The following is a 72089-nucleotide window of genomic DNA, read 5'->3' as shown; positions in this document are numbered from 1 at the left end:
CAGCATACAGGCCTGACAGAGCTTCTGCTCCCACTGCTGACTCAAACAGGGGATCTCTACAGCATCCTCCTGGAGCCACCACCCACCACCATCAAGTAGATTCCAACTCCTAGCGACACTATATGACATAGTAGAACTGCTCCATAGGGTTTCCAAGGCTGTAAATCTTTACAGAAGCAGACTGCCACACGCTTCTCCCAGGGAGCAGCTGTTGGGCTCAAACTGCCAAACTTCCAGTTAGCAGCCAATCACTTTGACCACCTGGGGCCACTGGCTCCCACCCATCCCACCTCCACTCAGTGAAGCCCGGGTGATGTCCCTGTACAGTACGTGTACTGTGGGCAGGGAGAGGTCTGATATTTCCTCACTTTTACAGAGAGAGATGGGCTCAGCCTTCCACTGACACTCAGAGTAGGGGACTTCCCAGAAGTGTTCATCAAAACAAAACAAAATAAAAATGTTCATCTACTGGACCACCAAAAAAAATTACATTATGTCTGCTTTAACACTAAAATAATTTAAATAGGATGTATAACTTCCCAATGAAGGAAGTGAGAAATAAAGGTAACTTAATTGGGTCCACAGAAGACAGGAAAATGGAGATAGTAACCACCTGGGGAAAACATAATAAAAGTACAGATTCTTAGTTCCAACCGTCAGAGGCCCTGATTCAGTGGACTGGAGTAAGGAGGGACCAAGAATCTGCATTTAGCAAGCACCTCAGGTGACTCTGGGGGTTGAGAACACTGGCTTAGGGGAAAGACAGACAGACAGACAAACCAACCAACTAGCTAACAAACCACCGTTACCTTCTCAATTAGCTATATCCTGCTACATAAAAAAAAAAAAAATGCTCCTATAAATTAGAGCTTTGTCTTGTATTTATACTTGAACGTGTATTTATTTTGCTTCCCGCTAAATGACATAAGGTGATTTACATGGCTCAAGTTTAAAAAAAAAAATCATATTTCCCTTTTCTAAGTAAAAGGCAGAAGCCCAGGGTTTGGCGTTTACTATGCACTTGGCCAAGTTACTTTACATCTTTGAACCTCAGTTTCTTTACCTGTAAGGCGAGGATAATGCTTACCCTGGGTTCCTCATACTTCACAAAGCTATAGGATTCAAATAAGGCAATATATGAAAAAGGATTCTGCAAATCTAAGGCACTATTGCACACAAAGGTTTATTTCCATGCCATCTCACCAAAAAGTAAAGCTTCCTTGACTCCCATAGTGGATATGTGAGCCTTTTGATCAATCATCTTTTCAGCACTCATTTTCTGAAATAGTCTTGTTCTGGAGTCAAGAATTCGGAGGTGAATTTATCTGCTGTTTGTGAGCACTTCCTTTTTTTTCTGCCTGGAAGCTCTCATTAGTGGGAGCCAAAGGGATCATAAATATTGTTATCTGGCTCTCTTCAGCTTTAGATGGGGTGCAGAGACATTCTTGTGTGTCCAAAACAGTGCTGGTTATATCAGTCACCTACACCAATGATGAGTAACACCCCCCCGCCAAAAAAAAGTATTCCAGTTCAATGATTTATATGGTCACCGTAGCTACTTTAGGTAGGTAGAATACCCATGACGCAAAATAGGGTGCCATATAATTAGCAAACAAACTTCCACCCAACAACACCCTTTTAAAGGAACAGACTACTTGCTGAAATAGAAATTGTATTCACCTGCTAACTCCTGAAACCTGATGCCACCTGGTGGTCAAAGGCCGCTGTTTCGACAGCATCTGACGGATTCCTCTGACCTTTAGAACCAACAGATGAATAATGAACAAAGAACATGCAGAAAGAACCAGGGGCTTGCAAAATGAGTATTGTATTAACATACTCGGTGTTCCTTGATGAAAGAAATTGGTAGGCACTTTCAGGGGACACTGATAAGGCAAGAATGAGGTCTCTGTGACCAGCCTCTCAGATTCCAAAAGATTGGATGTCTTCACCTTGCAGTTAAAATGTTATTTCGATTTAAGTTCCACCTTTTATTGGAGTGCTGGTTAATAAATTCAACACGGTGGGAATGATGGCCTTTAATCAAATAAACCCATCGTTTTAGTGTTTGGTTTATTGTAATAGGGAAGGACAGGAAGACTACTCCGTGAGGGCGGAGTGTGCAACAAACTGCCTGGACTCGGGGGGTCAGAAGGTAGGAGGTGGTGTTCACAGAAATCTGCCTGAAAAAGGTGATTTTTGAGTTGAAATCTGAAGAGTGACTAGGAGATAAGCGGAGGGGAGGCAAGTGTCCCAGTCCAGACAGGGATGGCTCTCAGAGCTGTGAGAGTGGAGAGTGCACCTAAAGAGGCTGCAAAATGCGATTGCACGGGGCATGTGGTGGATTTTGACCTATTTTTCCAGGAGCAACAGGGAACTGTTATAAGCAAGGAAATAACAGGATCATGTAAGATTTTCAAAAAGATCATGCTGAGAAGAATAAATTGGAAAGGGGTGTAACGGACACAAGACAGCCATTGTTGCAGTACTCCAGTTAGGAAATACTTGATATATGCTGGGCACTATTCTAAATGTGTATTAATTCATTTAATCCTCACAAAAACCATATGAGATAGATACCAGTATTACACATGCTTTACGGATGAAAAACGAGGCACACAGAAGTCTAATTCAAAAGCCACACCTGTGACCACTACACTACACTGCCTACAGACGTAATAAAAAAAAGAGAGAGAAATGCATATGGATTCAAGAGCTATTTCAGAAGTAAAATCAACAAGACTTGATGATGTGTTAAATATGGGACTGAGAAAAATGCCTAGGAAGCTAATGTAAAGAGCACTGCAGAAACATCAGGTTTGGAGCCATGTTCTAAATTTTACCTTGCATATATGTTGAGTTTGACCAGTGTTTAAGACAGCTAAGAGGACATATTGAGAAGGCAGTTGGCTCAAAAGACATAAATGTGGGCCCCACTGGTGAAGAGATGACGGTAGAACCATGAATTGGATTGCCTAGGAAATAGCACGAAACCCCTGGGAGGTGCAAACAGTTAACATGCTCTGCTAAGCGAAAGGTTGGAGGTTTGAGTCTACCCAGAGGCATCTCAGAAGAAAGGCCTGGCAAACTAATCCCTAAATATCAGCCATTGAAAACCTTATGGAGCAGTTCTACTTTGACACACATGGTTCACCATGAGTTGGAATTGACTCAACAGTAATTCCAATTGGTTGTGGTAGAAGACAGCACAGAATAAGGAGCGGGCACTAGGACCTAGCCTTGGGAATTGCATCATTTAACTGAAATATAAGCCTGCAAATGAGAGGAAGGTGTGGCCAGAGATACAGGAATAAAACCAGTACAACCAGGAGAATTTAGTGTCTTTTAGCCAAAGGAAAAGACTGTTTCAAGGAAGGGATGAGCAGCCACAACAAATGCTGATGGGAGGCCAGACGGAGTTGATGATCGGAAAAATGCCCTTCAGATTTTGTGTCAGGGGAGTCACATAGAACGATTTAGAGAAATCTGGCTGTGAGGTAGAGAGGGAAGAGTGGCTGAGGGGATCAGGTAGAAGGAGGTCTTTCCTTCTGTCTTTCAACATAGAAAAGGTTTAATGAATACGTTTAAATGTTGAAGGGAATGACCTAGTTGACGAGAAGTGATGGAATATATAGAAGAAATAATTTATACTGTAAATTTTCTGAAAAAGTGAAAGGAAATGGGGTCTGAAGCATGGGAGGAGGAATTCATTTGTGATAGGAAGAAGGGTCTGTCTTCTAATGTACCAGAAGGAAAGGAAGGGATGAGAAGAGATGTATACAAGTTTGAAAGCTCTGTAGAACAAACATGAGCAGATTCCAGTCTTGTGTTTCAATTTGCTCTGTGAAATAAGATGCCAGCGTGGGGTGAACAGTCAAGGTTTGAAGATTACTTTCTTCTTTGCTCACATATTTCTGGTCTCACCAGTTGCGTTCCTATTCAACCAAGCATTGTTCCCAAACCTGCTTATTCCAGTTGTCTCTGATATTGTAGTAACATAATTCATTAAATATAACAATAAAATATGACTGTGAAAAGAGGGTTGCTTTTTCTATGAAAACTTAGTACAAAGAAGAAGGGAAGGAGGGAGGGAGAAAAGAAGCAAGGGAAGAAGGGAGGAAGAAAGCAAAGAAGGAAGAAAGAAAAAGTTACTGGATGCCTACTATATATTAAGGAGTATGCTTAATGGTATTCCTTCCATCTTCTTTTGATATTCCCTGTGTCATTCAATATTTTGCCAATAGAATCCTTCAATATTGCAACTCGACATTTGATTTTTCTTCATTTCTTTCACCTTGAGAAATGCCAAGTGTGTTACTCCTTTTTGTTTTTCTAACTCCTGCTCTCTGCATATTTCATTACACTTTACTTTGTCTTCTTGGGCCGCCTATTGAAACCTTCTGTTCAGCTCTTTTACTTCATCATTTCTTTCATTCTCTTTAGCTACACTCCATTCAAGTGCAAGTTTCAGAGTCTCTTCTGACATCCATTTTGATCTTTTCTTTCATTCCCGCCTTTTTAATGACCTTTTGCTTTCTTCATATATGATGTCCTTGATGTCATCCCACTACTTGTCTGGTCTTTGATCATTAGTGTTCAATGCATCAAATCTATTCTTGAGATGGTCTCTAAATTCAGGTGGGCTATACACAAGGGCATACTTTGGCTCTCGTAGAGTTGTTTTAATTTTCTTCAGCTTCAACTGGAACTTGCATATGAGCGATTGATAGTCTGTCCTGCAGTCAGTCACTAGCCTTCTTCTGACTGATGATATTGAGCTTCTCCATCATCTTTTTCCACAGATGTAGTCAATTTGATTCTTGTGGATTCCATTCGGCGAGGTCCATGTGTAGGGGCACCATTTATGTTGTTGAAAAAGGGTACTTACAATGACAAAGTCATTTGTCTTGCAAAATTCTATCATTCAATCCCTGGCATCATTTCTATCACCAAGGCCATTTTTTCCAACAACAGATCATTCTTTAGTTTCCAACTTTCACATTTCAATCACCAGTAATTATCAATGCATCTTAACTGCATGTTTGATCAATTTCAGACTGCAGAAGCTGGTAAAAAATCTTCCATTTCTTCATCTTCGGCATTAGCGGCTGGTGCATAAATTTAAATAATAGTCGTATTAACTGAAATACACAGAGTCACTGTACTGAAAGAACTGGTTGACATTCAACCATTTAAGCAGATAGCATATGGTCAAGAAGCAATGGTATTGGAGGAAGAGGTCCAAGCTGACTGAAGTCACTGGAGAAAAACAAGGCTTCAGGAATTGACAGAATGCCAATTGAGATGTTTCAACAAACAGGTGCAACACTGGAAGTGCTCACTCATCTGTGCTAAGAAATTTGGAAGATAGCTACCTGGCCAATTCCCTGGAAAAAATCCACGTTTGTGCCCATTCTAAAGAAAGGTGATCCAACAGAATGCAGAAATTATTGAACAATATCATTTATATCACACGCAAGTAAAATTAATTTTAATTTTCTTTTTTTAAATTGTACTTTAGATGAAGGTTTACAGAACAAAGTGGTTTCTCACTAAACAGTATACACACTGTTTTACAACATTGGTTAACAACCCCACAACATATCAACAGTCCTCATTCTCAACTTTGGGTTCCCTATTGCCAGATTTCCTCTCCTCTCCTGCCTTCTAATCCTTGCTCCAGGGCTGGTGTGCTTCTTTAGTCAGGCTTTGCTTTACAGGGCTGTTCAATCTTTGGCTGAAGGGTGACCTCAGGATTTACTTCATAACCGAGCTAAAAGGTTGTCCAGGGGCCATACTCTCATGGTTTCTCCAGCCTCTGTCAGGCCAGCAAGCCTGGTCTTTCTTTTTGAGTCAGAATTTTGTTCTACGTTTTTCTCCAGGTCTGTCCAGGACCCTCCATTGTGACCCCTGTCAGAGCAGTGAGTGGTGGTAGCTGGGCACCATCTCGTTGTACTGGACTCAGCCTGGTGGAGGCTGTAGTAGATGTGGTCCATTAGTCCTTTGGACTAATCTTTCCCTCGTACCTTTAGTTTTCTTCATTCTTCCTTGCTCCCAAAGGAGTGAGACCAGTGGAATATCCTAGGTGGCCACTCATAGGCTTTTAAGACCCCAGACACTACTCACCAAAGTAGAATGTAGAACATTTTCTTTATAAACTATGTTATGCCAATTGAGCTAGATGTTCCCCGAGACCATGGTCTCCACAGCCCTCAGCCCAGCAATTTGGTCCCTTAGTGAGTTTGGATGTGTCTATGGCGCTTCCATGACCTTACCTTGTACAGGTTGTGCTGGCTTCCCCAGTGGCAAGTAAAATTTTGCTGAAAAAAACTCAGAAATGTTTGCAGCAGTACATCAACAGGGAACTGCCAGAAATTCAAGCCGGATTCAGAAGAGGATGCAGAACAAGACATATACTGCTGATGTCAGATGGATCTTGGCTGAAAGCAGAGAATACCAGAAAGATGTTTATCTGTGTTTTTTTTTTTTTTTGACTATGCAAAGGCATTTAACTGTATGCATCCTAACAAATTATGGATAACATTGTGAAGAATGGGAATTCCAGAACACTGAGTTGTGCTCATGAGGACCCTGTACATAGACCAAGAGGCAGTCATTTGAACAGAAAAAGTAGATACTGCATGGTTTAAAATCAGGAAAGATGTGCATCAGGGTTGTATCCTTCCACCATACCTATTCAATCTGTATGCTCAGCAAATAATCTGAGAAGTTGAACTATATGAAGAACATGGCATCGGTATTGGAGGAAGGCTCATAAACAACCTGCAATATACAGATGATGACTTCGCTTGCTGAAAGCAAAGAGGACTTCAAGCACTTACTGATGAAGATCAAAGACAATAGCCTTCAGTATGAATTAAACCTCAAAAAGAAAAAGCAAAAGTCCTCACAACTGGACCATAAGCAGCATCACAATAAATGGAGAAAATATTGAAGTTGTCAAGGACTTTATTTTACTTGGATCCACAATCAGCACCCCTGGAAGCAGTAGTCAAGAATTCAAATGATGTATTGCATTGGGCAAATTTGCAGCAAAAGACCTCTTTAAAGTGTTAGAAAGCAAAGATGTCACTTTTAGCACTAAGGTGCACCCGATCCAAGCCATGGTATTTTCAATCGCCTCATATGTATACAAAAGCTGGACAGTGAATAAGAAAGACTGAAGAATAATTGACAGGTTTGAATTATGGTGTTGGCAAAGAATATTGAATATACATGCCATGGACTGTCAGAAGAATGAACAAATCTGTCTTGGAAGAAGCACAGCCAAAATGCTCCTTGAAAGTGAGGATGATGAGACCTCATCTCAAGTATTTTGGACATTGTGATGGTTAAGATTGTGTGTCATTTTGGCTGGCCATGATTCTCAGTGTTTATATGTGATCAGTCCCATGATGGGAGTAGCAAATCAGTTGAAAAGAAGTTTCCTTGGGGGTGTAGCCTGTATCCAAATATAAGCCGACGTTGTGGCTTTTTTGCTTACTCTGTATCCTGTGGCTGCCTCCTCTTCATCTAACCTCTGGTACTTGGGACTTGAGCTATCAGCTTATCTGCCAATCTTGGGATTTGTCAATCTTCATAGCCTGTGAGTGGAAGCCCTCCTCTCCAACCTGCCAATATTGGGTTCGCCAGCCCCTGCAGCTACATGAATCAGAAGTCTTGCAGTCTCGCCTGCCAATCTTGGGATTTGTCGATCTTCACAGCCTGTAAGCAAGAGTCCTGCTGTCCAAGACCTGCCAATCTTGGTTTCACCAGCTCCTGCAGCTACATGAATGAGAGAAGCCTCTATCCTGATCCATAGACTTGAGATGTTCCAGCCTCTACAATTGTGTGAGCCATTTCCTTGATACAAATCTCTATATTTATATATTTATACATTTTACTGGTTTTGCTTCTCTAGAGAACCCAGCCTAAGACATTTGGTACCAAGAATGGTTCTAGAGAAACAAAATTGTAAGGTCGAGTTTTCTAAATTTGTTCTCAAGTCTGGTTAGTCTTAAAGATGTTGATGACTCAGCTTCCAGCAGTAAAGAGGGCACTGCTAAATTGATGTCGTGAGGTGGCGATACAAATACACAAAATATCACCACCAGTAGATCAGGTATTGGTGAAAGGTGAGGCTCTGGGTAAACACATGTATGATATCTTTCCTACAGTTTTGTCAGAATGAGATGTATAAGGAAGCTGGTTGGTTGGTCCTACTTTCGATAGACAAACTGGTGAAAGAAAGATGCGCTCAGAGTTTCAGACTCAAAGATCAAGTGCCACGTAAATGACTTCAAGACTTCCACTTGTGCTTTGAAAAAAAGTCTTATTTCTTGTAGTAACAGAGCTGAAATTGCCAAAAATCAAACCCAGAGTCTTGTTGTAAGAGTGGCTGAATTACAATGCCAGCTCAATTGCCAACCTTGAGAGGTGCCTGAAGTTGAAGTAAGGGCATTGATTGGGAAGAAATGGAATCCTGAAACTTGGGATGGGGACATATGGGCAGACGATCAGGAAACTGGGGACACTGAGCCCCTAAATTCCATTGAGTCACTCCTGCCAGCAGAACCACTCCCATCTGAAGAGATTACTTCATGTTTGTCTGCTAAACCACCCTGCCCAGAAAAACCATTAGTCCCTCCATTCCCATCTAATGAGATTAGCCCTAGCCCAGCTGCCTCTAAAGAGCCCTTGCCTGAGTCATTGCCTGGGGTATGGCCTGAGGCAGATGCTTTACAGGACAATGCTGAACGTTCTCAAAATAATTCCACATTACCGATTCTGGTTCAGGTCCCAGTAAGCCCCAAAAGGTGAAGTACAAAGTGTGACCCAGGAGGGGGTATGTTACACTCCAAAAGAACTGCTTGACTTTTCTATTATGTACAAACAAAAACCTTGGGAATATGCATGGGAATTGCTATTAAGGGTGTGGGATAATGGTGCCAGGAACATAAAGAAGTATTGGTCTGAGTTTATTGATATGGGTTCACTGAGCACAGATTCTTCATTCAATGTTTCAGCTCAAGAAGTTAGGAAAGGATCTAATAGTTTATTTGGTTGGGCTGCTGAAGCATGGATTACGAGGTGCCCTATACTAAATCGAGTTGAAGTACCACACCTGCCTTGGTATACTGTAGAAGAAGGTATCCAAAGGCTTAGCGAAACTTGCATGTTAGAGTGGGTTTGTCAGGTTAGATCCACAGATCCACACATGAAGTGTGCAGAGGACACACCTTGTATCATAACTGTGAGGAACAAATTTGTGATGGGAGCCCCAGCATCCTTGAAGACTGCTGTGATTGCTATTTTATGTAAATCAGATTTGACAGTGGGAACTGCCCTACCTGAATTAAGACACCTAGCTACAATGGTGCTGGTTGGACCCCATGGTAGTAGGGGCCAAGTGGCTGAACTCAATCAACAAAGACAAGGTGGGCGTGGTTACAGTAATGGACTACAGAGTCAGAGCAGTAATCAGAATATTCTGACTTGTATGGACTTATGGCATTGGCTACTTAGTCATGGTGTCTCTAGGAGTGAGATAGGAAATCTACTATTTACTTAATCTGTACAAACAGAAGAATTCCAGGTCCAGTGAACAGCAGTCTAACTTGAATCACCAGAATAAAGAGTCACAGTCCCTCAATCAATTCCCAGACTTGAGCAAGTTTAAAGACCCACAACCCCTTGAATGAAGGGGAAGCTGGGTTCCCTTGAGGAAGGACTCCAATACACTGCCAAAAATTTTTACTGTTAATCTTTCTCACAGCCTTTTACAAGAGTGACTGTTCATTGGGGAAAAGGAAATAATCAGACTTTTCAGGGATTACTGGATACTGGCTCTGAACTGACACTAATTTCAGGAGACCCAAAACATCACTGTGGTCCACCAGAGTGGGGGCATTTGGAGATCAGCTTATGAATGGAGTCTTGGCTCGTGTCCATCTCACAGTAGGTCCAGTGGGTCCCCGAATCCATCCTGTAGTGATTTCCCCAGTTCCAGGATGCATATTTGGAATAGCTATACTCAGCAACTGGCAGAACCCTCAAGTTGGATCCCTAACAAATAGAGTAAGGGCTATTATGGTAGGAAAAGCCAGCAGAAGCCATTAGAACTGCCCTTACCTAGGAAAATAGTAAACGAAAAGCAATACTGCATTCCTGGAGGGATTGCAGAGGTTACTGCCACCATGAAGGACTTGAAGGATGCAGGAGTGGTGATTCCCATCACATTCCCATTCAACTCACCTATTGAGCCTGTGCAAAAAAAAGATGGATCTCGGAGAAGGACAGAAGATTATCAAAAATTTAACTAGGTGGTGACTCCAATTGCAGCTGCTATTCCAGATGTAGTTTCATTGCTTGAGCAAATTAATACATCTTCTGGTACCCAGTATGCAGCTATTGATCTGGCTAATGACTTTTCCTCCATACCTGTTTTGAAGGACCATCAGAAGCAGTTTGCCTTCAGCTGGCAAGGCCAGCAATATACCTTCACTCTCCTACCTCAGAGCTACATCATCTCTTCAGCCCTATGTCATAATTTAGTCTGCAGGGAACTCGATCGCATTTCCCTTCCACAAGACATCACACTGGTCCATTACATTGATGACATTATGCTGATTGGACCTAGTAAGGAAGAAGTGTCAATGACTCTGGACTTATTGGTAAAATATTTGTGTGCTAAAAAAAAAAAAAAAATTGGTAAAACATTTGTGTGCTAGAGGGTGGGAAATTAATCCCACAAAAATTCAGGCATCTTCCACCTCAGTGAAATTTCTAGGGGCCCAGTGGTGTGGGGCATGTCAAGGTATTCCTTCTAAAGTAAAGGATATATTATTGCATCTGACTGCTCCCACAACTAAAAAGGGAGCACATGCCTAGTGGGCTTCTTTGGATTTGGGAGGCAACATATCATTTGGTTGTGCTACTTCAGCCTATTTATCAACTGACTGGAAAAGCTGCTAGATTTGAGTGAGGGTCAGAACAAAAGAAGGCTCTGCAACAGGTTCAGGGTGCTGTGCAAGCTGCTCTGCCACTTGGGCCATATGATCCAGCTGATCCAATGGTGCTTGAAGTGTCAGTGCCAGATACAGATGCTGTTTGGAGTCTTTGGCAAGCCCCTATTGGTGAATCACAGTGCAAACCCTTAGGATTTTGGAGTAAATCCCTGCCATCCTCTGCAGATAACTACTCTCCTTTTGAGAAACAGCTTTCACCTTGTTACTCGGCCTTGGTAGAGACTGAATGCTTAACCATGAGACATCAAGTCACCATGTGGCTTGAACCGCCCATCATGAACTGGGTGTTTTCTGACTCACAGAGTCTTAATGTCAGACGCGCACAGCAGCACTCCATCATTGAATGGAAGTGGTATACACAAGATCAGGCCTGAGCAGGACCTGAAGGCACGAGTTGCATAAGGAAGTGGCCCAAATACCCATGGTCTCCACTTCTGTCACATTACCTTCCATCTCCCAGTCTGCACCTATGGCCTCATGGGGAGTTCCTTATGATCAGTCGACTGAAGAAGAGAAAACTTGTGCCTGGTTTACAGATGGTTCTGCATGATAGGCAGGCACCACTCAAAAGTGGACAGCACCAGCAGCACTACAGCCCCTTTCTGGGAACTCCCTGAAGGACAGTGATGAAGGGAAATCCTCTCAATGGGCAGAACCTCGAGCAGTGCACCTGCTTGTTCACTTTGCTTGGAAGGAGAAATGGCCAGATGTGTGACTGTATACTGATTTGTAGGCCGTGGCCAATGGTTTGGCTGGATGGTCAATGATCTCGAAGGAACATGACTGGAAAATCAGAGACAAGAATTTATGGGGAAGAGGTATGTGGATAGACCTCTCTGAATGGGCCAAAGAAGTGAAGATATTTGTGTCTCATGTCTCACTAAATGGTGACCTAAGCAGAGGATGATTTTAACAATCCTGTGGATAGAATGATCTGTTCTGTGGAAACTGGTCATTCTCTTCCCTCATCTACTCCCATCATTGCTCAATGGGCTCATGAACAAAGTGGCCATCGTTGCAGGGATGGAGGTTATGCATGGGCCCAGCAACATGGACTTCCACTCACCAAGGCTGATTCGGCTATAGCCACTGCTGAATGACCAATCCGCCAGCATCAGAGATCAACACTGAGTCCCCGATATCGTGCCATCCATCGACATGATCAGTGAGCAACCTGGTGGCAGGTTGATTACACTTGGACAACTTCCATCATGAAAGGACATTTTGTCCTTACTGGAATAGACACTTACTTTGGATATGGATTTGCCTTCCCTGCACACCACGCTTCTGCCAAAACTACCATCCGAGGACTTACAGCATGCCTTGTCTACCGTCATGGTATCCCGCACAGCATAGCCTCGGATCAAGGGACTCACCTCACAGCAAATGAAGTGTGACAGTGGGCCCATGCTCACAGAATTCACTGGTCTTACCATGTTCTCTATCATTCTGAAGCAGCTGGCTTGATAGAATGATGGAATGGCCTTCTAAAGACACAATTAGGGTGCCAGATAGGTGGCAAAGCCTTGCAGGGTTGAAGCAATGTTCTCCAGGAGGCTGTATATGCTCAAAGCAGTGTCCAATATATGGTGCTGTTTCTTCCATAGCCAGGATTTATGGGTTCAAGAATCAAGGGGTGGAAATGGGAGTGGCACCACTCACCATTACCACTACTGACCCACTTGCAAGATTTTTGCTTCCTATCCCCAGGACGTTATGCTTTGCTTCCAAAGGGAGGAATGCTCCCACCTGGAGACACATCACTGATTCCATTGAATTAGAAGCTAAGAATGTCACCTGGTCACCTTGGGCTCCTTATGGAGGTAAAGAAGAGTATGTCTGTAATGCAGGAGATCCCTTAGGGCATCTCTTACTATCACCACGCCCTGTCATTAAAATCAATGGAAAACTACAGCAACCCAATTCAGACATGACTATTAATGGCCCAGATCCTTCAGGAATGAAGGTTTGGGTCACCCCACCAGGCAAAGAACCACGACCAGCTGAAGTGCTTGCTGAGGAAAAAAGGGAATATAGAATGAGTGGTGGAAGAAGGTAGTTCTAAATACCAGTTATGGCCACACGACCAGTTGCAGAAATGAAGACTGTAATTGTTATGAGTATTTCTGCTTTGTATGTGTGCATCAAATATTTTTGTTTTCTTCACTTATGAAGTATAAGATGTAAACGGGGCTATTGTGTTTTTGGTTGTATGCATGTTAGTTGTATCATGTTAGGAACAAGTATGACCTTATAATTGTCTTTATTCAAAGATTATTATGGTTTAAGGAGGTGTGTGTACATGTGCCAAATTGACAAGGGGTGGACTGTGATGGACCATGATTCTCAGTGTTTATATGTGATCACTCCCACAATGGAGTCTGCTGTGAGTAGCCAATCAGTTGAAAAGAATTTTCCTTGAGGGTGTGGCCTGTATCCAAATACAAGCTGACATTGTGGCTTTTTTGCTTGTTCTGGATCCTGTGGCTGCCTCTTGCTTGTCTGACCTCCAGTTCTTGGGATTTCAGCTTATCTGCTGATCTTGAGATTTGTCAATCTTCACAGTCTGTGAGTAGGAGCCCTGCTCTCCGACCGGCCGATCTTGGGTTCACCAACCCCTGCAGCTAAGTGAATCAGAAGTCTTGCCTGCCAACCTTGGGATTCGTCAATCTTCACAGCCTTTGAGAAAGAGACCTGCTCTCCACGACCTGCCGATCTTGGGTTCGCCAGCTCCTGTGGCTATGTGAATCGAGAGAAGCCTCTATACTGATCCATGGACTTGGGACATTCCAGCCTCTACAATTGAGTGAGCCATTTCCTTGTTATAAATCTCGACATATATTTATACACTTTACTGGTTTTGCTTCTCTAGAGAACCCAGCCTAAGACAGACATGTTATCAGGAGGGAGCAGTCCCTGGAGAAGGACATCATGCTTGGTAGAGGGTCAGTGAAAAAGAGGAAGACTCTCGATGAGAGGGATTGACACAGCGGCTGCAACGATGGGCTCAAACATAGCAACCATTGTGCAGATGGCACAGGACTGGGCAGTGTTTCGGTCTGTTGTACACAGCATTGCCATGGGTCAGAACCAACTTGACAGCACCTGACAACAACAAGCTTGGTGTTTTTTTTTTTTTTTTTTTTTAACTCCTTACAACAACCCTATGAGGTAGGCATTGTTACCATTAGCAGACTAAGAAACAGAAATTAAATGACTCACCAACTATCAAGCTACAGCATTTGGGTAGAAATTCAGTTCTCCAGATCTACACTAAGGTCCAGATTAGCCATCTTCACTGGTCTCACACGCACCTGGACTTATCCTCAAACTGTCCCCTCAAACATTCTCCACCGTATTCTTCATGAGTGATCCATTATTGACTAGTCCTTCCTTGCCCTTCACCTTCCATATCTAATCAATCACCAAACCCTTTCACATCGACCCCCATTAATCTTTTCAATTTCTCCCCATTACCACCAGCCTTGCACAGACTCACTTCATCCTTTGCATGGACTACTGCAATACTGCCCTGTTGCCACAATTTTTTAATAGTCATATTTCAGTGACATCATTCTATAATAATGGTATCAGTTGAACCTTCACTCTTCAAGTTCTTTCTTCATTTTTCTTCTAGCACATTAGTGTCTTCCAGGTCTGTTTCTGATTCTTTTATCATTCTTAATATCCTTTTCCAGGTTCTTAAATATTGATGCTCCTTGAGCCTGTTCTTAAAGCCTCTCCCCTGACAGATCCTATTTTTGCCTATAGCTTCAACTACATCCACATACCAATGATCACTGAGTCTGTATTTTCAACCCATACCCTCTTCTGTGCCCCTAAACTATTTTTAGAATGGGTCAGCATTTCTGTCCACACAGATGGCCTATAAACATCTCAAATTCAACACGTATGCCCCACAATGGACTTCCTATCTTCCACCTCCCCATGCCCAACCTCCAACCTATTTCTTCTATCTGCATCCCTTAATGTTATCAACCCCAAACTTAAACACTAAAACCATCTTTCACTTACCTTTATCCACTTGCCTTCACAATCGAATCTCAAGTCCTATTGATTCTACCATGTCCTAAAGCATCCCATGAATACCTCTCCTTCCCTATCGGTCACTAACTTTCTATTTCCTTGCTTGGACTACAGTAAGAGACTCCGTTTCCATGTGTCTCCAGTAGATCCTCCTCACAGCAGTTAACGTAAGCTTTCTACACCAGCTGCATTAGTACATGTGCTTGGTCGAGCAGACACTCAATGTGTTAAGTGAATCAATACTGTCATGTTCAATTTAAATAAGTTTTGACATTCTCCATCACTCACAGCATGAATTTCAAAGTCTTTGCCACTGCATACAAGGCTTGATGTGACCTAGATCTTCCCTACTTCTCTAGCCTCAAACTAGTGTCCTCCATCCACATCCTCAGAATAACCAACTATCTACAGTTCTCCCTAAGAGGCATCTTCCCATGACTGCTGTCATACATGCTTTCTTCTGCTTGGAATTCTCTTCTCACTCTATACCTGAAAAACTATTCCCTTTAAGATTCTCGCACTTTCATTGCCCGTCCCTCCTCTTCCTCGACCCTAACAAAACTCTCCCATACACAGCATCATTTTTATAGCTCAGTTAAAGTACTTATGTCAATACTTCTCAATTTCCCTTACTGGTTTGCAGGGCCCCAGAGGTCAGGATGACAATGGCATTTCGCACCTTCCCCAAAACATTCCTCTCCCACTCTCAGGAAAGCTCCTTCCTCCTTATGAGGATTATTCCCCCTGGAATCTCCAGGCCTTGAGATCAGTCTTCCAAGTCCTGGACCTGGTACCCAGCTTACGGTCATCTTCTCCATCCGAACTCCACCTCTAAAATTCCATTCTGCCCTAAATTTCCTACTCTGCCCACCATACAAACATGTCACATTCATAAATATCTTCAATCCCCCACTCCCCACACACCCCATTTATCAGTATTTACTAATCTTAGTTCTTTTACAACCCAGCCCAAATCCCAGGGCTAATCTTCAGCAATCTTTAATGACCTTGCCCTTTAGCCATACCTACCTTATGAAATCTGGCTCTGGTACAAACCACTTTTTCCCACCCTACATTCTTGGTAACTGAGCACTGCTGGCCAAAAATCACACCTTGACCCTTAGCCACTGCAATTGATGGCTTCCTATCTATATGGGTTTTCAAAGGCATTCCTCAATCTCAATACTTGAATTTGGTCAGTTTCTCCTTTTACTCTTCCTGGTGGTTAATACTAACAAAAATGTGAAGCCGACCTGTAGTAAACAGATTCACAAGACAATCCTGGGGTGGTGGGTAAAGTATGAGAAGAAAACGAAAGGCTAAATATGGATAAATGTCATTTAGATCGAATGCTGTATATCCTTTAGGTTCTAAGTCAATTACTTTGATGGAACTAGTAATACCATGACTATTTTAACTCTTATAGATTACTTGGAAAAGGAGCTGAAGTGTGGACCATTAAAAAAAAATGACCACAAATCCCTTCATGTCAAGGTATGCTTCATACTTATTATACGTTATCAATGAGACATACATAACTTTTATTTTCATTATAATTTATTCTCTGCAGTTTAAAGTTAAAACATCACACAAACCACAAAAGCTTTAGATACAGTATCCACCAGTTTTAAAACAGAAACAGTGAAGAGGCAAATGACCATTTACACACATTCCTCATCTCTTAACTTCCATCTTGGTATACAGAGACTATTAACACACACAAGTCTAGTTTCCTATAAGCCTATTTGTCAAGCAGCAAGATGACAACGCATCATAGCATAGCACAGGGTGTTTTCTTTAAGAAACCACAGCAGCGGTATTTGGTGAAGGGTTATGCATAGAACTGACTTGAAGGGTAATGCTAAACATTCTTCATAAAACAGGCAGCATTTGTACATTAACAAATGAAAAATGTTACTATATGCTTTAAGTTAGAAACTATAGGATACTTTAAAAGCAGACAATACAAGATGCTTTAGTTCCAGACTTCATGACAAAATGCCCTTCCATCAGCTGCTTCAAGGTCTACAACCTTTGAGTGCTGCTCATTGGCTTTTCAAAGTGAACTTCAAGTATAAAAGCACTTAAAGTGTACCAGTCGAACGCTAAAGCTACACTGGTTACATGTTACATTAAAACACAGCTTTTAAGAAAATTTGACTTTAAAAAAGATTACATCATGGACGTAAAATAATTCAAAATTTGTTACTCTGAAAAATAAAACGTACGACTTTCAAATCTTTCAACACATTTTGGTTTAAAATGCCACATTTTGTGAAGCCATTACTTAACGTTGCAAATGTTCAGCAAAATAAACATCTTGACATTGTTTTTAAACCTAATAGCATCTAAAGAAATAGGTCAGCAAGTCTGTCACCATGTGACAATGTAGTTAATGTCTCCACTATGAAAACATCATTACAAAATCCATTAGATGAATTCTATTTTTAGCTTGGTGTAAATATTAGAGACCTATTTGACAATGCTACACAAATATATTTAGTGGATTTTTTTTTTTTTTTTTTTTTGGCGTTTAAATCAGAGCAATGCTACCAAGATAATTACTGTATACAGGCAACTTCTACAAGTTTCAGAGGCAAAAGAAGAAAAAGATTTGGGAATGGTTGGTTGGGAAGGAAATGAAACCACTTACCGGAGTCCTCAATTTCAGAATTAATTCTCAAAAAGTGACATACTTTATCACTATTGTTCTCTGTGAGGACTCAGATAAGATTCTAACACTTGTATAAGTTTTTAATGCTCATAACCTTTTAAATTTTAGTATTAACCACAGGCTAGTCCATCTCCTACTGAGAGACTGAAAATGCACTTGTGCCCTAGTTCTGGTAAGTTCACTATACCTCATAAATAATTCTGTGTAAACCAGTTTCTCTTGCTCCTCTTAGTGGCCTTAGAAACAGGTAATATGGTGTCTGTGCTGGGGGGGAGGGAGAAAGGTGGTGAGCAAAAAGAAAAAAATTTTTTTAAGTTTTAAACAAAGGAATGAGTTTGTAGTATATTCATAATGACATCGGTGATATTTTTTATTTTCCTAGTTGAGAATTAAAGCATGGTGAACATGGGTTCTTGGGTATATTTCTCAAGTAAATTAAGCAGAACACTTAAAACCCATAAAATAAGACATTTTTGAACTTATAAATGTCAATAAATAATGTCAATATGTATACCCTTACACAGGTTAATATACTTTAGGGGAGACCCTTGCAGATCTGGGAGGCTGCCAGCCATCGTTAATGCTGACACAACAGAAAGCTCACATGCTGAAATGTTTTTCAGCAACTATTGTTATCCAAACATAAGACACCCACTACGAGGCAGAATCCACAGCTCAAAACACCAGACCATGAAAGACCCAATTTAAATGTCCTCCTAGTACCAAGAACCTTTCTAGGCATTTTTTTCTAACTGATGATCGTTTTAATGTGATATTAAACTAGTATAAAGCATTAAAATTAATGCTTGAAACTCATGTCGCTGTATATATATAAAAAAAAAATCCCTATAGTCACATAAAAATAAAAAATTGCATCCAATAAGGAAATGAAGATTGTCCCCACTCTCAGAGGCTGGGGATCTTCCCCTACAAAATATTTAAAGCTAAAACTATGCTCTTTGAATTCACTTTTAGCATATTCCAAGAGCTACAATGACAGCGAAGAGGTGTTCATTGGGACTACAACTTGGGGCAGATCAAGTGAACTGTTCGTAAGAAATCAAAACCATCAGCATGAAGTATGAGGTATCCAATATAATTATGTACTATCATAAAATAGGAATAATATTTTATGATGACTAGTTCTTGAGAAACAAAGGTGAAAAACATAAAAAGAACTTGGGTTAATAAAATAAGTTGGCTTTGCAATTCGTTCTTCTACAAAGCAGTTAACACTAATAAGTAGAAAGGTCTTTAATTCATTCAGTCCAGAGTTCAGTTACGACAAACACGGAAACCTGGCAAGTGCTGCTTTACAGGTGAGCAGGCATTCTCACCCACCCTATTCTTTCCTCATTACCAAGTGCCGCTGAGGTCTCATCACTGAACTGCTGTTTGTGAAGAAGTACCTTCTCCACAATGCAGGCCTTGAGCGTGAAGTCCTCCCACACAAAGAGAGGAACTAACCCACCTCTCCTCAAGTAGAAGACAGTTCTTAGATCCCTAACTTAACTGCTTCAAATCTTGAATAGGTTACCTCCCACCACCCTCCCCCCGCAAAAAAAGTACTTCACAGAGGATAACTACTTTTAGCAACGAGTCAGAATTAAGCTCCCCAATAAATTGCTATACTAGAATGACAAATTTACAAATATCATTTTTAATCTAACCTCAGATACCATCAATTGTTAAGATGCACCATATATATCATTAAGAAAAACACTGCCAATTGAACTGTGACACAATGCTTTCTATTAGGTAGGATGTTTATTTAATATTTATCGAAAGAACTCTTTCAGAGTTACACAGATCAAATAAAATTTGATCTTGTGCAGACAAAAGTGTGTGAAATAAATTGGTTAAGTTATAACTATAACTTCGTATTCCGAGTCCCTTTCTTCTGAATCACTTTTCAAATCACAGTCATGGATGTCTGGATTTTCCCATATAACACTGCCTTCTGCGCCACGGAGAGCACTGGGGATGCAGCACTTCTTAAGGGAGTGCTCAACCACTGTCTTCTGTTTACAGTCAGCAGGAAGCACCGGACACAATGATGTCTGACGCCTTAATGACAGTCCTGCTCGACGCATGAATCGGTCACACCAGCCTCTCGTTGCTTTGAATTTGGTTTCACCTATTCCGAGGGTTTTGGCAATTTCTCCTGCCTTCCACTGCATCGCTTGGCGTGTGACAGGCAATCCTTTTGCACGTGTCTCACTGACAAAATGTTGTACAGCTTCATCTACTTGTGGGTATCTTCCTTTCTTAGGTCCCGTAAAACACTTTGTTGTTGCTTTGCAAGAAAATATGGAATTTCGGTCATTCCTCCAACGACGGATATTTGCTTCGCTAATATCAAGTGCACGGCCCGCTGGTCTGTTTCCATGTTTTTCTGCATACACAATAACTTTTCGTTTCAATGCTGAATCATAGTGTAACCTTTTTAAAGACATTGTTTAAAGCCAATTAAACCTACACGCTTGATACCAGCAATACACAAGTCAGTTACAGTGATGACACGATGACAAGCTATAACCACGTTCACACATGCACAGGCTAGGATAATTACATCATGACTATTGCCAGGTTGACAGCAATTTTATGATGCATCCCGATTTCAGACAAGTTAAAATGTGAAGAAAAACATACACTCTAGAACTAATAAAATACGGAGTTGTGAAGCCTGTAATGTTTACCAGATTTGCTTTAGTCCAAGGAAATAAAGCCTAAAAAGCCAAGGAACACATATATAAGTACAAAGCTAGTAAAGTTAAAGATTATTTTTAAATGAAATGGTCCATTTCATTTGGTTTTAATTCCCTTTATTTTTATATGGCTTACATGTAAATCTTTTTTTTTTCCCTTAAATTGGACTTAAAATCCAAACACAAATGTTCTTCAGTCTTTTAGCAAATTTTCAAACCATGTGACTACAGACAGAGGCTCCCAGTCGCCTTCCATCATCTGCGAGTAAAGGACAACGTCCAGGGTCAGTGACTTTCCTCAGCAGGTACCCTCCTCTGGCGAGCGGATCTGATTCTGTGTGGAGAGGATGAAGTGTCTTCTTCTGTTTCTGATCCGGAGGGTTCATGGTCTCCCTCCTGGGATCCCGTGTCTCCCACCAGCTCCCGCAGAAACTTGAATTTAGATAAGAAAAGATGCCAAACAAAATACCAACCTAAAGAGAGACAAAAACATTAAGAAAAATTATTACATACATTGTTAGTGATTCAGGACACACAAGTTAACTGGGATATGGGGATATGTTACAAAATGGTATATATAGTACAAATAGATATATATGTGATTAAAATATACATTTAAGAAGTTTTTTTAAGCATATACTATGTGCGAGGCATAAGGATAAACTGTAGGATCACACAGTGGTACCAAAAACTGTTTCTGCTCTTGTGGAACTTAGATTTCAAACTTGGCCCATCTACTAAAATTTTAATGATTATGGTACCCTAAGTAAAAGGTACCCACATGTCTGTCAGTTCATCATACTGTGGGGTCTTGTGTGTTGCTGTGATGCTGGAAGCTATGCCACCGATACTCAGATACCAGCAAGGTCACCCTTGGAGGACAGGTTTCAGCTGAACTTCCAGACTAAGACACACTAGGAAGAAAGACCCAGCAGTCTACTTCTGAAAAGCATGAGCCAGTGAAAACCTTATGAATGGCAGAGGAACACTGTCTGATATAGTGCTCGAAGATGAGCCCCCCACGTTGGAAGGCACTCAGAAGATGACTGGGGAAGAGCTGCCTCCTCAAAGTAGAGTCGACCTTAATGACATGGATGGAGTAAAGCTTTCGGGACCTTCATTTGCTGATGTGGCACGACTCAAAATGAGAAGAAACAGCTGCAAACATCCATTAATAATCAGAACACGGAATGTACAAAAGTATGAAGCTAGGAAAATTGGAAATCGTTAAAAATGAAATGGAACACATAAACATCAGTATCCTAGGCATTAGTGAGCTGAAATGGACTGGTATTGGCCATTCTGAATTCGATAATCATATAGTCTACTATGCCGGGAATGACAACTTGAAGAGAAACGGTGTTGCATTCATCATGAAAAAGAACATTTCAAGATCTATCCTCAAGTACAATGCTGTGTAGTGATAGGATAATACCCACATGCCTATAAGGATGACCAGTTAATATGATTATTATTCAAATTTACACACCACCGACTAAGCCCAAAGGTAAAGGCACTGAAGATTTTTACCTGCTTTGCAGTCTGAAATTGATCAAACATGCAACCAAGATGCATTGATAATTACTGGTGACTGGAAACAAAGAAGAAGGATGGGTAGTTGGAATATATGGCCTTGGTGATAGAAACAATGCCGGAGATCGAATGATAGAATTTTCCAAGACCAATGACTTCTTCATTGCAAATACCTTTTTTTTTTTAACCAACATAAACAGCAACTATACACATGGACCTCGGCAGATGGAATAGACAGGAATCAAATCCACTACATCTGTGGAAAGAGACGATGGAAAAGCTCAATATCATCAGTCAGAACATGGCCAGGGGCCGACTGTGGAACAGACCATCAATTGCTCGTATGCAAGTTCAAGCTGAAACTGAAGAAAATCAGAGCAAGTCCACGAGAGCCAAAATATGGCCTTGAGTATAACCCATCTGAATGTAGAGGCCATCTGAAGGATACATTTGATGCATTGAACACTAATGACCAAAGACCAGACAAGTTGTGGAATGGCGTCAAGGCTATCATACATGAAGAAAGCAAGAGGTCACTGAAAAGACAGGAAAGAAAGAAAAGACCAAGATGGATGTCACAGGAGGCTCTGAAACTTGCTCTTGAACGTCAAGCAGCTAAAGCAAAAGGAAGAAATGATGAAGAACTGAGCAGAAGATTTCAAAGGGCGGCTCAAGAAGACAAAATATTGTAAATGAATGACATGTGCAAAGAGCTGAAGATAGAAAATAAAAGGGAAGAACACAGTTGGCATTTCTTAAGCTGAAGAAACATGAAAAAACTCAAGCCTCGAGTTGCAATAGTGAAGGATTCTATGGAGAAAATATTAAATGACACAGGAAGCACCAAAAGGAGATAGAAGGAATACACAGAGTCATTATAGCAAAAAGAATTCGTGGACGTTCAACCATTTCAAGAGGCAGCATATGATCAGGAACCGATGGTACTGAAGGAAGAAGTCCAAGCTACACTGAAGGCACTGGCGAAAAACAAGGCTTCAGGAACTGACGGAATATCGAGATGTTTCAACAAACAGATGCAGCGCTGTAGATGCTCACTTATCTATGCTGAGAAATTTGGAAGACAGCTACCGGGCCAACTGACTGGAAGAGATCCATATTTATGCCTATTCCCAAGAAAGGTGACCCAAATGAATGCAGAAATTATCGAGCAATATCATTAATATCACATGAAAGCAAAATTTTGCTGAAGATCATACAAAAGCGGCTACAGCAGTAGATCAACAGGGAACTGCCAGAAATTCAGGCCAGATTCAAAAGAGGATGTGGAACCAGGGATATCATTGCTGATGTCAGATGGATCCTGACTGAAAGCAGAGAATACCAGAAGGATGTTTACCTGCGTTTTATTGACTATGAAAAGGCGTTCTACTGTGTGGATCATAACAAACTATGGATAACATTGCGAAGAATGGGAATTCCAGAACACTTCATTGTGCTCATGAGGAAACTGTACATAGATCAAGAGGCAGTTGTTTGGACAGAACAAGGGGACACTAAGTGGTTTAAAGTAAGGAAAGGTGTGCGTCAGGGTTGTATGCCTATTCAGTCTGTATGCTGAGAAAATAACCTGAGAAGCTGGACTATACGAAGAAAAACAGGGCATCAGGATTGGAGGAAGACTCATTAACAACCCGCGTTATGCAGATGACACAACCTTGCTTGCTGAAAGTGAAGAGGACTTGAAACACTTACTGATGAAGATCAAAGACCACAGCCTTCGGTATGGATTACACCTCAACATAAAGAAAACAAAAATCCTCATAACTGGATGAATAAGCAACATCATGATAAATGGAGAAAAGATTGAAGTTGTCAAGGATTTCATTTTACTTGGATCCACAATCAACACCCATGGAAGCAGCAGTCAAGAAATCAAAAGACGCACTGCGTTGGGTAAATCTGCTGCAAAGGACCTCTTTAAAGTGTTAAAAAGAGAAGATGTCACCTTGAAGACTAAGGTGCGCCTGACCCAAGCCATGGTATTTTTAATCGCATCATATGCATGTGAAAGCTGGACAATGAATAGGGAAGACCAGAGAAGAATTGACGCCTTTGAATTGCAGTGTTGGTGAAGAATACTGAATATACCACGGACTGCCAAAAGAACAAATCTGTCTTGGAAGAAGTACAAGGAGAATGCTCCTTAGAAGCAAGGATGGCGAGATTGCGTCTTACATCTTTGGACATGTTGTCAGGAGGGATCAGTACCTGGGGAAGGACATCATGCTTGGTAAAGTACCGGGTCAGTGGAAAAGAGGAAGACCCTCAACGAGATGGACTGACACAGTGGCTGCAACAATGGGCTCAAGCATAACAACGATTGTAAGGATGGTGTAGGACCGGGCAGCATTTCATTCTGTTGTACATGGGGTCGCTATTATGAGTCAGAACTGACTCGATGGCACCTAACAACAACAACGAGTAAAAGTGTCTATTATATAAAAATCATTTTTTTGAGAGCATTTTTCTAGAGAAGAAAGACTATGCTTTGATATTTACTCGGATGTTCATACCTCAATGCTATTTACCAAAAAGAAGTTTGCGTCAATCAGAAAGTCAAAAACATTCAATGGCAGGAGTCAATTGCACTATAGTGAAAACTCTTCAGTCAGGACCATGCTATTCATAAGCTTCTGGAAATAATAAATTTCCAAAGAAAATAAAAATTTCTTTTATTACATGATTAAAGAAAAATGCGAGATCATCAGATCTCATGTTCAAGATTTTAAAATGTATGGTATTTTCATGTCAACGTCTTTAAAAAGTTTGAATAATTCTCTTAAAAAAAATACTCACCAAGTGGTGTTTGATTTTGCAAGGAACTTTACATTTACTAAGTTTTAGGTACCTGCTAGTAAGGTATCTAAAGGAGTGCACAAGATAAAGCCTCAACCTGTAACTGGTTGTTCTGAAATGTTAACAGCATGAAAAAAATTGAACCACTGTCACAAGGATTTCCATGTTAACATGCTAACATGTTTTCTTGATGCCTTACTACTTTAAGCTCTCTGGTTTCACAGAAAAGCAATGGACCAGAGCATATTCGGATGACTAGTATTTTATTAAAAAAAAAGCTTTTCTACCTTGGTGTTATCACAGAAATCCTTGGACTATATTCAGGCCTAGATAAAAGTTAAGAAAGTTTCTAATTTAACATGTTTCTTTCCATCAAAAGGCTAATTAATGTTGAGAGATTTAAACCATTTCTCAAGTTTGTGCTTTCCTTTCCACTTGAGTGCTGTGTGTTAACACAGCAAAAATATATGTTTTGGTCAACTGTGTTTGAGTGAAGCGCCTAACTTTGCAAAATAGTATTTTAATGGGATTTCAACTTACCATGTTCCCCCATCCACCCAAAATTCTTTACAAAATAGCACAACAAACTAGTGGAAAGAAGGGGACCAGAGTCCCAGTTGTGACAGAAGATTCACGGAACTACTGAGGAAGTAAATGGCATGGAGTAAGCGTACTATAAAAAGATCCACTGACTGAGCTGTGTGCTTGTCCCTTGATCGAAATGGCTTCTAACTCTGGTTTTTTTTTTTTTTAATCTTTTTGTATTGAAATATAACACACATACCATAAAATTCACCCTTTTAACAGCATGATTCAGTAGTTTTTAGTATACTCACAAGGTTGCACAACCATTACCCCAGTCTAACTCCAGAACATTTTCATCATCCCGAAAAGTAACTCCATATTCGTTAGCAATCATTCCCCGTTCCCTCCTGCCCTAACCCCTGGCAACCACGAATCTACTTTATATATCCACCGATTTGCCTATTCTGGACAGTTCTTATAAATGGAATCAAATAATATGTAGCTCTTTGTTTCTGGCTTGTTTCACTTAGTATGTTTTCAAGGTTCATCTATGTCGTAGCATGTATCAGAAGTTCTTTCCTTTTCATTGTTGAATAATGTTCCATTGCATGGATGTACCACATTTTGTTTATCCATTTATTAGCCGGATTCCACTTTTTGGCAATTATGGATAACAAAGTTCCCACTTTTTAGCAGCCATGAACATTCACTTACCAGTTTTTGTGTGGACGTACGTTTTCATTTCTCTTAGGTATATGCCTAGGATTGAAATTGCTGGGTCACATGGTAACTCTGTTTACCCACTTGTAGAACGGCCAAACTGGTTTCTAAAGTGGCTGCACCATTTTACATTCCTACCAGCAGCATATGAGGGTTCTAATTTTTCCACAACCTCATCAACACTTGTTATTGTCCATCTTTTTGATCACTGTCATTGAGCGTGTGAAATGGTTTATCACTGTGGTTTTGATTTGCATTTTTCTAATAACTAACGATGCAGAGCATCTTTTTATGTGATTGTTGGCCATTTGTATATCTTCTTCAGAGAAATGCCTATTCAAATGCTTTGCCCTTTTTTAATTGGTCTTTTTCGTTTTTATTATTGAGTTTTAAGAGTTCTTTATATATTCTGGATACTAGACCCTTATCAGATATATGATTTGCAAGTATTTGCTCCCATTCCGTCGGTTTTCACTTTCTTGATGGCGTCTATTGAAGCACAAAAGTTTTTAATTTTGATGAAGTTCAGTTGACCTATTTTACTTTGGTTGCTTGTGCTTTGGTGTCAGATCTAAGAAATGACTGCCTAATCTGAGGTCATGAAGATTCAGACCTATGTAAATCTCTAAGAGTTTTATAGTTCTTACACTTAGGTCTATAATACATTTTAGTTAAGTTTTTACATATGGTATACAAGAGAAATCCAAATTCATTCTTTTGCATGTGGATATCCACTTGTCCTTGTACCATTCGTTTAAAAGACTGCCTTTTCCCCTCACTGCATTTCTTGGCACCCCTGTTGAAAATTAACTGACCATAAGTGTATGGGTTTATTTCTGAACTCTTAATTCTACTCCATTGATCTATATGTTTATCCTTATGTCAGTACCACATAGTGTCTCAATTACTATAGCTTTACAGTAAGTTTTGAAATCAAGAAGTGTGAGTCCACTGACTTAGCGCTTCTTTTTCAAGACTGTTTCAGCTATTCTAAAATTCATTTCTACACAAATTTTAGAAGCAGCTTGTTAATTTCTGCAAAAAAAAAAAAAGGCAGATTAACATGGACTGCATTGAATCTGTAGATTGATTTTGGGATAGGGACTGCACTAAACTTGTAGATCAATTTGAGGATCTATTTTCTTTTTCTTGACACTTCTCTGTACTTGCCAAACTATCCATGATCAATACGTATGGTTTTGATAATTAGGAAAATCAGGGGAAAAGCAAGTAAGAAACTGGTAAGTCTAAACCATAAAACATTCTGTAGACTTAATATTTTTTAAATACTACAAGGCCATTTAGTTCGCCTAAATTAATAATGCTAGTTGATTTCAATAGATACTAAAGCAAACTTCTTTTCTCCTAGGTTAGGTTAAAGAAACTAAAAGTTTAAAAAACTCATTCACCCAAGATACTATGCTAAACAGGGATTGTGAAGGTGGATTTATCATCAGCGAAATTATGATCCAGCCTAAAGAGGGTAGACTTGATTTCATAAAGATCAAAGATTCCAACAGTGACTACAAGGTACAAAATGACCACAAAGCATAGTTAGGGAGGGGACTGGAGGTATTTTGGCTGAAAAGGGGGCTACGGGGAATGGCCATCACTACTGGGGTTTTTATCATAAAATACTATAGTGCACTTGGGACGGTTAAAAGAAAGCAAAGACTCCCAGCACAGAAATTTACAAAATAAGGAACCGAGGATAGCTATAGTAGTCAGTCTTGGGCGATATAAAGACATCGACATTTAGCTAAATCACAGACTCTCTCTTGCCCAATTTTAATAAAATGAACCAAAAACTAATCAAAAAAAAAAAAATTGCCGGTAACCAAACAATGTAAGGGATTCAATCTCAAGACAAGGTCAGAATGTGGCAGCCAAAGACAAAAATTTCAGACTCTGGAGGTCAAGGTAAGGAAGGCTGCTGACTCCACACTTGCCACTTCCCTCCCCACCCACGTCACTGAATTATTCAGACTACACACCTCTTTAGTTTTTATTCCCAAATCTGGAGATAAGCAAACTTGGAAGGAGTGCATTTTTTTCTTTCCCCTCTTCTGCCTGGTGTGGGGGTCATGGCAGGGGAAGGAATAGTGACACTACTTCCCACAAAAAATTGTAAGGTAGAGAATTCCTCTAACAGAGATATGAAGTTCATCTTCTGGGCAGCCAAAAAGAACAAATCTCTACTGTGCTTGGTTTTTACAATGAGTACCGTATGATAGGTGGGAGTCCAAGGGAAAGAGACAAATTGTAGTGTTGGTAACTGCAGTGGGATCCACTAAAGTGAGGAAAGTTCAGCAAGTCGTCCTCTCCTAGAATTGGAATTTTGGGGAGTACCTAGGAATTGTAAAGGAGCCCTGGTTGCACAATGGTTAAGCACTCAGCTGCTAACCAAAAGGTCGATGGTTCGAACTCCCTCAGCAGCTCTGTGGGTGAAAACACCTAGCAATTACATCCTAGGAAACCTATGGGGTAGTTCTCTGTTACATGGGGTCACTGAGAGTCAATCTACAGCACCTAACAACCAAAAACAAAAAACCAAACCCACTGCCATGGAGTCAATTCCAACTCATAGCAACCCTGTAGGACAGAGTAGAACTGCCCCATAGGGTTTCCAAGGCTGTAATCTTTAAGGAAGCAGACTGCCACATCTTCTCCCGTGGAGTAGCTGGTGGGTTCAAACCATCAACATTTCGACTGGCAGCTGAATACTTACACACTGCACCACCAGGGCTCCTTTACATACAACCAAAAAAAAAAAGGAACAAACCGGTTGCCACGGAGTCAATTTTGACTCATAGCTACCTATAGCAACAGGCATGATAAAATCTGATACTTCTACAATGGATTATTTGCCGACGGAGTAGTAACAGCACCAAACAAAGGTTGGTACTTGTCTCAGAGTTCTCCAGAGAAAAAGAAACCAGTAACATCTGTAGGTTAGGTGACAGGCTGGACATTCCAGTCACTCTGTGTTCCAGAATCAGTAGGCCAGGAAGTGGGTGCAGGGGTGGGTGGGAGGAGGGAGTTTCCAACAGGATGTCTATATACAGTCTTGAGGCAAAGTCTTTCTCCTTTGGAAAACATTTTGCTCTTAAGGCTTTCAACTGCTTGGAGGCGGCCCACCTACATTATTGAGGGTGATCTGCTTTACTTAAGGTCAACTGATTTAAATGCTCATCACGTGTAAAAACCTTCAAAGTATCATCTAGACTACGATTGGTCAAACCAATGGGCATCATAGCCTAGTCAATCTGACACACAAAATTAATCATCCCAACACTGAAAATGCCAGGCAGTTTGAAATGAAAAACACCACCAGGAAAAGCATGACTTAGCAAAGAAAAACTAAGCAGGTACTGTGGGGCCAGATAAAACTGCTAATAAGACATTCATTGGCTATGTTAACTGAACATGGAAATAATAACTTTTTGTTTTTTTAACTTTGGGACAGTTCTGTGAAGAAATGCTTTCCACATATCACATTATTTAATGGCCAGCTTGCTGCTCAATTTAACCATCTGGCCCATCACATACTTTTGGTATGTCACACTCCCTGGAGTTAATCAGGCCCACCTATTCATCTTTATTCTTAAATCCTACAGTATTTACACTGATCTTTTGACAAATATAATACAAAATAGAAAGTCACATACATAGTTAACCTCCTTTTATTTTGATAAAGCAACAGTTCAAGTTAACAGAAACCTCAAGACCTAACTTAACCAAAAAAGAGGAATTGTTATAAGCTCACAAGGGTTATGTCATAGAACCCAAGAAGGAAGTGCCCTTACCAGGGACTAGAACCAGTGTGAACTGAGGTCATCCTCAGCATTGGGTTTCTCCTGTATGTGTGCTTCACTCTCCTTTCTTCTTCTCTTCCGCAGTTTTCCCTTTCCCAGTTTACATCACTTCTCCGTTCATAACCTCAAAAAACATAGCCTAGAATCTCTGTCCCAACCTGAGTTATGTGTCAGCCCCAGGACTAGTCTGTTTTACCTGAGGACAGACAGAGGTACTGTGAACATGGCTGTAGGGCGTAGCCCTGGGAGTACTGCTGCTGTTAACTGCTGTCTCTGGCCCCTGACTCATGGCGACCCCAAGCACAAAAAAATGAAACACTACCCAGTCCTGTACTATCCCCATGATTATTTGTGGATCAGACCATTGTGGTCCATAGGGTCTTCATTAGCTGATTTTTGGAAGTAGTCGCCAGATCCTTCTTCCTAGTCCATCTTAGTCTGAAAGCTTTACTGAGATCTGTTCAGCACCATAGCTACATGCAAATCTTCACTAACAGACGGGTGGTGGCTGTGTTTGAGGTCCACTGGCCAGGAATTGAAGCCGGGTCTCCTGCATGGCAAGAATTCTACCACTGAACCACCATAAACCAAAAAAACCAAACCCAGTGCCATCGAGTCAATGCTGACTCATAGCAACCCTATAGGACAGAGGAGAACTGCCCCATAGAGTTTTCAAGGAGTGCCTGGCGGATTCGAACTGCCGACCTTTTGGTTAGCAGCCATAGCACTTAACCACTACGCCACCAGGGTTTCCATAAGTGCCCTCAATTCCGAGAATAAAAGCTGTTTTCAGAGATTAGAGGGGAGTGGATAGGAGAACCTGGAGGAAGATCCTCAGTAAAGACATCTCCTCTACCTTTATTAGGCAGTAGGCTCCAAGTTCAGAGGTCAGAACCCATCAGTGGTTCTGTGATCTGCTCCTATGAAGATTACAGCCTAGGAAACCTTATGGGGCAGCTCTACTCTGTCTTACAGGGTCACTGTGAGTCAAAATCAACTCAACAACACATAACTACAGGCTCCTAAAAGTCTGTCTCCACTATAGGAGCAACCAAAAAAACTATCCTAGAGCTAGGCAGGCAATTCATTTGCTGGATAAAGCCTGACCAAAACCGTCAGTCTTCTTGGGATCTTCCATGATTCCTTTAAAACCTCTATATAATGTAACCTTTGATAAATGTCCACACTGCAAGAGATCTTTGACCTCTTGAGCAGAGAACTTGGTGGTGGGGGTGGAGGGGGTGTGGAGATGAGCGTCTATCAGACAGTACTGGGAGTCACGTTCCCCCTTTTAGGGAACAGAACACCTATAAATGTAAGGCAAGTTCAAAAGTACTTATTATCCGATGGATTGACCCCGGTCAAAGATATATGATTACCATGTTGCAGCCAAACTGGCTACCCATCAGAATCTGCTGGGGAGCTTCTAAAAACTAGAATCCCAAGGACTCATCCCAAGGACTCATCCTAGATTCCCCAAATCAATCTCCAGGGACCACGCTTACTCATTTTTTTTTAAAGCTCCCTGGGTGATTCTGATGCACAGGAAGGTTTGGAAAAGACAGAGATAGAGTGACGAGGAAACATAAGTACTGTTGCCAATTATGGAGATTAGCCAAGAAAAGGAGAGAGGGACAAGCAATGGCATGCCAGTGGGCAAGAGAGAGCCTGTGTGAAAAGACCCCACTGGGAAAAGGCAACCAAAGCGATACAAAGACCAACGGGACAATGTGATCATGTAAGGCGGAGCTATGAAGAAGTGCCCATTCAAAACCTGTAGGACGACAGGCCTCACCGATGACTGGGGCCAGCTGGGGCCATGCTGCAGGGCAATGCATTGAGGAATGACGCAATGGAAGACAAATGGAAGAAGTCGGAACATAAAAAATACGTCTTTGCTCCCAGTAGAGCTGCCTTGTTTCTGGTTAAAAGAATGGCTTAATATAACACAGAGTTCGTTCTCTTGTATGCTATGAATGTAAAAGAAAGAACAAGTAGGAGGTTAACTAATATAAAATGGAGCATCATCCTCTGTCTTAGTTATCCAGTGCTGCTGTAACAGAAATACCACAACTGGATGGCTTTAACAAAAAGAAATTTATTCTCTCACAGTTTAGGGGGCTCCAAGTCCAAATTCAGGGTGCCAGCTCTAGGCAAAGGCTTTCTTTCTCCATCCGCTCTGGGGAAGGTCCTTGTCACCAATCTCCCCTGGCCTAGGAGCTTCTAAGTGCAGGAACCCTGGGTCCAAAGGACATGCTCCAATCCCAGCACTACTTTCTTTTTTTTTAAATATAGTTTTTATTGTGCTTTAAGTGAAAGTTTACAAATGAAGTCAGTCTCTCACACAAAAACTTACATACACCTTGCTACATACTCCCAGTTACTTTCCCCCTAATGAAACAGCCCGCTCCTCCCTCCAGTCTCTTCGTATCCATTTCGCCGGCAGTACTTTCCTGTTGACATGAGGTCCCCCTGTGTCTCTGCCTTCCTCCCTCTTTTGTATCTCGAAAGAGAGTGACTCAAGATATAACCTAATCTTGTAGACTGAGTCCTGCCTCGTTAACATCATAGAGGTAGGATTTACAACACATAGGAAAATCACATCAGGTAACAAAATGGTAGACAATCACACAATACTGGGAATCCTGGACTAGCCAAGTTGACATACATTTTGGGGGGACACAATTCAATCCATAACACCCTCTATCTCATGCTATTGGTCAAGGGCACCAAATAACATGAGGGGCGTATGTGTAGGTATGTGTGTTGAGAGGAGGAGAGGCACCACAGACACTAAGGACAGAGTTACCAGTTCAGATCTGTAACTCTGATGTTGTTGTTAGCTGCCACCAAGTCAGCCCCTACTCATGGCAACCCCATGCACAACAGAACAAAATGCTGCCCGGTCCTGTGCCATTCCCATGATCACTTGCAGACTGAACCATTGTGATTACAGGGTTTTCATGGCTGATTTTTGGAAGTAGATTGCTAGGCCTTTCTTCCTAGTCTGTCTTAGTCTGAAAGCTTTGCTAAAACCTATTCAGTATCATTGTAGATCAGCCTAATTTGGACTCTGGGCCTTAGTGACTAGCTTTACCCACGGGTATATGTGTGTGTTTGGGAGGAAGCAGGCAAGAGGAAGAATAATCATTAAAACCCAGGCTACTTTTTACTGAAAGGGGCTTCTCCTTTGTATCCTGCATGCCAAGCACAGACAGAACCTCTTATGGAAGTATAGCTCATTCGATCCCTCTGTCTAAACTTGATACGCAGACACCAGACACCCTGTACCTACTCTTCAACAGAATGCATGTATTTTACCACGTTCCAGAATTTATTGAAAGAGAAATGTAAGGGAGGAGGGAGAAGAAAGGAGAGGTGGAGGGAAAAGGGCTGTCCACAATTATATGTACCTACAGTCAGAAACTCATGCTGATTGTTCAAACAAGCACTGTGGTTTTTCAGAGTTTAAAAGGCAAGTCTGTGCCTTGCTCCAGTCTCACACTGATTAGCCTTGTATGTACAAAAAAAAGCTGGCCGACAATAAGGAGCATATATATTTGGATAATCAAAGGAGCGCCCACTGTGTGCGCCAGTAACTAAGCATTACTTCAGAGGATGAATTTCATGAAACACACTGTACGTGGTTTTTCTATGCAAGATAAATGTGCAGCAACAGGAGGGCAGTGATGGCAGAAAAACTTCAGTGAAGAACCATCACCAGCAACACATCACAAATCCGGGATAACTGTATTTTCACATTTATTATAAAGTTCTCAGTCCTCAAAGTGCTTTTACATTCATTATCTCATTAACACAACAGCCCAGAAATCATATCCCCGTTTTCTAAAGAAGATAATGGCTCAAAGCCACTCACAGTCATTGCAGAGCATCAATCAGGCAAAACAAAGCGATGAATTTAAAAAGTATACCAAGTCTCTCAGGTTTTGATGGCAAAAGCATGGCTAAAACACAAAATACTATTTAGAGAATAAGGATTCGATTTCATTACCCAAGATCTTTTTAGTCCAAAAACCCAGGTACAATATAACCACAAACTTCTTACCTCTGTGAATTGTGGAATCATTACACTGGACTTATACATCATTCTACCTTCATGATGGCATCTAAGTGGCTAACTAATTGGCTCCATACCAACCTTACATTTGTATAAAGCTTCTTCCCATTTTCAATCCTATTGCCTTATTTCCATCTTACTCTAAAGGCAGCTAAGTCTCACTTGTAAAATAATATGTTCAAGGCCACAGATGTAGGTTAAGCAAAACAGAGCCAATACAGCTTCACCTACCCTGAGACCAGAGAATTAGATGGTGTCTGCTACCACTACTGACCATTCTAACCAGGCCACAATAGATGGGCCCTGACAGAATGGGAGGAAAATGTAGAACAGAACTTCAAATTCCTAAACAAATCACCGGACTTACTGGACTAGTTGAGACCGGAGGACTCCCCAAGACTACTGCCCTGAGATACTCTTCAAATCTTGAACTGAAACTAATCCAAGGTCACCTTGTACCGAAATAACAAATTGGCTCCAAAAATAATGAATATCACCAGTAAGTACTGTGCCCCTTTAAAAAATCACCTATATGAGACCAAACAGTCAACGACTTTAAAACAAAGATGAGAGTGTAAAGGGGCAGGGGAACTTGATTAATGGAAATGGAACAACCAGAAGAGAAATAATGAGAATATTCATGTTTTGTGACGAATGTAACCAATGTCACTGAACAATTTGTGTAGACACTGCTGAATGCAAACCTAAACTGCAGTGTAAACCTTTACCCAAAACAGAGATTGGAGGAACTTCCAAGACTATGGCCCCTGGACACCCTGCTAACTCAGAACTGAAGCCACTTCCGAGGTCCACCTTTTAACCAAAGATTAGACAGGCCTATAAAACAAACACACATGAGCAACGTGCTTCTTAGTTCAAGAAAAGTACACGAGACCAAATGGGGAACACCCGCCCAAAAGCAAAGATGAGAAGGTAGGAAAAGGACAGAAAAATTGGACAAATGGACATGGGGAACCCAAGGTGGAAAGGGAAAGGGGGAGAGTGCTGACACAATGCAGGAATAGCAACAATTGTCACAAAGCAATTTGCGTATAAATTTTTGAATGAGAAACTAATTTGTATTGTAAAATTTCACCTAAAGCATAAAAAAAAAAAACAAAACAAGCTTTTCCGCCTCCTATCCAACGTTCCCACTACTGCACACCCTTTCTCGATGACATGCTTTGTTGTTGTTAGGACTGATAGCGACCTCATATAAAACAAAACAAAACACTGCTCGGTCCTGCACCATCATCACAATTGTTGCTGTTTGGGCCTACTGCTGCAGCCACTGTGTCAACCCATCTCATTGAGGGTCTTCCTCTTTTTCACTCACCCTCTAGGCAAAGCCAAAAGCAAAGCCCCTGGAGATACCATTACTGAATCAAACAACAAAATTCTGAATCATGATACCTCCAGCACTTTAACCACCACACCACCAAGGCTCCTTGGTGCATAAAATACACTCATTGATTGTTAGCCACTGTTACCATTTCCTGGCCTCCAGCCTCTTCCCCTCCAGGAAAAACTACACAGACAATATGAGGCTATTACCACTGTTACTAAGAATTTTAAGCATCATTAATATATAATTCTAAAATCTCTCTACTATACTATCTCTTCAATACGTACTGTCTTGGGCAATCGCTTTAGCACCACAAGTTCACCTCTCTCCTCCACTGTATTTATACTATTTGTCTGTCTTTCCCAATAGATACAGGTTTCTTAAGGAAGGGGAATGTATGGCTTATCATTGTTTTCCAGTGTTTCTTCTATGCCTTAAAACAGTACCTGCCAGAGTCTCAAAACAAATCAACCAACCTCTATCTCCCTCCTCCAAAAAAAAACCTACCCATGAATTTAAGGGTTCAATGACTTTCACCAGTTGACCCAGTTCTGAGCTTAATGTTAGCACTGAAGACTCCTACACCACACAACATGCTGTTGTTGTTGTTGTGTGCCAACGACTCAATTCCAACTCATACTGCTACTACTACCCATTGCCGTCGAGTCGATTCCGACTCATAGCGACCCTGAAGGACAGATTAGAGCTGCCCCATAGGGTTTCCAAGGAGGGCCTGGTGGATTGGAACTGCTGATCTTTTGATTAGCAGCCATAGCTCTTAACCACTATGCTACCAGGGTTTCCGACTCATAGAGGCCCTATATGACAGAGTAGTACCACCCCATAGGGTTTCCTAGTCTGTTATCTTTACAGGAGCAGATTGCCAGGTTTGAACTACCAACCTGTTGGTTAGCAGCAGAGTGCTTAATCACTGTACTATCAGGGCTCCTTATACTATGTAATACAGCAAGTACATAATATATCTGGTAAACCAAAAAAAAACCAAACCCAGTGCGGTAGAGTATGAAGAGAATTGTGTCCCCCCTTTCACGAATATATTGAAAAAACCTAACAACAAATTGACCTAATCAGTATTTATAAAACATTCCATTCAATAACATTCTTTTCACAAACACCTGAAATATTCACCAAGATAGACCATATTCTACATCATAAAATAAGTCTCAATAAATTTAAGGATAAACCCTCTTAGATTTTATCATACAAAATACAATTGTCTGACCATAATGAAATTAAACTAGAAATTGAAAACAAAACATTTTGGAGAAAAAATTCAAAATTTAAACACCATACTTCTAAATAACCCATGATTCAAAGAAGAAATCACAGGTGAAATTAAAAATATTTTAAACTGAATAAAAATGGAAAAAATCAAAAGTAGTATCTGGAAAGAAATTTATATCATTAAATACCTATTTTAAAAAAGAAAAATCTAAAGTCAATAAACTAAGTTTCCACCTTAAGAAACTAGAAAAGCAGTGAAGGGGGACATCTAGCTCAACTGGCATAACAGTTTATAAAGAAAATGTTCTACATCCTACTTTGGTGAGTAGTATCTGGGGTCTTAAAAGCTTGTGAGCAGCCATCTAAGATACTCCACTGGTCCCATCCCATTTGCAGCAAGGGAGACTGAAGAAAACCAAAGACACAAGGAAAAGATTAGTCTAAAGGACTAATGGACCACAACTACCACAGACTAAGTCCAGCACAACTAGATGATGCCCAGCTACCACCACTGACGCTCTGACAGGGATCAAAATGGAGGGTCCCGGACAGAACTGGAGGAAAATGTAGAGCAAAATCCTAACTCACAAAAAATAAAATAAAAAAGACCAGACTTACTGCTCTGACAGAGACTGGAGAAACCCCTAGAGTATGGCCCCTGGACACTCTTTTAACTCAGTACTGAAGTCACTCCTGAGACTCACCCTTCAACCAAAGGTTAGACAGGCCCATAAAACAAAATGAGACTAAAAGGGCACACCAGCCCGGGGCAAGGGCTAGAAGGCAGGAGGGGACAGGAAAGCTGGTAATAGGGAACCCAAAGTTGAGAACGGAGAGTGTTGACATGCCCTGGGGTTGGCAACCAATGTCACAAGACAATGTGTATTAACTGTTTAATTTACGCTGTAAACCTTCATCTAAAGTACAATAAAAAAAAAAAAAAGTCACTTAATTTGAATCATTTGAGTGAAAAAAAAAGAAACTAGAAAAGTATAAGGTAAAATCAAAGAGAAGGAAGGAAATAAAGATATATAAATCAATGAAATATTTGGACAAATAATAGTGAAAAAAATTAATGAAACCAAAGCTGATTCTTGGAAAAGATCAATAAAATTTATAAACATCTAGCCAAACTGATCACACACAAAAAAATTTACCAAATCAGGAATGAGACCACAACAGATCCTACAAATATTAAAAAGATGAGGGAATATTATGAACTTTATATCCATAAATTCTACAATTCAGATTAAACAGGCATAGTGTTGGAAAGACATAAATTACAAAAGCTCAAAGAAATTGTAGTTAAAAACCTTCTCAAAAAGAAAAGTTCTGGCTGAGATGAAATCTACCAAACATTTAAGAAAGAAAATTCTTGCAGTTGTGAGAGACACACCCTAGGGTAACTCCAGTGAGTCAAACCCTCGAGTAACCCTTGTGTGACAGACTGCCCTCAAGTGTGGGCTGAACCTGTGACTTGATTCTAACCAACAGAATATGGCAGTGGTGATGAGCTAGCTACTCTTCAATTAGGCTACATAAGGCAAAAGTGAAGGGATCCTGCAGATGTAATTAAGGTCTCAAATCAGTTGATTTTGAGTTAATAAAAAAGATTATCGTGAGTGGGCCTGACTCAATCAGGTGAAAGCCTTTAAAAGAGGGACTAGGACCCACCGTGATATCAAAGATTCTCCTGCTGGTCCCAAAGAAGCAAGTGTCCATGATTCCTACAGGCCTACAGCCAAAAGGAACTGAATTCTGCCAACAATCACATGAGGCTGGAGCAGGACTCCAAGTTCCAGAAAAGAATGCAACGAGGTCAACACCTTGATTACAGACTTGTGAGACACTGACCAGAGGACCCAGCTAAGCTGTGCCCAAACTCCTGACCCAAGGAAACTGTGAATAAATAAATGTATGTTGTTTTAAGTTGTGAAGTCTGTGGTAATTAGAAAACTGATACATCAATGCCACACAAACTCTTACAAAATATAAGAGAAAAGGAAACGCTTCCCAGGCCATTTGATGAAGTCCGCATTACCCTGACAACAAAACCAGACAAAGGCAGGTAAGAAAACTACAAATTTTCCTCAGGAATGTAAACACAAAAAACCTTAAATATTTAGTAAATCCAGCAATATGTAAAAACGATAATATATCATGATCAAGGGGGATTCATCTGAGGAATGCTGGGTTGACATTAAGTTAAAAAATCAATCATTATAATTCACCATATAAACAGATTTAAAAAAACACACATGACCATTTCAATAGCGACTGAAAGAAAATGTTTGAAAAAATCCAACATCACTTCCTAAAAAAAAAAACTTAGTAACATAGGAGTATGAATTAACTTTCCTTCCTCAACTTGATAAAGGACATCTTAAAAAAAAACTTGCAGCTAACATCATACTTACAGGCAAAAGACTAAATGTTTTCCCCTAAAAAGATTAGTGCTCTGGCCACCTCCTTTCAACACTGGTTGAGGTCTTACCCAGTGCAATGAGCCAAGAAAAAGAAGTAAAAGACATACATACACATTGGAAAGAATAGTAAAACTATCTTCATTTGCAGCTGACATGCATCTCTGTGTTGGCATTTACCAAAAAAAAAAAAAAAAAGAAAAAGCTTGTAAATGAGTTTTTAGCAGTTTTGCTGGGTATACTGTCAATATATAAAAATCATTTGTGTATCTACATACTAGCAGCAAACAGAAATTGAAATTAAAAGAATACCATCTACAATAGCATCAAAAAATATGAAGCTTGTAGGCTTAAATTTAACAAAAATGAGTCCAAGATTTCTATTATACAACAAAATATCCAAAATGTTGCTGAGAGAAATTTTAAAAGTCCTAAAAATTGGAGAGAGATTATGATCAAAGACTGGAAGAAGCAACAATTCTTTCCAACTTAATCTTCAGAATCAGTAGGTCTATTTTGTAGAAACTGGAAAGCTGATTCTGAAACTCATAGAATAATACCAAGGATCTAAAAATGGACAAAATGATTTTGAAAAAGAACACTGTACAACCTATGCAACCAAATTCCAAAATTTATGTAGTATTTTATTGCCGTAAGGACAGACATATAGGTCAATGGAATGGATTCAAACCCACTGCCGTCGAGCTGATTCCAACTCATAGCGACCCTAGAGTCCCCAAAGAAACCCGTATGTTATAGCACCTACTACGCTCCAAATGCAATTCTTACTGTTAAAGATATATCAGCGAACATAACAAAGCTCCTGCCCTCTTGGACATTACAAATGAGCAATAAACATATTTGCCCGACAAGAAAAGTATACCGAAGAAACAACGCAGAGTAAGGGGAAAGAGGGCATGTGGGTGGGAGGGGAGAGCAGCATCTTACAGAGAGGTTAGGGAGGTATCTCAGTTACCTAGTGCTGCTGTAACAGAAATACCACAGGGCTTCAAATCAGTTCAGAACAGTTCAATAACTGCCCATGTAAACAATGGCAATACACGTGTAGCATAGCAACCAAATTTGTTGCCCTTCAGATTTTGACCCAAGTGGGAAACAAACAGCTGCTGTATCCTACTCAAAGATGGCAGACAACCACAATACTCTGAATGTGTCCATTCCTTCTATGGGCCTCTCTTCTAGTTTCTGGTCACTGCCATCAATCCTTGGTGCTCTTTGGCATCTGGTCCCCCACATGCGTGTCTCTGGTTGATTAGGTTTAAGACCAACCCTACTCCAGTCTGACCTTGGTAACAAAGCAGAAGAAACCATCTATTTCCAAACAGGATCATATTCGCAGGTACAGAGTCAGGATTTCAACACATATTTTTGGAGGACAGAATTCAATCCATAACAGGAGTCCACACTGACACCGGAATGATTTGTTGAAGGAATTGGCCACATAGCTATTCAGAGGATAAACACTCCAGGCAGAGAGAACAGTGAGTGCAAAGGCCCTGAGGCAGGTATGTGACTGATATGGTATGTTCAGGTTAACACCGACTAGGCCAGAGTGACTGGTACAGATGAGCGGTAAGATGAGGGCTGAGCAGCAGCAGGATCACACATTACCTCAAGGACCACCGCAATGACTGGCTTTTACACTTTTTAAGCCATGGGCAAGTTTTAAGCAAAATAGTAAAGCGTTTCAACTTCCTTTTAAAAAACGCAGTCTAGAAGCTGAAATGAGAATTGATTGTAAAACACGAGAGCAGAAGCAGGGAGACTAGTAAGTCTGCTTTAAGAACCCAGGCGAAGGATGGCAGCTTGATTAAGGTGGTAGCATAGAACATTCTGGAAAGTAAAAAGCTGGATTTAAATATATGATATTTTGAAAGTAAATCCATTAGAACAGACTGACAGCTCAGATATGGGGTATGAGAGAAAGAGAGGAAAGTCAAGTATTAGTACCAGGTTTTCAGCCTGGGCAACTGGAATGATAAACTTGCCATTTGCTGAGATGGGAAAGCCTGCATATATATGTGGAAGTTGCCAACACAAAGATGCTGTTCAAAACCTCAAACCTGGACAAACTCACTTAGGGAATGGGTGTCACAGGTAAGAAACGAAGCCCTAGGATCTTGAGGAGATACAGAATCAGCAAAGGAGACTGAGACATAACGGTCGGTGAGGTTGGAGCACCAGGAGAGGGGAGTGGCCCAGAAACCAGGCGGAAGAGGACGAGTCAGCTGTGTCAAGTGTTTCGGAAAGGCCAGGTAAGAAGAAGGCTGGGAATACACATTTATCAACGTGGAGGGTGCTGGGGACGCCATTTACAATTCAAAAAAAACAGACTTATTGTAGTACCTGAGCAAAGTACCACTCACTAAATGATATTAGTAATGCTAAAAGGCTAAAAAGAGTTTTCAAATTATGTGGTTCCTTGCCCCCGCTCTGATTTTTAAGGTCCCTGGGTGAGGCAAACAGCTTGCACTTGGTTACCAACCAAAAGGTTGGCAGTTTGAACCCACCTAGCAGTACCACAGAAGAAAGGACTGGCAATCTGCTTCTGCAAAAATTACAGCCAAGAAAACCCTATAGAGTTCGGCTGCACTCTGTAATATATGGGGTCACCATGAGTCAAAATCTACTCAACAGCAATCGGTTTGATTTGGTTTTTAAGATGCTTAAAAGAAAGTGAGTCACTAAAATAAGTCTGATTTATAGGTTTCCATGATTATTTGCAATCAATAGACTGTTCAAATGCTTAAGAAAGTTTTGTTTTTTAGATTATAGTGGAAAGATTAGATGTTTTAAGTGTTCAAGAGAATCAATCTATTAAATGTCCAAGGGAATGATTAAATATGGAAAATGTATTAAATATTTAGGGAAATTTGTTCTGTCAAATTTCTGAGTTGACCAAACATTAACGAATGAATAAAATACTTTTGTATAAAAAAATGCAAAACATATTAAATAGCACAAGATCTGTGCATTGATTTTACGGCTTAAGAAAATTTGGATTTAAATTTGTAAATTAAATGCTGATTAAAATAAAACCATATACAGAGGTAAAGAGATTGACTTAGTGCTTGCTGAGCTCTCTCTCAAAGGCCTGGGCAAAGGGAAAGCTTGTTTCTGTTTGGAAGGAGGGTGATAACAGGGAATACGTACATACACTCAAGATAATGAACCCCATGTGAAAGTACAGCATACCTACATTAGTAGACCTTTTTCAGAGATACTTGCAATTTGCTGTTGAAAGGAATGACTAAGCTTTATCCCCTTAGCAGAATTTCTGGAAGGTAGACCAGATTTCACTTATTTTTGTATCTTAGTACCATGCTTATAATAATGTCCAAATAGTGGGGGGATGAATGGGTGTAAGACACATAGCCCAATCACTGGGAATGAATGAGAAAGATAAAGTAATCCCTAAGGTTGTTTTGTGTGAACTGAGAGGAAGAGAGTTTTAGGGAAAGATTCTGAGCTCTGAGACAACGAGAAAAAGAAAAAAATGCAATTTGTCATACTGGCCCTGCACACCACGATAACCTGTGTAGTCCCTAATGTTTGTACATACTTCCTTGCGAGAGACACAGTATAAAAGGTTCTGCCTCCCTTTGTTCAGTGAGCTTGATTTGAGGTGCACACCTCATTGCTCCTTGCCTGTGCACTTGCAATAAACACTCTTCCACCGTCCTCACCTCGGTGTGTCTTTATTGATGAGAAGCTGCAAGGAGGAGGACCTGCTTTAGGTAACATTACCTGCTGTACAGGAGTCACCAAATGGTACAAATGGTAAATGTGCTTGGCTGCTGAACAAAACTTTGGAGGTTCAAGTCCACCCAGGGGTGTCTCAGAAGAAAGACCTGATTATCTACTTCTAAAAAATCAGCCACTGAAAACCTTATGGAGCACAGTTCTACTCTGACACACAAGAGGTCGCCATAGTCAGGATCAGCTGTTTTCCTGCTGTATGAGTGTCTTCCCTACAAACCAGTCAGGAGCAGGATTATGTCCTATTAATACCTGGATACCCATGTAGTGGCCATGAGCCACTACAGCACCTGAAAGTAGAGCTCGACAGTGTGTTTTATTGAGTAATAGTAAAGTTATTTGTCTTGCAGCAACCCTGGTTCATACCACCCATACTTAAGACTTATTTCTAATGGGAATTTAGTTTAATAATTTATACTGAGGAATTTTTTTCATTCACTCCTCAAATATAAGGGCCTATTACATGCCAGGCACTGTTCTAAGATCTAGGTACAGAGCGAGATAAGGTCCCTGCCCTCATGGAGCTTACACTCTAATTTAGGTAAACCAAAAACCCACTGCCGTTGAGTCAATTCCAACTTGCATGAAACGTCTCATTTCAGGTAGTGTTAAAACATAATGCCAATGTGATAAAGAGTGACTGGACGGGCTACCACAGGTGGTCAGGGAAGGTCTCTCTCTGTGGTGACTTCTGAGATGAAACTTGAATGATGAACCAGTGTGGTGCAGTGACTTAATATGGCCCTCCTAATCATTGTTTTTGTAACTCCCACCAGATGACTGGGTGGGACTATGCAAATAAGACGTATGGAACCCTAAGGAAGAGATTGGTCAGTTCTGCAATCTCGCTAGGCTCAAAATGAGCCATCTCAGAGGTGTAAGGGAGGATCTCAGGATCTCAACACCACCAAGAAAGAAGAGCCAGGAGTGGAGTGCGAACTTTAGACCTGGGATCCCTGCACTGAGAATGCAGTGAGGAAACAGAGAGAGGAGCTGTAACATAGAAGACAGTGAGAGACGGTAGCACAAAACGGCAGGCACCAGAAGACTGGCACAAGACAGCTGCATGCAGTAAGGCTTGCCTATCCATGGAGCTAAGAGGTATAATGCTTGCCCAAGAAGGCCCCCAGCAGGGCCCAGTGGCACCGGGCGAGAAGAAGCTGTGCTAATGGAAGAACTGTATCCTGAGTCATTTCTCATCCTGACCCTGAATTGTATCCTGTTATTTCCCTAATAAACCACGTAATTATAAGTACGGTTCGTGAGTTCTGCGGGACGTTGCAGCAAATTATCAAACCCAAAGATGAGAGGGAGAGTAGAAAGAGATGATGGGGTGCTACAGCAGTTTGGAAAAGCTGCACATTGGGACATCTTTAACCTCTGCCTCACAGGAACCAGCTTAGTACTGATCCTTATAAAATAAATTATTCATTTAACCAGTCACGTGAAGAGATAGAAGAAGTCTGAGGACAATGGCCCTGCAGATGATACAAGGTTGGCCTGTTCCTAGAATGTTGTGAGCAGTGGGAAGAGTGGTTGGAAATGAGGTCAGAGAGGTAGGTGGGGACTAGGCTACACAGTAAGAAATTTGGAATTTATTCCAAAGGAAATGGGAAACCACTGAAGAATAGGTTTTAAGTAAAGGGGGACACTTTTAAAAAATTATGCTAAGGACAAGTGGTAACTGACATAGCTGAGGAAAAAAAAAAAAATTGGGTGGCAGCAGACAGGGAACTAATTGGAGCCAAAATGCGATGAAGAACCACGGAAATGATCAGGACCTGGGGCCGATCAGGGGGAAGACAGGGAAGAAAAAAGAAGGATTGGTTGAAAGTCTATAAAACTGTCACACACCAGGCAGCCAAGTTTGTAACACTCAAGCCAGAAATTAAAAGATTCCTCTCTGGAGAAATGGAATACCTACAGAGAATAGCTCTCCAGGTACTGACAATTGGGAATAAACTAGAGAAGCCGCCAACTCACTGTCCAATCATCTTGTGGTGAGCCCCAAACTAGCATCGTCATATTTTAGTACATCACCCTTAAATGTAAACAGAAAACAGATCGCTAGACATTTGCAGAAAACCTCCATCAAGGAAGAGATCAAACCAACAAGAAGAAAAAACATGGATGAAACAAGGGGAATGCATGGAGAAGAAAAACACTATTAAAAATTAAAAAAGTACAACTAATATGCTTAGGGAGATAAGATATTGCACACGTGATGCAAGAACAAATGCTACAGAAGAGGAATAATTAGATAACGAGAAAGATCTTAGATATTAAAAACTGGAGAGTGTCTTGGTTACCTAGTGCTGCTGCAACACAAATACCACAAGTGGATGGCTTTAAAGAACAAAAATTTCTTTCCTCACAGTTCTGGAGGCTGAAAGTATAAATCTGGGTCTCATCGTGTCAATTCCTTCCTTGTCAGTATCCCCCGGCACTCCTTGGTTCCTTGCTTGTAGAGGCTCCTCACGTGGTATCTGTCTTCCACCATGTGTTGTATCTGTGTCTACTCTGGTCTTTTTATAACTTCGAAGTCATTCCCTACACTGGAATGACCTCACTAACATAACAAAAGAAACCCCTATTTCTGAACAGGATCACATCCACAGGTACAAGGGCCAGGAAATCAACACATATTGGCAAGGGCGGTGGGAGGGGGGCACGATTCAATTCATAACAGAGAGCTAAAATAAAAATTCAATAGAAGAGAGAAGATTAAATCCAAAACACCTCCCAGAAAAGAGAGGGGAGTAGTGAAGTGAGATGGAAAACAGGGGATAAAAAGATAAAATGAAAAAATCAGCCAAGGAGGTCTAACATTTAACTAAGAAAAGCTTCAGAAAGAAAAAACAAAGAAATGGAGGTGAGAGAATTATCAAAGATCTGAAATAAGAGCTTCAAAACAGAGGTGCCTGGCATATCTAGGGTGGCTGGCCTCCATTTTGTTTTGCAATCTTGCTTCTGCTTTAAAGCTATAACGCTCACACTAATTTCAAGTTTGCTGAACAATGTGGCCATGCTTAGACAAGTGCAGGCAAACCCAGGGAGGGTTCGAAAAAACAATCTTTGCCAGAATGTGGCTATGCCTAGGCAAACCCAGGCAAGTCCAAGGAGGATCAACCAACAAGAACCCTGCTGGCAAGTTCCTGATTCTGCCACAACTATCCCCACGAAACAGCCGCCCCTTAGATTTGTTGGTTTTCACTCTGTGTGGGTTAATTACCTCCCCATTCCAGTGTCTCTTATGCTTTCAATAAATCCCTTTGTTTCACTTTAACAGTGTCTGAGAGTTTTGCTCTTCAACAGATCTAATACAAAAATTTTCCAGAAATAAACAAATCTGAATTGAAAGGGCCCAGAAAAATGAAAGACACACACCAAGGCATATCACTATCAAGTTTCCGAATGGAAACCCTGGTAGCATAGTGATTAAGTGCTATGGCTGCTAACCAAAAGGTTGGCAGTTCGAATCTGCCAGGCGCTCCTTGGAAACTCTAAGGGGCAGTTTTACTCTGTCCTATAGGGTCGCTATGAGTCAGAATTGACTTGATGGCAGTAGGTTTGGTTTTTTTTTTTGCTGATAAGGTTATCCAAAAAGCATCCAGAAAGAGAAACCAATTCACTTATAAGGACAAGGAAACAGATGGCATCAAAATCAGGCCTGGAAGCAATGCATTAAAAACTCTGGATGGAAATTATCTGCCACCCAATCTATTCAAATTATCAATTAAGTATGAAGGTAGAAAATACATAAAAAGACATTTTCAGGCATGCATTACTTCAAAATTATTTTCCATGGACCCTTTCTTAGAAAGCCACTAGAAAATGTGCTCCAACAAGAGCATGAAATAGGATGATGATCTTCAATCACAGAATAGGAGTTACAGCAAAGAAAGTAAAGGGCAGGCCCAGAATGACAACAGTTTTGAAGGAAGGTGAGCTCTGGGTCTTAGAGGACGAGGGGAGTGGAAGGAGGAACATTTAGTTTTAACATCCAGGGAATGTTGCTGATGGATGTGTGTGAGAGATTATGGAACACTACAGGGAGGGCAGATGAATAACAATGGATACATACAAAAAAAGCAATACTAGGTAAATTAATATGTGATTTAGGAAATAATATTGGTGTCATTATTCCCTGTCCTCGAGCACAGAGAATGTGGCCCAGATGGGCTCACACAGGCTCACAAGGACACATCAACTGGGCCCTGAGATGAAGACAATAGATAGAATAATTTTGGAAAACATCTTTTAGGGAACCTTCCACATAAGCCAGAACACAAAAGACTTTCCACTCTTATCTTTTTTATTTGTGAATAGAATTTTTTTGGACCAATGAAGACCCTCCTGACTGAAACCTGTACCAATGATTGTTGAGAGGGAAAATTCAAAATGTAAGATCAGTTTCTAGCCAATCTGTGAAAAGGTGAAGCTTTCAATTGTTTTGCTCATTTCATAACATTAATATATACTGATGATTCTGTAATATTCTGAGACATGGCTGTGGCAGCATGCTTGTCCGTTTTCCCATTCATGCCTATTCTGTAATATTTCCTTGGACTCAGGCAGACATGGCTCTAGCAACATGCTTGTCCACTTTCCACTTTTGTCTTTTTGAATATATGCTGAATAAAACTTCCTTTTGCTTTACTAAACTTTGTGATGTTTTCCCCTACAACATATGGCAATTATTAACTTCAAGAAAAAAATGAAACTTTGAGCCCAGTAATGAAGTCACTCTTGAGGTTCACCCTTCTGCCAAAGGTTAGGCCCATAAAACAAAATGAGACTGAAGGGGCACGCCAACCCAGAGGCAAGGAGGAGAAGGCAGGAAGGGACAGGAAAGCTGGTAACGGCAAACCTAAGGTTGAGAAGGGGAGAGTGTTGACATTTCGTGGTGTCGGCAACCAATGTCACAAAACAATGTATATTAATTGCTTAATTTGCTCTGTAAAGCTTCATCTAAGGTGCAATAAAGAGAAAAAAATGGAACCTACTGAAAACCAAAATTGAAAAAACATTTACAATAGCTTAAAAAAATGGAATATTTAGGTAAAAACTAACAAAATATATATAAGCTCTGTATGCTAAAAACCACAAAACGCTAATGAAAGTGATCAAAGAAAACCTACATAAATGGAGACATATGTATATAGACTGGAAGACTTAACATAGTAATGATATCAATTCTCCCCAAAATTGATACATGATTTTAACACAATTTGAATCAAAACCTCAGAAGGATATTTTTATAAATCTAGACAAGCTGATTCTAAAATTTGTATGAAAAAGCAAAGTAACTTAGTCATCTAGTGTTGCTATAACAGAAATACCACAGGTGGATGGCTTTAACAAAGGGAAGTTTATTTTCTCACAGTAAAGTAGGCTAAAGGCCAAATTCAGGGTGACAGCTCCAGGGAAAGGCTTTCTCTCTCCATCAGCCTTCTCATCAGTGTCCCTCTGGATCAGGAGCTTCTCAGTGCAGGGACCCCTGGTCCAAAGGACATGCTCTGCTCCTGGCACTGCTTTCTTGGTGGTATGAGGTCCCCAACTTTCTGCTTGCTTCCCTTTCATCTCTTATATGATAAAAGGTGGTGCAGGCCACATCCCAAGGGAACACCCTTTACATTAGACCAGGGATGTGACCTCGGTAAGGATGTTACAATCCCACTCTAACCCTCTTTAACATAAAATTACAATCACAAAATAGAGAACCACCACACAACACTGGGAATCATGGCCTAACCAAGTTGATGCATATTTTGGGGGAACACAATTCAATCCCTGACACAAAGGAACTAAAGTAACCAAACATGTTGAAAGAGAAGAACAAAGTTGGAGCAATCAGACGATCTGATTTTAAGACTTACTATAGGCCTTTTTTTTTATAGGGCTACAATGGAAACCATGGTAGCATAGTGGTTAAGAGCTACATCTGCTAACCAAAAGGTTGGCAGTTCAAATCCATCAGGTGCTCCCTGGAAACTCTACCAGGCAGTTCTACTGTCCTATAGGGTCACTATGAGTTGGAATCAACTCAACAGCACTGGTTTTTTTTTGTTTTTTTTTAAATTGGGCTACAGTAATTAAGAGTATTATCCTGGTATACGAAACCCTGGTGGCATAGTGGTTAAGCACTACGGCTGGTAACCAAGAGGTCGGCAGTTCAAATCCGCCAGGCGCTCCTTGGAAACCCTACGGGACAGTTTCTACTCTGTCCTACAGAGTTGCTATGAGTTGGAATCAATTCGACGGCAGTGGGTTTATCCCGGCCTAAAAATATATAAATGGAGAGAACTAGAGGATCCAGTACACACCCACACTTATACAATTGATTTTTCAACAAAGATGCCAAAACAATGCAATAGGAAAAAGAGAAGTACATCTACATGAGGAAAAAAAAGCCTCAGTCCCGCCCTCCCTTCACACTATATACTAATTTAAAATATATACCTAAAAACCATAGATTCTAGTAAAAACAAAGGATACCCTCATTACCCTAGTGTAGAGAAAGACTTCTCAGACAGTATACAAAAGGCATTAGACATAAAAAATGTTTAATTTTTTTTTAATTAAGAAAAAAAATGATAAATTGAATTTCATCAAAATAAAAAAGTCTCTTCAAGAGAAACCATTAAGAAAGTGAAAAGGAGGCAGGGCAGGATGGCAGAGTAGTCAGACACTTCCAGTGATTCCTCTTACAAAAAAGACCCGAAAAAACAAGTGAAACAATTATACATATGACAGGCTAGGAGCCCTGAACATCAAAGGCAAAGTTAGAAAACAGACTGAGCAGCAGGGGGAGGGAAAGCGGGTTCAGAAGCAAGGAAGAGTTGCCAGACCTGAATCGCCAGGAACCCTCAGCCACCATTCCCCGAAGCTACCACGGAGGGCTGGCCATAGCATTCCTAGCATTCCTTTCCTGGAGTTCTAGTTTCCTCAGGGAGAGACAGCATACTCATACCTCTGGTTCTGGAAACAGAGAATGGCACTCTCTACAAAAGCTAAGTACTTGCGTTTATTTTACCTCAGCCCCAGACCCCAAGCCAGCTTCAGTGACTGTCGATTTCCCCAGGACTGAGACAGGTCTTGCTGCGTATCCTGAGCCATTCTCCTGGCCATGGAGAAGGAATAAATTCACGACAGGGGGAAAAGATAATACGCCAGCTCCACTAAGCTGGGGAGCTAAAGACCGAAGCAGAAAGAGTCCAAACACTTTGCATAACTTTCACCCCTGCATGGACCTGTGTGGGCCCATTTCAGGAGAATAGGCCCTTGTTGGCAGACTGCAACTGTTTCAGCTGTGCAGTGGAGAGGTGGGTGTTTGATGTTTGACACCATTTTGCCTATTAAATAGAGTCCTCAGCTACCTACATCAGGGGCCTAAGAACTGGTGGCTGCACCCACGTCACACAGCCACCTGCGACAGGGGTCCAAGGATAACTGGTACCTCTCAGTCCTTACAACCAAAAGCATTGGGTGCCCATGGTAAAGCGGCAGAACCCAACCACCTGTGCACTCTAGGGAAGAGGGATGCACTTTCTCACAGACACTTGGGGGATAGTTGTCAGCCCCCTGCCTTGTTCCCTGCTACAGATACTTCTGCCTACACCAATCACCCCTGCCCCTCTAAGACTGTAGAGCAGAGCCTGTACCACACACTTGATGACCAACTACCTGGACACCTGAGCTGAATCCATACCAAAAAAGTGAATGGATTCCTAGGCTCATATACCTGGTAACAGCTCTAGCCATCTGGTGGCAGGACGTTAGAGCTTCGAAGGCAAAAATGATCAAGCTAGCTTGCTCAAGCAGCCTATTTAGGCATATCAACACAAAACAAAGAAAGAGGCTAGGATACAGTAAGCAAAAATAAAATAAATTAATACAATAACTTATAGATGGCTCAGAGACAATAGTCAATATCAAATCACATAAAGAAGCAGACCATGATTGCTTCAACAAGTTCCCAAAACAAAGAACCAAAGGATCTTCCAGATGAAGGTGTATTCCTGGAACTACCAGATGCAGAATGCAAAAGATTAATATACAGAATTCTTCAAGCCATCAGGAACAATATCAGGCAAAACACAAAACAAACTAAGGAACATAGAGATAAAACTGTTGAAGAAATTAAAAAGGCTATTAAAGAACATAATGAAAAATTTAATAAGCTGCAAGAATCCACAGAGAGACAGCAATCAGATATTCAGAAGATTAACAATAAAATTACAGAATTAGACAACTCAACAGAAAGTCACAGGAGCAGAATTAGTGAGACTGAAGATAAAACACTTGGCACCGATACATGTGAAGAGAAATGAGATAAAAAAAAATTTTTTTTAATGAAGAAACCCTAAGAATCATGTGGGATTCTATCAAGAGAAATAATCTACATGCGATTGGAGTACCAGAACAGGGAGGGATAACAGAAAATACATAAAGAATTGTTGAAGATGTGTTGCCAGAAAACTTCCTCGATATAGCAAAAGATGAGAAGGTATCTATCGAACTCCACATAAGATAGATCTCAAAAGAAAGTCACCAAGTCATATTATAATCAAACTTGCCAAACCAAAGATAGAGAATTCTAAGAGCAGCTAGGGATAAATGAAAAGTCACCTACAAAGAAGAGTCAAGGAGAATAAGCTCAGACTACTCAACAGAAACCATGCAGGCAAGAAGGCAATGGGATGACTTACATAAAGCACTGGAAGAAAAAAATTGCCAGCCAAGAATCACATATCCAGCAAAACTCTCTCAAATATGAAGGTGAAATTGGGACATTTCCAGATAAACAGAAGTTTAGGGAATTTGTAAAAACCAAACCAAAACTACAAGAAATACTAAAAGGAGTTCTTTGGTTAGAAAGTCAGTAATATCAGATATCAACCGAAGACTAGGAAACAGGGCAGAGCCACCAGATGTTAACCCAGACAGGGAAATCACAAAAATACATCAAGATTAAAAAAAGAGCTCAAAACAGGGAAACAGCAATGTCATTATACAAAAGAAGACAACATTAAAACAATAAAGAGTGACAAAGAGATGTAGTCATAGATCATTCATAAGGAGAGGAAGTCAAGGCAATATAAAGAAATAAAAGTTAGGCTTAAACTTACAAAGATGGGGTAAATACTAACGTAACCACAAAAGAGAATAATAATCCTACTCATCAAAATAAAATACAATAAAAGGTTCAGCAAAAACAAAATCGACAACAACTAATAAGAAGACAATATATAAAGATAAACCACTCAGCACAAAAAATTAAGTGGGAAAAAGAAAACTGTCAACAACCACAAAAAAAAGACATCAAAATGATGTCTCATACCTATCTATAATTATGTTGCATGTAAATGGGCTAAATGTGCCAATAAAGAGAGAGAGTGGCAGAATGGATAAAAAAAAAAAACACAACCCGTCTATATGTTGCTTATAAGAGACACACCTTAGAGACACAAACTAAAACTCAAAGGATGGAAAAAAATACATCAAGCAAACAACAATCAAAAAAGACCAGGAGTGGCAATACTAGTTTCTGACAAAACAGACTTTAGAGTTAAATCCACCACAGAGGATAAGGAAAGACACAATATAATGATTAAAGGGACAATACACCACTAGGATAAAACCATATTAAATACTTATGCACCCAATGACAGGGCTGCAAGATACATAAAACAAACTCTTAACAGCATTGAACAGTGAGATAGGCAGCTCCATAATAATAGTAGAAGACTTCAACAGGCCACTTTCGGTGAAGGACAGGACATCCAGAAAGAACCTCGATAAAGACACAAAGATATAAATGCCACTATCAACCAACTTCACCTCATGGACATATACAGAACACTCCGCCCAACAGCAGCCAAGTATACTTTCTTTTCCAGTGCACATGAAACATTCTTTAGAAAAGACCATACATTAGGTCATAAAGCAAGCCTTAACAGAATCCAAAACACAGAAATATTACAAAGCATCTTCTCTAACCATAAGGCCATAAAAGTGGAAATCAATAACAGGAAAAGCAGGGAAAAGACATCAAACACTTGGAAACTGAAAAATACCCTGCTCAAAAATGACTGAGTTATAGAAGACATTAAGGATGGAATAAAGGATCCAAGAAGAATGAAAACATGTCCTATCAGAACCTTTGGGATGCAGCTAAAGCAGTGCTGAGGGGTCAGTTTATATCCATAAATGCACATATCCAAAAAGAAGAGAGGGCCAAAATCAAAGAATTATCCCTACAACTTGAACGATAGAGAGCAACAAAAGGAACACTCAGCTACCAGAAGAAAGCAAATAAAAAAAATTAGAGTAGAATTAAATGAAATAAAGAACAGAAAAATAATTGAAAGTGTTAACAAGACCAAAAGCTGGTTCTCAGAAAAAATTAAAAAATTGATAAGCCATTGGCCAAATTGACAAAAGAAAAACAGGAGAGGATGCAAATAACCCGAATAAGAAATTAGATGGGCGATATCACAACAGACCCAACGGAAGTTAAAAGAATCATATCATACTACCACGAAAAATTGTACTCTAACAAATTTGAAAACCTAGAAGAAATGGATGAATTCCTAGAAACACACTACCTACCTAAACTAACACAAACAGAACTACTAAATAAACCCATAACAAAAGAAGAAATTGAAAAAGGCAATTAAAAAAATTCCCAACAACAACAAAAAAAGCCCTGGCCTGCACAGCGTCACCGAAAGAGTTCTACCAAACTTTCAAAGAGTTAACACCACTACTACTAAAGGTATTTCAGAGCATAGAAAAGGATGGAATACTCCCAAACTCATTCTATGAAGCCAGCATATCCCTGATACCAAAACCAGGTAAAGACACCACAAAAAAAATTACAGACCTATATCCCTCATGAACTTACATGCAAAAATCCTCAACAAAATTCTAGCCAATAGAATTCAACAACATATCAAAAAAATAATTCACCATGACCAAGTGCGATTCATACCAGGTATGCAGGGATGGTTCAACATTAGGAAAACAATTAATGTAATCCATCATTTAAATAAAACAAAAGACAAGAACCACATGATACTAACAATTGATGCAGAAAAGGCATTTGATGAAGTTCAACACCCATTCATGATAAAAACCCTCAGCAAAAGAGGAAGAGAAGGAAAATTCCTCAACATAATAAAGGACATTTATACAAAGCCAACAGCTAACATCATCAAATGGAGAGTCTGAAAGCATTCCCCTTAAGAATGGGAACCAGATAAGGACACTGTATCACCACTCTTATTCAACATTTTGCTGGAGGTTCTAGCCAGAGCAATTAGGCTAGATAAAGAAATAAAAGACATCCAAATTAGAAAGGAAGAAGTAAAGTATCTTTATTTGCAGATGACATGGTCTTATACACAGAAAAACCTAAAGAATCCTCAAGAAAACTACTGAAACCAATAGAAGAGTTCAGCAGAGTATCAAGAAAAAAGATACACATACAAAAATCTGTTAGATTCCTCTACACCAACAAAAAGAACATCGAAGAGGAAATCACCAAATCAATACCATTTACAGTACCCCCAAGGAGATAAAATATTTAGGAATAAATCTTAACCAGAGACGTAAAAGACCTACGTAAAGAAAACCACAAGACACTACTGGAAGAAACCAAAGGAGACCTACATAAGTGAAAAAACATGCCTTACTCATGGACAGGAAGACTTAACATTGTAAAAATGTCTATTCTACCAAAAGTGATCTATAGATACAAATTACCAACTTCATATGGAAGGGAAAGAGGCCCCAGATAAATAGGGCATTACTGAGAAAGAAGAACAAAGTGGGAGGCCTCACACTACCTGATTTTAGAACCTATTACCGCCAGAGTAGTCAAAACAGCCTGGTACTAGTACAACAACAGATACATGGACCAATGGAACAGAACTGAGAATCCAGACATAAATCCATCCACATATGAGCAGTTGATATTTGACAAAGGCCCCAAAACAGTGAAATGGGGAACAGTCCTTTTAACAAATGGTGCTGGCATAACTGGATATCCATCTGCAAAAAAAGGAAACAAGACCCAGACCTCACACAATGCATAAAAGCTAACTGAAAATGGTTCAAAAACCTAACTATAAAATCTAAAACAATAAAGATCATGGAAGAAAAAATAGGGACAATGTTAGGAACCCTATACATGGCATAAACAGTATAGAAAACATTACTAACGATGCACAAACACCAGAAAAGAAACTAGATAACTGGGAGCTCCTAAAAGTCAAACACTTATGCTCATCCAAAGACTTCACCAACAGAGTAAAAAGATTACCTATAGACTGGTAAAAAGCTCTTAGCTATGACATTTCCAATCAGCGTCTGATCTCTAAAATCTACAAGATACTGCAAAAACTCAACAACAAAAAGACAAAAACCCAATTTAAAAAATTGGTAAAGGATATGAACAGGCCCTTCACTAAAGAAGGCATTCAGATAGCTAACAGATACATGAGAAAATGCTCACGATCATTAGCCGTTAGAAAAATGCAAATCAAAACTACAATGAGATTCCAATCCAAAAAACACAAAAGAATAGATGGAGTGGTTGTGGAGAGACTGGAACACTTATACACTGCTGGTGGGAATGTAAAACAGTACAACCACTTTGGAAATCGATTTGGCACTTCCTTAAAAAGCTAGAGATAGAACTACCATACGATCCAGCAATCCCTCTCCTTGTAGTATCTCCTAGAGAAGTAAGAGCCTTTACAGGAACAGATATATGCACACCTAATGTACATTACAGCACTGTTTACAATACCAAAAAGATGGAAGCAACCAAGGTGCCCATCAAAGGATGAATGGATAAATTATGGTATATTCACACAATGGAATACTACGCATCGATAAAGAACAGTGATGACTCCATGAAGCATTTCAGAACATGGAGAAATTTGGAAGGCGTTATGCTGAGTGAAATCAGTCAGTTGCAAAAGAATAAATATTGTAGGAGACCACTATTATAAGAACGCAAGAAACAGTTTTAACAGAGAAGAAAATATTCTTTGATGGATACGAGACTGGGGATGGAGGGAGGGAGACGGGTATTCAGTAATTAGTAGACAAGAACTATTTTTGGTGAAGGGAAAGACAACACACAATACAGGAGAGGTCAGCACAACTGGACTAAACCAAACGCAAAAAAGTTTCCTGAATAAACTGAACGCTTCGAAGACCAGCGTAGCAGGGATGGATGGGGGTGGAGAGCATGGTTTCAGGAGACATCCAGGTCAATTTGCATAAGAAAATCTATCAAGAAAGATTCTGCATCCCACTTTGGAGAGTGGCATCTGGGGTCTTAAACGCTAGCAAGTAGCAATCTAAGAAGCATCAATTGGTCTCAATACACCTGGAGCAAAGGAAAATGAAGAACACCAAAGACACAAGGTAATTATAAGCCCAAGAGACAGAAAGGGCCACATAAATCAGAGGCTATGTCAGCCTAAGACCAGAAGAATTAGACGGTGCCCGGCTACAACCAATGACTGCTGTGACAGGGAACACAACAGAGAACCCCTGAAGGAGCAAGAGAGCAGTGGGATGCAGACTTCAAATACTCATAAAAAGACCAGACTTAATGCTCTGACTGAGAGTAGAAGGACCCTGGAGGTCATGGTTCCCAGACCTTCTGTTAGGCCAAGACAGGAACCATTCCCAAAGCCAACTCTTCAGACAGGGATTGGACTAGACTATAAAAGAAAATGATACTGGTGAGGAGTGTGCTTCTTGGCTCAAGCAGACATGAGACTATGTGGCCAGCTCCTGTGTGGAGGGGAGATGAGAAAGCAGAGGAGGACAGAAGCTGGCTGAATGGACACGGGAATACAGGGTGGAGAGAAGGCGTATGCTGTCTCATTGGGGGAGACCAAGTAGGAGTATATAGCAAGGTATGAAAGACTGACTTGATTTGTAAACTTTCACTTCAAGCACAATTAAAAAAAAAAGTGAAAAGGCCAGCTACAGATTGGGAGAAAAGTATTCACAATACATGTTATCTGATAAAGAACTAGAAACCAGTACGTCCACGAACCCAACTTTAATATGTGAGAAAATCCTTGAATAGGTACTCATTTAAAGAAAATGTTTGAATAGTTAATGTGAAAAAATTCTCAACATCGACAGTCATCAGGGAAATGCAATTTAAAAATACACTAAGGTATCACTGTACACCCAGCACATTGGCTAAAACTAAAAAGAAGGATAATATTAAGAGCTGGAGAACTCTTATACATTGCTGGTGGGAATGTAGATGGTACAATCACTTTCAGAAATTATTTGGAAGTTTCTAAAAAAGTTAAACGTACACCTCTCCTTTGATCCAGAAATTCCACCCCTATAATCCAAGATGCGTGAATGCATAATGTCCACAAAAAAGACTTGTACAAGAATACTCATAAGGACTTTATTTTTGATGGCTTAAAAATAAAAAAATGACAACCAACTAAAGAATAAAGAAACAAACTGTGGTATTTTGATATAATGGAATACTACTCACCAATGAAAAATCTCAGACATTACATTAAGCAAATGAAGCCAAACACAGAAGAGCACATATCATAGGATTCCATTCATGTAAAGTACAAAACCAGGAAAAGTACAGTGATATAAAACAGAATAGTGGCTGCCTGGGTGGGAAGAGGGCAGAATCAGGGGGTAAGGAACTTTTGGGAGTGGAAGGAGATGGTCTGTATCTTTAGAAGACAAAGCAGAAGGCCAGTAATCCACTTTCTCTCTTCACAGAAGGTGGGGGTGGGGGTGGGGGGGATGCCTCCAGGGAAAGCATAAAAATCTAATCTCCTTGTCAACGAGACCTCTAAGTAATTTGCTGATATTATTTCCTAAAAAAGAAGAGATCTCTCTGAAATGCCTTTAGTAGGATGCTTCTCTCTAAAGAATGTTACAGTGAATCAAAACCAAAAAAAAAAACCCACTGCCATGGAGTCAATGCCAATTCATGGCGACCCTGTAGGTACAGGACAGAGTAGAACTGCACCATAGGATTTCCAAGGGTGTAATCTTTACAGAAGCAGACTGCCACATCTTTCTCCCACAGAATGACTGGTGGGTTTGAACCGCTGACCTTTTGGTTAGCAGCCAAGTGCTTTAACCACTACACCACCAGGGCTCCCAACAGAACCCATGATTTATGAATTTATGAGGCAGAGTGTTCAGGAGAAAGTCACATACACAACCCTCCGGGATATGAAATGGATATGAGATGTTTCATAATTGGTGTATGAAAGTTACCAGAGGACATGTCTGATGTGGAACACAGGATCTAGGGTCTACCCTTGATATTGAGCACTCTGTTTCATCTGAGCCTCCTGACTGCCTGTATCCTGGAAACTACTGGTAAAAGTTTGACACTGGGTAAGATCTCTGAGTCTGATTCACAATCTGATCTTGTATGTTAGTTCAATCTTGATAAGGGTGTTGGTTACATGAGTATATGATCTATCAAAGCTGACCAAGTGCTACACAGATTTGTACATTTTTATTGTACAAAATTATACCTCTATAAAGTACTATTAGAAAAATAAAACTATATTCCTTTAACTCTATTCACCAGAAATTCTGTAACCGTAGAAACAATGCCTAAATTAGTAGCTATGTACATTCCTAACACTCAGATTCTAGTCTCTAAATACCTCCCTTTCCACTAAAAGGAACCACACCCATCAGAGAAACCCCTGCTTTCCAGGACTGCGTCAGAAAAGGTACAATATGAGCATAAAACATCTTGTTACACCAGAAAGCAAGGTAGTTAGCAGACTACCAGATTATGTCAAAAGGACACAACAGCCAAAGATGGGATAATCTGAGCAGCAAAAAGAATAACGTCTACAGTAGATTAAAACACTTTAAATATGTTTAAAATTCATTAGTTCACAGTGATACTTAAAGAGAAAAAAATTACCATCTGAGATCAATGTCAGATAATGCTAGGGAATAAACTTACTATTCTGAAAACTAGCACCTAGCACATAAAAGGAAAGAATCAAACATTTATCCTGCCTTTCTGGAACAAACTATGTTTCAGCATGACAAAACAGCTGAATTTTCCAGCTAATAAACACAGTTTCTGACGGGAAAAAAAAGACATACGAAGTGGAAAAGACAGCATCAACTCTAAAGTATTCTTGAAAAAAAAAAAATTGAACCTGAATCTGAACAAACCTTGAAATCTAATTACCAAAAAAGGAAATACATAATACATAGGGATAAACCAAGCCCATCAGGAAGCCAAGGATAGAGATTAAGTGTTCCAAGAGATACCCCAACCAAAATGCAACGTATGAACCTCACTGAGATTCTGATTCAAAGAAACCCACTGTCAAAGGACATTTATGGAAAAATATAGGAAATCTGAACACTGACTAAATATTAAATGACATTAAGAAATTACTGTTTGTTAATTTTCAGGTATGAATAGTGGTTATGTTAACTGTTGTTAAGGATAATTGTGGTTATGTTTAAAAAAAGAATCTTTTTCCATTAGAGATATGTGAAACATTTATAGTGAAATATTTTCAATGGTATTTGTTGTTTTAAAACAGGTTAGGAGGTATAGATTAAAAAAAAGACTGGCCACATGTTTGATAATTGTAAACATTGGGTGATGGGTACATAAGGGTTAATTATTCAGTTCCCTCTTTTGTAAACTTTTGAAAATTTCTATAGTTAAGCGTTTTCAAAAGAACAGAAAAGAAACTGTAAATGAAACATTAAATAAAATCCAAAAATGATAATGAAAAAATGAAGAACCACTTAAAAAAGGTGGTGTAGTCATATTCTACTATTTGACCAGCAAAGAACAATACTTGCTCCATCAAAATATAATACTTGACTATAAACTTAACTAAAAATTATGATATTAATGATATGCAGGGATAAGAAATGGGTCTACTCTGGTTCATAAACAACGTCTAAAATAGAAAAATCAAGAAACAGCAATGAGTAAGTTATTTAGAAACATGGACGTAACTAGGAGGAAAAGTGAAACTTAGGTTTGAAAGGAACTACTCTTTTATAATTCTCTTAGTATTACTGAGTTTTGGAACTATATTTTTCCTAAAAACTTATGATAAAATATTTTCTTAATAAAAACAGTCTGGCTAGTATGTGTAAAGTGGATTACAAAGAGAAGGGGAGGGGTGTGGAAAACTGGGAAATGACTAGTTAGGAAACAAAGGTAGATGAAAGATGACGTTGGTGGTGGAAGACATGGAGAGGATAACATATTTCAGATTTTTTTTTACAACATAAAACTGAGAAGACTTGCAGATGGATTTGATGTGTGTATGGGAAGGAGAATAGGGAGTAAAGGAAAGGGAAAAAAAAACAAGGATGACACCAAAGTGGTAGGCTTGAACTACTACTGAGTGGATGCTGGGACCATGTGAGATGGGAAAGACTGGGAAGAGGAGCAGATAGCAGAAATGAAGTGTTCCTCTTTTAGATGATGGTTAGATCTCCAAGCTGGGATACCAAGAAAGAGGTTTGATGTATGAGCCTGGGGCTCGAGACAGAGGTGACAGCTGGAGATACAAAATTTAGGGTCATTAGCCACAGTTGACACTTCAATCTCTGGCACTAGACAAGATTCTACCTGGAGATGATATCAAGAGGACCCCAGGCCAAGTCCTGGGCTCTCCAACACTAAGAAACTAGTTAGAAGTAAAGAAAAAAAACAGAATATCAGCATATGTCTCACTGAATAAGGGTAAGGAAATACTGTTCCATAAATTTTTTATTTCACAGCTAGATGGACAGACATACATATAAAGTAATTAGCAGATGTCATTTATATACTTACGAAGTTCCGGGAATATTATAAAAACCAAACTGGTTTTCGTCAAGTTGATTTCGACTCACAGCAACCCTACAGGACAGAGTAGAGCTGTCCCATAGGGTTTCCAGGTAGCAGCTGGTGGATTCGAACTGTCAACCTTTTGGTTAGCAGCCGATATGTGCCACTGAAAACTGTGGTCAAAAAAAAGTTAACAAATTCTTGATGTAGAGGATGAGAAGCCAGGAAAAGATAGAGAGAACAATTGACCAGTGTGGTAGGAAGGAAACCATGAAAGCGTAGTGTACACAAGTCAAGAGAAATGCTTTACAGAGGGCATGCTCACTGTAGAGAATGAGTATGAGAGGTAAAGTACGATTAGAACCTGCTGGCTTGGCAACATGGAGGCCATTACTGAGAAGGGCAGTTTCAGTCAAAGGTGGGGGTGGAAAACAGACCTAGAGAGGTTTTTAAAGCGAATGAGGGGTCCGGAAGTAGAGACAACCAATATAGACAGGAGGAGAAAAACGTCCCTAGGAACCTGAAATTGCAAATCAGAATTCCTGTTTTGAAAGAGCTTGTCAGTCATAAAACAAACTAGGCTGTGAGTTCCTTGGAGCAGACCCCTATCACAGATTTCTGTGTCCCCAGGGTCTTGTAGGCACTCAACACTCAGAACACAGAACCACCCAAGGGCAGAGACTATTAATCTAAACTCCATGAGTGAGATTAAGAGAGGGTAGTCCGTGAAGCCCCTGAAATAGGAAAAAAAAAGAAAAAATGCATTGGTGGTTTTCTAAGGAAAGGGATCACAACATTCATCAGATTCTCAAAAGGGCTTATGACCACCTTTCAACAAGTGCTGAAAACACGGCACCCTAGTTTCTCTCCCAAATCTGGCCCCATGCTTCCCTCCTCACCTCCAAGTCCCAGCAACATCCTAATCGTAACATGAGCTATCCCTTCAATAGCTCTCACAATAAAACTGTGCTTTTATTATTTCTTCACTAGTTCTTGACCATATCAATTAAAATAAGGTGTTTTCCCCAACCACACACCTCCCTTATTCCATCAGGTTTCCCTAAAGGCAGGGCACTTTTAGAAAAATGAATCAAGTTAAAAAGCTACTGGGAGCTGAGAGAACAAACCAAGTGTATGTAGCATTTAGGGATTCTCATGGGTCTCTGGGTGGCAGTTAAGCGAGCCCTTGACTTAATAGCTGAAGGTTGCCTGTTTGAACATACCCAGAGATGCCTTGGAAGACAGGCCTGGCAATCTGCTTCTGAAAGGTCCCAGCCTTGAAAACCCTATGCAGCAGTTCTATTCTGCACACAGGGGGTCACCATGAGTTGAAAGGGACTCAATGACAACAAGAAGGCAAGTTTGACAATGTTGTATCCAAGGTGGGGTATGGTCTGTATGTGACACCCCATCTCCAGGTAGCCTGAATCTTCAAATGAGGAAGGATAACGTGCTGTTATCCTTCTCACACCTGAACAAATCACAAGAACCTGGTTTTCTTTACTTTATAAGCCTTAAATATCTGCAATTAGCCCAAAATCTTGACATCACAAGGGAAATTCAAAAAAGGCTTTTAATTTGTTTAATCCCACCAGAAATGAAAGGGTATAAATTTAGAAACTTTAACTTAGTGTGCTAGTAAAGAAAAAAATTTATATACATATATATATATTTGGTAAATAAAAACCAAACCCATTGCCATCAAGTCGATGCCTGCTCATAGCGACACTACAGGACAGAGGAGAGCTGCCCCATAGAGCTTCCAAGGAGCGGTTGATGGATTGGAACCGCCACCCTCTCGGTTAGCAACCAAACACTTAACCACTGGCACCAGATCCGAATATGTATACATGCATGTGTGCACACACACACCGTTTTTAAACACTGATGCTGAGGATTAACTGTGTAATGAATAAATTCTGTAGTATTTATTGTGAATTCTGACCAGTTATTCCATCAACCTGAACCCATACTTCAGTCTTGAAAATATGAAAAAATAAACTCACTGACATATGTTCTAAATATTTCCCAAATTATTACAATTTCTCAGCCACTCCTAAAAGACCTGTGGTTATCGGTTGCTGGTGTATAAAGAAATTCAAACCAAAACTCGTTGCCATCGAGTAGATTCTGACTCATAGCGGCCCACTAGGTTAGGACAGAACTGCCCCCATAGGGTTTCCCAGGCTGTAATCTTTAGGGAAGGAGACCACACATCTTTGTCCAGTGGAGCAGCTGGTTGGTTCCAACCGCCAACATTTGATTTAGCTGCCGAATGCTTTACCACTGAGACACCAGGACTCCTTCGAATAATCAAAAAGATCTAAAACTGCCAATATTACTTTGAGATGAAAGTTTAACATCCTCTCATTCCACGAAGGAAAAACCGACAACAAAACTGCACCATTATTACAGAACTAAGTCTTAGGTTACCTGGCCCTGGGAGTTTAATATAGCCGGTGTTTTTAAATTCTGCCTAGTCTCAACATCTGTTTGGAATTTGGTTTAAGCCTGAATTCGAAATAAACAAACAATTTCACGTGTACTTAAAAGCCAACTCGGTCCCTATCCCTGATTGAAAGAAGGTAGTGAAACCTCTCGTTATTATTAGGGTGAGAACCTGGGAAAGCAAAAAGGAGTAACCAACCACTTCACCTTCGAATACAGGCCAAGGTTAAAATCTGGGCAGACTGTGTAAGAATGGCAATCAGGAGCAGACACTGCCGGTGAAGCAATATCTCGTTTAACGCAGAGTCAAGATGCCCAGCCCGGGATCCCGTTCTCTCCCTTCCCTGGATGACCCGCGGGCCCGTCATGGGTCAGCCGTACAACTCTTTCGAGCTCACTCCAGAGAAGTAAATGGACAAAAGATCACATGAAGACACTTGTCCATCATGCCTTTTTGTTTTGTTTTTTAACCAGACAAAACAAGCCAGATGTATGAGTCAAGCCCATGCGTACAGCCCTGTGTAGCTGGCCCGGCGCCGGGTGCCCCCACTCACCGCACACCATCAGCAGCAGGACGATCAGCAGCGTGGCCACGAACACCAGCAGGGTCAGCCCGACGTTGTGCCACCACATCTTGGGGGAAGGAGGGAGGTCGCGGCAGAGAGGCAGGACGGGGACCACGGCGGGGCGGTGGGCCCGGACGGGTTGCGTCGTGCGTCGGCTTCAGCGACGGGCGCCGGGCGAGACTGGGCGCCGGGGCGACATGCGCCCCTCGGCAGCGCCCCCGGGGCGGGGCAGCGCGGGGGGCGGACGCCGCAGCACGCCCGCCCGACCCACCCAGCTACTCGCCAGGGGCGAGGGAGCGCGGGAGGGAGGGGGTCTGCGGGGCGCCCCTAGGCGCTCATCGCTCCGGGGTGCTGGGGACGCGGCGCCTGGAAACGCGGGCGGCGGCCGGATGCGCTTCCATGGCGGACGCCGCGCGCGTGCGGTGGGAGAGAGCGCGAGCAAAGGGACACGCGGCGGCGACCCGGCTCTCGTCGCCGCCCGCCGGAGGGTCCCTTGGCCTCCACGCACGGCGGATGCCAACGTCCCTGCCGCAGCTGTCTCCGACCCCAAGCCCCCTCCCCCTGTGGCAGCTCATCACCCAGCGCCCCCTCCGCTCACCGCCCCGCGGCGCGGGGGAGCCTGGGAGATGAAGTGCGGAGCCTTCAGGGAGGCGCGAGGATGCAAACCCGGAGGGACTACAACGCCCAGAGTGCACCGCCGACTCGGCGGTTTAGTCGCTGCCACCTTCTCGTCCCCTCTGTCTTTGGTCTTTCTGGAGTACAATCTGTGCCTACCCAGTGCGGTTGGTGTACTGGGAACCGACTAGTCGGCTGCCCCTCCTGCGCTGTGCAGAGGCGCCAGTGTGGTTTCAGCCACCACTCCATCCATCTTTGTTGAAAGCCACGATCGACAACAGAGGAGAAGGAGCGGGGATGCTGCTGCCTGAAAAACTGGTTGCACCTGAACCCAGCCCTGTTGCCGTGGGCGAAAGTTGGATATTTAGGATCTTTGAGGAAGTACTCAAGACCCTGTCAAAGAGACGTGCTAAAGACACGGAATCTACCTTTCTTCCCTGCAGCAAGTGTTATGTTCTGTTTACATAGGTAATGTATTTCATAAATGGTCCGCGGGTGGCTTAAGGACATCTAACTGTGCCCTAAGTTCACCTACCCGAGTTGCCAGTTTGATTCAGCTGCTTCCTTGAGACCAAGCGACAGATGACCCACAACTGAACATTTTGCCGCATGAGCTTGAACAAACTACTGTGAAACAAAATAATAATCTGAAGTACTTTACCTTTACCTGAAGTTAAAAGTCCCCAGTTCTGCCAGGTTACATCCACCTGTTTAAAGAGGTACCCCTAGAAAAGAAGATAAACGTGTAGCCCTCTTTTAGAAGGAATTAGGTATAACCTTCACGTTTTCCTGTGATTCTCTTGCTCCCTGTGATACCTCTCCGCTGTACTACAAATTCCTTTTCCTTGTGCTGTCTCCAAAAACAAAACAAAAAATCTAAGCAGCAATTCCTTAATTTAGCAAATATATCCTGACCATACCAAGCTGCCTGTTCTGAGGGCTCTATGCTCTAAGAAGCAGCAATTTGAATATGTACTGTGGATGACAATGCATTAAGGGATAGTTACTTCGCAGAGGATTTTATGTGTACATTAAATTCAGAGACTGAACTCATCGCAATTAGAATCTATTAACAAAAATTCAACGGGCTTTTTTCATGGATGGGTCAATGCTATTGCATAAGTGTGTGCCATTGAGTCAGTTCCAACTCACAGCACCCCTATATGATTAGAGCTGCCCCAGAGGGTTTCCTAGGCTATAATCTTTACAGGAGCAGATTGTCACGTCTTTTTCCTGCAAAGCCCCTGGTGGGTTCAAACCACTAGCCTTCTAGCAGCCAAGAGCTTAACCATTGTGCCATCAGGGCTCCTTATTGCATAAATAAGACAGATTTTATTAAAATCCACTTGAATGATTGAAAAATACAGTAAAAACACCTGAAGGTTTTTGTTTTCTCTTTCATTCACATATATTGAATAACTAATACATGCCAGACACTGTTATAGGTGCCGGGAAAACAGCGGTGAATAACAAACAGAATGCCAGTGCTCACAATGCTTAGAGTTGGAAGATACAGACAATAAGCTTAAGTAGGGAAATCTCACACGCTAATTCCTCTCATGAAAACAAGCAGCATGGCTGGATAAAGATTATTGTTGTTGGTTGCCGTCAGGTGTATGCCAATTTATGGTGACCCCACAGAGAGTAAAACCGCTCCCTAGGGTTTTTGTTGTTGCTGTTGAGAATATACACAGCAAAACGTACACCAATTCAACCATTTCTACGTGCACAATTCGGTGACATTGATTACATTCTTTGAATTGGGCAACCATTCTCACCCTCCTTTTCTGAGTTGTTCTTCCTCCGTTAACATAAACTCACTGTCCTTTGGTTGGGTGGGTCACTGCCCTTTGATGTTCCTATTTAATCTTTTGAGTTGCTGCTATCACTTTAATCCCATAAAGATAGTTCTTAGAAGAGCATAATGCTCAAGGCTAAACCATTGTTCGGTTTTAAGAAGACTTCGGGGGATACTTTTGGTTTCTGCTCCACAGGGTTTTCAAGGCTGTGACCTTTCAGAAGCCCATCGCCAAGCCTGTTTTCTGAGGTGCCTCTGGGTGTGTTCAACTGAGAACCTTTAGGCTAGTGCTTAACTGTGCCACCCAGGGACTCCGTGATAAAGAGGGGAGTGTTAATTTAGACTGGGGAGTCAGGTAAGGCCTACGTGAGGAAGTGACATTTAATCTGAGACCTGATTGACAAGAATAATATGCACACCTAGCAAAGGAGCATACCAGGTAAAGGGAGCAACTAGCACAAAAGCCACAAGGAGCAAACAAACCCGGCAGTGTTTCTCTAAGCCTTGACAGTGTTTCTTAACCATGGATGCACATTTTGAATCACCTAGGGAGGTTTGAAAAGTGCAAGCGGCCAGACCCTATCCCCATCCAGAAATGAATCTCTGAAGGTAGGGCCCAACCACAGAATTTTTTTTAAAAGCTCCCAGGTGATTCTAACGTACACTCATAGTTGAAAACCATTGCTCTAAGGCAGTGGGCTTCAAAGAATGATCTCTGAATTAGCAACATCTGTGTCTCCTGGGAACTTGCTAGAAATGCAAATTCTCAGGCCTTACCCTGGAACTGAATCAATTAGGATAAGAACCAATGGACTTAGTGAAAAGTGGACAGATTTGGGATATGGGTTGGAGGGAAAATCATGAGGATTAGCTGAGAGATTGGATGTGGGGGCAAGTGAGAGAAAGAGAAGAATCAAAAATGTCTCCCAGGCTTTTAGCCTGAGCTTCTAGGAGAACGATGGTGCCTTTCCTGAAGTGGGAAGACTGTGCAGCAACAGGCTCCCCAGAATGCTTTAGAAACTCTTATCTGTAGAGACTCTTACCTTCGACGGCTTTTAACGGCTTCGATCTTTAGGAGAAATCCTTAAAGACCAGCCTTTGAGGAAACAGGATGAAGAAGGCTGTGGCTTGAGCAAAGTCACACAGCCAGGAACCAAAGACTAAGCCTCAAAAACCTAGTATCTTTCCAACTAAACCGAGCTGCCATGTGCCTTTTCACATACTGTGCTGGCATAGATGGTTTTTTTCCAGGATGAATTCAATAAGCGTTTTCAAGAACAAAGTCATAAGCCAGTTATTTCTGGAGTCCTACTTACTGTTCTCATCCCTTATAAAATGCCCTGCTCGCTCCTTTCTGACCTGGATCCTACTTAAGCTGCAGTATCTGTCCCATTTCCTCCTCGGTTCAGTCTCCCAGATTGCTGTTCATTTGTGTCTCCCCTCTAAGCCAGTGATTCTCAGCTTTACACGTACATTGGAATGAAAAACAGATTCCTGGGTTTCACTCAAGGCATACTGAAGGTGGGGAAAAGGGCATGGGAGGGGGTCTGTATTTTTTTAATGTCCCCGAGGTCTTGATCAGCCAGACTTCAGAAACATTCATGTAAACTACATTTATCAATTAATTATGTAGCTACTTTGTAATATTCCTTGGATTGTTTTTATGTTATTATTTCACACTTCATACATATACCATATGCCCTGTTTTCCAAATCCAATGATTAGGGAAAAAAAAAATGATTAGGGAGCATCACTTAATTCCTACTGCTGTTTCATCCCATGCGGGAGGGATCTCAATTGGTGTAATAATACACCTGGGCACTTTATGCTCCTTTACTCCCTCTGCCAGTCAGGGAAGGAGCCACTTACCTAGTTGGTGCCTCTGGGAAAGATAAGCTGGGCTTACTCAGCTCCTTTCCTCCCACGTTCCTCTTACGAGTTGCTTTATTCCTCACCTGGGTAGGCCCTCAGCATAGCGCGGTCTGCCCTAGTCCACTGTGGCCTACGATGAATATATTCGACTCAACGTAGGGTTTAATTAACACGCCTGTCCAACTCTAATATTATTATATGCTCTCTGAGATTATTAATAAAGGTGACATTTTGTCTCCATATGTCTAACTCCTTTTTTTGGTTTCTCATTTGGGCAACATTAGGGTGTCCCCTAGCGATATCACACAGATTTTCAGATAATTAGGGGAAGCAGCCAGGAATTTGACATTTATGTATTGCCGTGTTACGGATGCTCATCAGGTATTAATTGATCTAAATCTTGAAATTTTCCTTGTAAGATTTTACGAGTTAGATCGAGACTTAGAGAACCTGAGTTGACATTCAAGCGCAGGTCAGTCTGCCTTAAAAGAAGATGATGTTCCCATTGTGCTGCAGAGTGGGCTGACATGGGAACCGTCTTGGGAAAAGTGGAAGATAAAGCGGAAAAGCGTGAGCAAAGTCCTGAAGTCATGAAAAAGCATTTCATTTATGCTAAACCTTACCCTAACCTTAACCCTAGATCTAACCCTAACCCGTATCATAACCCTAAACGTAACCACAGATTCAACCTTAACCCTAACACTCTAACTAAGCTTAACCATCACATTATCCCTAAACCCAACCCTCAGCCTAACCCAAACACTACATAGACCCTAATCCTAACCAATCCCTAGCATTAGCACTAATTTTACTCCTAAATCTAAATTGTCCTTTAACCTTAAAAAAAAAAAACTTACACTAACCATAATTCTAACCTTATCCCTAGACTTAGTCCTAACCCTAACCCTAACTCTAACTCTACCCTATTCCAGACACTACCCTAACCCTAGCCATAATCTAACCCTAAGTATAATCCTACAACTAACCCTAACTCTAACTCTAAACTTCATTCTAACCATAACCCTAGCCCTACACCTAACTTTAATCCTAACCCTAGCCATATCATTGGGCATAGTCCCAGCCGTAGCGCTAACTCTAATCCTAATGCTAACACTAGGCCTAGTCCTAGCCAAGGCCATAATTATAAACCTAAACCTGACCTGTATCCTAACCGTAACCCTAAACCTAACCCTAACGCTAACCCTAGTCCTAATTCTACCCCTAACTTAACCTGTACTCTAACCCTAAACCTAAAGCTAACCCTAACCTGAGCCATAGATTTAACCCTAACCCAAACCCTAAATGTAGCTCTACAACTAACCCTAGTCCTAAACCTTGTGCTGATTCTACTTCTAAATCTAAACCTAAACCGAACCCAAACATTAAGCCTCGTGATAACTCAAACCTTAATGTTATCCCTAGACCGAGACCAAATTAAAACCCAAATTAAAATCTAGTTTGTGCCCTAACATTAATGCTATCCTAGCCCTAGCCCTAATTTTGCCTCTAACTGTAACTCTGAGCCTAGACCTAAACCTAACCATAGCCCTAGCCCTAAGCCTGAACCAATCCCTAAAACTAAATCTAAGCCTAACCCTAATGCTAACCCTAATGTTAACCCTAGCTGTAACCTTAAGTGTAACCCCAAGGCTAAACCTAACGCTAACCGGACCTGTAAACCAAATGCTAACCCTAGCTCAAACTTAAACAAAAATCGTAAGCCTAAACCTAACCCTACCCCTAACCCTTATGGGAACCTAACCCTAAACCTAACCCTATACCCTAACACTAACCCTAAGCTGAACCCTAGATCTAAAATTAACTCTAACCCTCACCTTAGCCTTAACCTTAGCCATAACCCTAACCCTGATTAAACCTAAGCCTAACGTTAACTCTAACCATAACCCTATTGCTAAAGCTAACCCTAAATCTAAATCTTTTCCTAAAGCTAGGTCTAGCCCTAACCCTATATCTAACCTAAATCTAACTTTACCTCTAGCCCTAGATCTAAACGAACCCTAGGGTTACATCAGGCATTTAGTGTTAGGGTTAATATTGTGGTAAAATTTAGGGTGAGGCTTCAGGTTACATCTAGAGTTAATGTTAGGTTTAGGGTTAGGGTTAGAGTTAGGGTTAGATCTAGGGTTAGGGCTGGGGTAAGGTTACTATTAGATCTAAGATTAAGGTCAGTGTTAGGCTGAGGATTAGGTGTAGGGCTGGGGTTAGATGTAATGCTTTGGTTGTGGTCAGAGTTAGGGTTAGATCTAGGGTTAAGGTCAGTGTTATGTTTAGGTTTAGATCTAAGGTTAGGGATCAAGTTAGGGTTTATGTTAGTGTTATTGTTTGGATTAGGCTTAGGGTAGGCTCAGGCTTAATGTCTGTGTTAGTTTTAGGATTAGGGTTCCATATAAAATTAAGGCTAGGGTTATCCATTAGAGTAAATATTACAGTCGGAGTAAGAGTTAGATTTACGCATATGATTAGGGCTAGGATTGCACTAGGTTAGGGTAAGATCTAAGGTTAGTGTTGGCTAGGGTTAGGGTTAGGGTAAGGGTTAATGTTAGGTTAGGGTAAGGGTTAATGTTAGGTTAGGGTTAGGGTTAATGTTAGGTTAGGGTTACAGCTAAGGTTAGTGTCAGCTAGAGTTAGGGCTAGAGTTAGGGTTAATGTTAGGTTAGGGTTATAGCTAAGGTTAGTGTTGGCTAGGGTTAGTGTTAGGGTTAGAGTTAGGGTTAGGGTTAATGTTAGGTTCGGGTTAGGGTTACAGCTAAGGTTAGTGTCAGCTTGAGTTAGTGTTAAGGTTAGGGTTAGAGTTAGGGTTAGGGTTAGGGTTAATGTTAGGTTAGGGTTAGGGTCACAGCTAAGTTTATTGTTGGCTAGAGTTAGTGTTTGGGTTAAGGTTAGGGTTAGTGTTAGGGTTAGGGTTAGGGTTACAGCTAAGGTTAGTGTTGGCTATTGTTAGTGTTAGAGTTAGGGTTATGGTTAATGTTAGGTTAGGGTTACAGCTAAGGTTAGTGTTAGAAAAAGGGTTTGCATTAGGGTTAGGGTTAAAATGAAGGTTAGGGTCAGGGTTAGGGTTTGAGTTATGCTTACATGTAAAGTGATGGTAAGTGTTAGGTTAGATCTAGAGTTAGGTTTATGGTTAGATCTGGTTTGGGGTTAATGTAGTACTAGCATTGTGTTTCTGGTTGGGACTAGAGCTATGGCTAGAGTTAGAATTTTTGCTAGCGTTAAAAGTAGGACTGAGACTAAGGTTTTTATTCGTTTAAGGTCTAGCCTTAAGGTTGGGGTTTGGGGAAAAGTAAGGCCTTGGCTAGGATTAGCGTTAGGGTTATGGTTGGGATGAAATTAGATTTAGTGGTAAAATTAGGTGTAGGGTAGTGTTGCGGATAGGCTTATTAGGTTTAGGGTTAGGGTTAAGTGTAGGGTTAGGTTTAGGGTTAATTAGAAGTAGAATTACCACTAGGGCTATGGCAAGTCTTAAAGTTAGGGTTATTTTTAGGGTTTGGTCTAAATCAAGGTTAGAATTTGTTTTAGGTTAGGGTTAGAGTTAGTTCTAGGGTTTGAGTATGGGTTAGGTTAGGGGTATGTCTTAGTTACCTAGTGCTGCTACAACAGAAATACCACAAGTGGATGGCTTTAACAGAGAAGTTTATTTTCTCACAATAAAGTAGGCTAAAAGTACCAAATTCAAGATGTCAGCTCCGGGGGAAGGCTTTCTCTCTCTGTTGGCGTTCTCATCAATGTTCCCCCAGATTAGGAGCTTCTTCTCTCAGGGACTCTGGGTTCAAAGGGTATGCTCTGCTCCCACCCAGCACTGCTTTTTTGGTGGTAGGAGGTCCCCCTGTCTCTCTGCTCTCTTCTCACTTTTATACCTCAAGAGATTGCCTCAAGACACAATCCAATCTTGTGGGTTGAGCGGACCCTCACTAACACACAACTGCCACCCATCCTCCCTCATTAACATCATACAGGCAGGATTTACGACATACAGGAAAATCACACAATGCCTGGAATCATAGCCCAGCTCAATTGATACTCATATTTTTGGGGGGACACAATTCGATCCATGACAGGGTAGAATTAGAACTAGATTTAGTGTTACGGTTATTTTTAGGTTTAGGATTAGGATATTGGCTACGATAGGTTTATAAATAAAGCTAGAACTGGGGCTATGGCTAGTGTTA

The 72089-nt window shown here is 40.8% G+C and overlaps 1 protein-coding gene across 1 annotated transcript; it reads right to left on the bottom strand.

Annotated features, from left to right (window-relative positions):
- Positions 1-16642: 16642 nt before the first annotated feature.
- On the bottom strand, positions 16643-63851 carry SMIM13 (small integral membrane protein 13). The gene is made up of 2 exons (XM_049883789.1): positions 63606-63851; positions 16643-20929 (listed from the first exon to the last, which is right to left on the bottom strand). Exons 1-2 carry the CDS (start codon positions 63682-63684, stop codon positions 20742-20744), a joined length of 267 nt encoding a protein of 88 aa, XP_049739746.1. The 5' UTR covers positions 63685-63851; the 3' UTR covers positions 16643-20741.
- Positions 63852-72089: the final 8238 nt, after the last annotated feature.

The sequence above is a fragment of the Elephas maximus genome, chromosome 1 (genome assembly GCF_024166365.1).
Source record: "Elephas maximus indicus isolate mEleMax1 chromosome 1, mEleMax1 primary haplotype, whole genome shotgun sequence".
In the NCBI taxonomy this organism is placed as follows: Eukaryota; Metazoa; Chordata; class Mammalia; order Proboscidea; family Elephantidae; genus Elephas; species Elephas maximus.
The sequence above is the reverse complement of the archived record's forward strand: the minus strand, read 5'-3'. Positions and strand labels throughout refer to the sequence as shown.

What these genes read in the sequence shown, in the direction of transcription:
- SMIM13 (XM_049883789.1), bottom strand. Translation starts at nt 63,684, where the DNA reads ATGTGGTGGCACAACGTCGGGCTGACCCTGCTGGTGTTCGTGGCCACG. An exon ending in CCTGCTGCTGATGGTGTGCG is followed by an intron (nt 20,930 to 63,605) that starts GTGAGTGGGGGC and finishes GTCTCTCTTTAG; the next exon opens with GTTGGTATTTTGTTTGGCAT.